The sequence below is a fragment of the Lissotriton helveticus genome, chromosome 1_1, assembly GCF_964261635.1.
Source record: "Lissotriton helveticus chromosome 1_1, aLisHel1.1, whole genome shotgun sequence".
In the NCBI taxonomy this organism is placed as follows: domain Eukaryota; kingdom Metazoa; phylum Chordata; class Amphibia; order Caudata; family Salamandridae; genus Lissotriton; species Lissotriton helveticus.
Window position 1 is genome coordinate 104,091,173 of NC_136057.1, and position 72,089 is coordinate 104,163,261.

General features: G+C 48.5%; 1 pseudogene; it reads left to right on the plus strand.

Moving 5' to 3' along the window:
* Window positions 1–30,329: 30,329 nt before the first annotated feature.
* On the plus strand, window positions 30,330–50,937 carry LOC144759133 (uncharacterized; annotated as a pseudogene).
* Window positions 50,938–72,089: the final 21,152 nt, after the last annotated feature.

The following is a 72,089-nucleotide window of genomic DNA, read 5'->3' on the forward strand; positions in this document are numbered from 1 at the left end:
CCTGTTGTCGCAGCCGCAGGTACCCTTCTCTTCCACTGTGTGAGTGAACCCAGCCGGAACCGCAAATAGATGATGAAGCATATTAAGTCTGAAACGAGTCATAAAATAACGATCCTGAGTATTATACATGACCCTCAAATATGGTTCCATTCCTTGCTTCGCTGTGAGTGTACAATACGATAAAACAGTGGGTTTGTAACTTTCATTCTTAGCCCTAATTATCCGTAACCGTTCAGGAAAAAGTTTTTTTACCATAGTTTTGCTCTCGGCAGTTAGGGATTCTGGGGAGGTGAAGAAGTTTATACAGTCAATCTCTACTAGTGAGTTCCTAATATACTTCAACCAAGGTATATTGTGTCCTTTGTCACGTTTGAGGCAATCCGAAATAATTTGTCTTGTTAAGGCCGCCTCGGGGTTGGTCCATATTTTAACCCATGCCAGGAGAGGTTTAACTTTAATCCGATCTTCTATAAAAGGTTCTCCCACTTCCTCATGGATAATGTAGGCAGGGACACTCTGGGGCACTTTCAGAATTCTTCTCAGAAATCTATTTTCTTCTATCTGTATTTGCTGTGCTTTGTTGTCTATAAAGCCCCATACTTCTGCGCCATAGGTTACCTTCGCACAGCAAATTGACCTATACAGGTTTAGTATTTGTTCTGGGGACCACCTTCCCAATCTTTGTCCGTACCCCATGATGGCTCCTACTGACGCCGCCAATTTCATTGCGTGTTTCTCCGCCAGAGGTTTAAAGTTGAGATGGTTATCAAACAATACCCCCAGGTATGAAAAAGTCTTGACCTGATCAATTTTATGTGTCCCAATGTGGTAGATGAAATTCCCTTTTTTCGTTTGCCCTGATGACATAATGTAGGATTTTTCCAAGTTTGTCGTTAAATCCAACTTGCCCATGAACTCGACAAAACCATCAATCAGCTTTTGTAATCCTAAAGGGGTTCTAGCTAGCAGTACCGCGTCATCGGCGTAAAGTAATACCGGCACTGCACGATGACCAATTTGGGGTGAGTCCACCTTTAGTTTCAAGAGATCTTTTTCCAGGGAGTTGATATATATAGAGAAAAGGAAGGGTGCAAGGATGCAGCCCTGCCTTACTCCACTGGTGCAAGCAAAGGGGTCGGTCTTATTTCCCTCTTGGTTATACCTCACGCTTGCAGATGTATTCCAGTGTAAAGATTGCAAGGTATCCACAAGGGGTTGATCCACTCCTAGTTCTGTCAGCAGGGACCAGAGCTTTCTTCTGTTTACGCGGTCAAAGGCCGCGGAGAGGTCCATCAACCCCATGTAAATGGACCCCTTACCAGCGATGGTGTATTTTGCTGTCAGAAGATATAAATTCAAACATTGGTCAGTGGTGGATCTGCCCTCCCTGAAACCATATTGGATATCCGAAAAGACCTGATGCTCCTCCACCCAGTCTTGCAAACGGTGTAAGATAACACGCCCCAATACTTTTGCAGTCACATCAATGAGTGAAATGGGGCGGTAACATTGAGGGTCATCGCGATTCCCTTTTTTGTAAATCGGAACTATGGTTGCCGTTGACCAAGTACGAGGCAATCCTGCCACCACTGCCTCGTTCAAGACCCTGGTGAGCAACGGGGCCCATAGCTCGGGTTTACTTAGGAATAGGTCGGGTGGAATTCCGTCCGGGCCGGGTGCTTTATTTTTGCTGAGCCCTGCTATTCCCGTTTCAACTTCTTTCAAGGAAAAATCCAATTTAGCCGGCTGTATCCTCCTTGGATCGTCCTCCTGAATTGAGTGTTTTGTATGATTATAAAGACTCTGAAAGTGGTTCTGCCATTGTTCTGGCAAGATGATGTTCATTATTTTTGGTGCTCCTTGGTCCTGGAAACATGGGGAATTAATAACTTTCCAGAAGCTTGAAGTGTCTTTCCTTTCTGCGGCGTCCCTTATGTCCTCCCAGGCTTGATTTTGTAGACTTTGTTTACGATTTTTCAAAGCTTTTTTGTATTCCAATCTATTCTGAGCTACTGTGAGCTTATCCCTTGGTTTTTCATGGAGGCTAAGTTTCAATTTTTTGTGCGCCTTAGTACAGAGAGAGTCAAACCAACGGGGCGCCGAGGGCACTTTGCTAGTTCTAGAAGTCTTCAGGAGGTTATTAACATGGGACGCAATTTCTTCAAATGCCCTGACCACCAGGACTCCTTCCGCCCTAGGATCAAGGCATGTGTTTATTGCATTTAGACCCTCTGTTATCAGTCTTTTGTAAAATCTGTCCCCATCAATCCTGGCCCATCTGATTCTCCTGCCTTGATCCACTGCCTTTTCTATTATGTCAGTTCTCTTTGGGCCTAATTTAAAATCAAACCCTTTTGTTATACGTATCACCGGGTTATGATCATTAAAGATGCTTGCATCTATTATGATTTTACTGATGTTTCTTTTTAGTATGGGCGAGACTAGAATATAGTCAATGTAAGAATGGCAACCTCTGCCTCTGTATGTTGGGTTTAGTTCTCCTTTTTCGCCCAACTCCGCGAGATCTAGAGTTTGGATCAGATTATGCCTTTTCGCTAGTCTCTCAAGGTCCCATCCCTCTTTTACATGAGTGAAATGTGGCCCTTTCACTATGGTGCATCTTGACCAATCTTTATTAAAGGGTTTTAATTTATCACAAAGGTGACAGTTAAAATCCCCCAACAGTATTAGACTTGGGGAGTTTGGTGTCTTATTTAAGAAGTTCAGGTTTTCTAAACAAGAGTCCAGTTCATTTACAGCTTTTCCCTTTTCCATTGTACCAACAGCGTTATACCAGTTGACTAAGAAAAGGTTTAGTCTTTTGGAATGAAACCTTACTACTTGTAAGTTGTGTGAAACCCAGTTAAGGTTTGACCAAGTGCCCTGAATATGTAAATTAACATATATTACTAGTCCCCCGCTAGCTCTCCCTGAGGATACCTTTGTGGCTGGGACAAAAAAATATGTTTGTAACCCTCTAGGCTATAGTCATTTGGTTCAATAACCCATGTTTCCTGCAGGCAAATGATTTGAAATTTGTTTATATAGCTGAGCCATTCTCGAGATTCGAATTTGGCCGCTAATCCTGCTATGTTCCAGGATACAATTTGTAAATTTTTGTGAGTGTCCTCCTTAGGATGTCCTGTTTGACCTCCTAATAGGTGCGCTGCCTGCTCTCCTTTTTTAGTTGGTGTGGCGAGACTGGGTTGTGGACTACAGTGAGTAACTAATCTACTTTGTTCAGTAGTTATCTTGTGCTCTGGGATTTTTGTCAAGTCGCCTCTTCCCCTGCTTGTTTTAGGAGATCTATTACCACCTCTCTTGCAATGGACAGGTATTAACCTGTTCACAACTCCCCTTCTCGTTCCTGTTACCAACAATTCTACCTCCCTCGGCCTTATATGTTTAAGAATTTGCTTTCCCCGTGCATGTCAATCAACCTGTTCAAGTACGCTAAACCTGTTCCAGTGTGCGTGCTGCATTAAAAAGGGATCGTAATTTGGGGTCACATAAAAAGGCCTTTGCCACTGGGTCGGTCTATATTGGGGATCCATTTGGGGGTTTCTAATCATCGGGGGTCTATTGGTCTGCATAGATCTCTGAGATGCGTAGGGGTAGAAGTAAGATAAGTGTACAGGATGGATTTGTGAGTGGGTACCACTAAGAGGAGCATTGCAAATGAAATTAACTGCTGCAATGTCTCTAAAGTTCACCGTAATTATATCCCCTGCTATTGTCTTTGTACCTTTACCAATCCATTCCCCCCTTCTTACTGAGAGAATCTCTCCGTGAATGTTGGGGGTTAGTGGTCTATGTATTTGTAGCCACTGGGCACATTTATTTTTTAACTCTATTTGTGTTTCCCTTTTGCCTTCTCTTAAAGGTGGGACTCCTGTAAATAAATAAATAATACCCTATTTTTGACTAGACTTATAGCATAACAGATAGCTCAATAAATAAGAGTCAAGATTCGAGGTAGTAGGAGTTTCTGCAGGTTTATTACAGCATAAGGACAGGATCAGGACAACCTGCATGGGAATAGGACAATAAGGCCCGGCAGCTGCCGGGGCTAGGTCTGGGATGAGCGCGCTAACATTTAATAACAAAACATTGACTTATATACATAGCGCAAACACATAGCATTACATTGCAATAGGCGTAACAGTGGGTGGAGTAGAAGGCGTGACGCGTAGCAGTCGCGAGAGATAACAGAAATAAGGGGTGTAACTGGGAGTTTACTTAGACATGTGATGCAAAACGTAACAGAATATGTCATGAATGGGCGGACACATAGGAGGGGGCTACCTAAGGAGCCGGGACCTCTAACCTAATGGTGCGCGGAAACTAGCAATGACGTGTTACTAGGAGAAACTGGGGGCTACGAACTCTGTTCTAGGAGCAGAGACTAGAGTCTGGAGGGTCGGAGCGACATGTACCTAAACCCTATCTGGTATCTAATGTTTAGGGAACATGTTGATATAAACTAGAAGTCATGAGGGGAAAAGCTAACTTGATTCTAAGACTGGACCATGCATTATTCTACATGTAGTGCGTGAAGAATATTAAATGACCATTAAATACAGTATTTCTCTAACATGGAGACGAGAAGGCTAGACAATGACGGAAACTATTGATGCAGTTCAGTAGCTTAGGAATGCAGAGGAGGAGGACTGAACTGATAGCAGGAACTATAACATACTTTTGGCAGACTCAGAGGCAGAGCCGGGGTGCACCGGGCACTGCAAGGCAGGAAGTAAGTGAAGGGTCGAGGATACAGGTGGGGGCTGTATCGCTCCTCAGCGAGGCTTTCAGGAGACAGGAGCTGAATCTGTGGTCCGGGCCCTTTTGAGGCCTAGAAACGGAGACTTTATAATGGAATAACGTGCACACTGAGTAACGTGGCAACATTACTTACATAGGCCTGATATTCGTAGTATTCACGAGGACTGGAAACTAACATATTAGAGGTGGACACAACTGTAATTGCGTCTTCAATCAGAAATGGGGAATAACATATGCATATTGGTCATGCACACATAACATATGATGGATGAGGCGTAGGGACACAGAACATGGCAAAATTTACTTTTCCACATTCCCTCCTTGTCACTACGTTTCCATCAGGAAACATCAATATTCATGATACCGTCTATCATTTCATACAGTACCATTTGCTCGTCTCGAATTGTCTTGGAACGAGATTTAGAACGGGGCTTGGGACTAGGAATACAAGAGGTAGCACACATGCTGCAAATCGCAGGGCCACATTGTATACAGAGGCAGCAGCTAAATATGATCGCTACTGCAATACCTAAGAAGGACAGGACTTTCCATCCCCATGCGGAAATTATATTCCAGAACCAACCGGACCATGTCCAGGTGCCTGGATCTTGGTGTAACAGATGGGCAATTTTATGGAGTCTGGTTATAGCTGAATAAACAGACGGCGCGTTATTTGGAATGAAAATACAACAACTGGATCCGAGAATTCTACAGGCCCCGCCCCTATCGGCCAGTATGACGTCAAGGACGAGACGATTCTGTAAAACGACAATTCTCATAAAGGATTGCTCTTCAGTTAAGTTACCTAGAGCGGAGGCAGTCTCATCTACTACTGCTTCAAGGGTTCTTGTTAACCTACGAATAAGCTTACTATTTACAACTGTACCTAAATAAGGGAAAACACCTTTATCTATATCAATGAATTGCTCTGCGGCAGTTTCAGTATAATCGACAATCGGGAGATTTCTCTTGTGTCTAGTATGTACTAAGAAAGAATTCCTATGATAGTCAGGTGGGGCTAGAAAAACAGGTGGCAGTAGGAAAGCAATGTAACAGGTTCCCTCCCAATCGAGGGGCAGACGGACATATGCAGTTTGACCACAAATAAAATAAGAATGACGTGAAGCTTTGAAAATAGATTTCCCACTGTCACTATACTTGATAACAGTAGTACATTCACTATGACCTATATGTACAGAACCATAACTACGGACACATAATTCGCCTTTGACTGGTAGTACTGAAATAGCGGGTGAGTCTGGAGTAGTATCAGACTGAACATTCAGAACCATGAAATTCGACGAATAATTTCCTAAATTATATACTTCATTTTCTAAATCTAAACCTGTTCTGTGGGGGAAACCTTGCTTGTCTGGGAAACATGTACTGTTAAGAAAAGACATATCTGTTGAGGATGACGTTAACGTGGACCATGCTCCACACGAACCATTGTGTGAGAATGGATAAGGAAAAAGTGGCAGAACTCCCTTCGGTGTCTGGAAAGGGGGGAGTCGACCACACACCCAACAATTAGTGGCATTGCTGGTCTGGTGTGAATAATGTAACATACGGATAAATGTGTTATTACGCATGGCGAGGCGGTATGAATATTCGTGAGGAGGCAGATCACTAAACGTGTGCTCTACTGTAGCATGAGCAGACATATTTACATGAGGAACTGAAAAACACAGATAGAAAGCATAGCTGGTGCAGGAAATCATTATGCTGATGAATAATACGAAACTCAGAAAAACGATATATTTGATTGAGCTTTGACTGACTCTCTCACTATGGGGGTCTATTTTATACATGTCAGAAACAGTCTAACCGTTTCACCTAGGGGAGGACTTATACAATCAAACTGGCTGACTTATTAGACCTGAGCTTTAACTTATACTCCTGTTGCGGAGTTTTCTCTAACAAGGGAGGGGTTGTAATAAAGTCTGGTGCGGGACAGTCCTTTAAAACAATGTTCTGGCAATCCTTCGAATCCTGGGAAATGTTCTTGGAAATGTTTTTAAAGACTGGTTTCGGTCCTTTGAAAAGTTTTACGTGAGAGAGGTGTACCCACCCCTTCCTGCCTTCCAACTTGACGGCAGTTCGGGTGGTCAAGAGGACCTGACGTGGCTCCTTCCAACGTGGTTCCAGCGGACTTGATCTGTCAAAATTTCTGATCATCACAAGGGACCCTGGAACGATCTCGTGCGGTGCCACCTCGGTATTGTCTGGAAATGCGGCGGCAACCTGTGAACGACATGAGTTGAGGGCAGACATCAAGGAAGCTAGGTAATCTGTCAACATATTACATGAAACATCGGTAATACTTCGGGGTCTAGGAGTACCCCACATATTAGGGGGGCGGCCGAATACGACCTCATACGGGGACAGACCTGATCTGGAATGTGCGACCATACGCATGTAAAACAGAGCGACTGGCAAAGCTACTAACCAGTCCACACCCTTGTCTTTGCAAACTTTTGCTATACGGATTTTCAGAGTCTGATTATGTCTTTCGACTAGTCCAGCTGCTTCTGGATGGCGTACACAATGGAACTTCCACTGGTACCCTAACAAAAGGGAAACATGTTTCATGAGTTCGGATGAGAATGGCTGGCCGTTATCAGAATATACGACTCTGGGGAGTCCATATCTAGGGAAGAATTCACGAACCAACTGTTTGGCAGTGGTCGCGGCTGTGTAATCTGGGACTGGATATGCTTCTGTCCATCTGGACAAGGCGCATACAACTACAAGGACATACTTGAAACCTCGACATCGCTCCATTTGAATATAATCCATCTGGAGGACCTCAAAAGGGTGGTCAGGGGGCTGGAAACCACCTTGTTCCACCGGGACACTTTTACCTGGATTAAACTGACAACATATCATACAGGTACGGACCTTCTGCTTGGCTGCAGCTCGTAAATGCTTGTTGAACCAAATGTTCTGGATACTGTCTAACATAGCTTTTTCTCCTAAATGTGCTGGACTATGTGCGGTATTGATAATGACTTGAACCATAGAATCGGGGAGAAACCATGTGGCTCTACCCTTCGTTAACCATCCTTGATCTGTCTGGACCCCTCCTTGTACAGACCACTTCTTGATTTCATCGGGAGTAGCATGTAACTGGATATCTATGACGTCTTGAGTAGGGTCCTTAACTGTCATGCATGTAGTCAGATCTGGAATATGTGTCTGATTAACTGGAATGTTTGGAGTCTGTGCTGTAAGCTTGGCTGTGCGGTCTGCTAAATCATTACCTTGGGAAATAATGTCAGTGACTTTCGTATGTGCTTTACATTTCATGATAGCAATAGATGTCGGTAAATGTATGGCATCTAACAGGGCTTGAATAAGGAGACCATGCTGAATCTTGGTTCCATGAGAAGTCATAAAACCTCTCTCCTGCCAGAGTACTCCGAAGTCGTGTACAACTCCGAATGCGTAACGTGAATCTGTGTAAACATTAACCTTCAGGTTCTTGGCATGTATACAGGCTTGTGTCAGAGCGACTAGCTCTGCTGCTTGAGCGGACAGAGTATCAATACGGTGTGTTTCAATAACTTCAGTGTCAGTAGTCACTGCATACGCGGCGACTAGTTCTCCTGTACTAGTTCTCATACATGAACCATCCACATAAAGTGTCAGGTCAGGATCTGGTAACGGAATATCTGTCAGGTCTTGTCTTGGCTTTGTCGTAATGTTAACTACTTCCACACAATCATGTGTGTCTGGATTTGAACTAACTGATGGTAACAGTGTAGCAGGATTCAGGACGTTGCAGCGTCTAATTTCTATGTGTGGCTGGAACAGTGTCAGTTCATAACCTGTTAAACGTGCAATTGTCAAGTGCTGGGTTTGTGTTCGGTTTAAAAGAACTTCTACTGAATGTGGGACCTGTACTGTCAGGGAATGTCCTAAAACTATGGAATCACTTTGTCTGATGGCTAGTGCTGTGGCTGCAACTGACTTGAGGCACGCAGGCAACGCCTGGGCGACTGGATCTAATGTGCTCGAAAAATAAGCACAGGGCTTGTATTGACCTGCTTGATCTTGTTTGAGAACAGATAATGCTGTACCTTTGCGTTCTGTAACGAAAAGTGTAAAAGGCTTACTGTAGTTCGGTGTAGCTAGAACTGGAGCTTGACATAGGGCTTTCTTTAACTCGTTGAAACTAAGTGTATGGTCAGATGTCCAAGGGAGGACAGTCGATACGGCTGCCTCCTGTGTCGTTAACTGTATCAGTGGCTTGGCTAGGAATGCATACTGGGGAATCCATTGTCTACAATAGGAAGTAAGGCCGATAAAGGCACGTACCTCCTTCTGGGTTCTGGGCTGGGGAAGACTCGCTATTAACTGGATACGGTCGGGTGTCAACTGCCTACCCCTCTTGGACAGCAAGTGTCCTAAGTATACCACTTGCTGGACACAGAATTGAAGCTTCGAAGGTGACACCTTGTGCCCCATCTCGGCTAGAAAATACAAAACTGTAAGTGATGCACGCTCGCAGTCACGTTCAGAACGGGCTGTGATCAGTAGATCATCGACATACTGGAGCAGGGCAGTGTCAGTTGGCATGTGAATGTTGTCTAGTTGTCTCTTGAGTGCTTGACTGTAAATACTAGGGCTTTCTGTGAAACCTTGAGGAGCGCGTGTAAACATATAGCTCCTTCCATTTAAACAGAATCCGAAAAGAAACTGGCTGTCTGGATGAATTGGAACACTAAAAAATGCATTCTTGAGGTCAATGACAGTGAAAAACATGGCTTCGGAATCAATGGCTGTTAACAGGGAAGAAATGTCTGGGACAACTGGGTACTGAGGAATAATACATTTATTAAGCTCTCGTAAATCAATCACTAATCGATATACTGGGGGTGCATTTGGATCAGTACGCTTCATGACTGGAATGATCGGAGAATTACATACATTGGAGTCAGTTTCTACAACTACTCCTTGAGCCATGAGCTCGTCAATAATTTTGGATAAGGCTGCTACAGCCTCAGGTGGCAATCTGTACTGCCTGATTCGTGGTAACACTACACCTGGTTTGAGAGTCACACGATAGGGTGTGATTTGCATGTAACCTACATCAGTTGGACCTTGCGCCCATAAATGCTGCGGAACATTAGACAATCTTGAATCAAAATCTCGTAATACATAGTGACCCTTAAAGTCACGTAGGAACAGACGTATTCCTTCTGGGGAACAGCAAATAACTGCACCTAACTCTTTCAGTGTCTTAATACCTAATAGATTTTCTGGACATGACTTAGTAAGTAACAGATCAGTAGTACGGGACAATGGACCTACTTCTAGAGTAACTGGCTTTGATATCTCATTAACTATGGGTTTTCCTGAAAATCCAAGGGAAACATTTCTTGAGCCTGAGAGCGGAGCCCCTGGAACTTCGGCATGACTAATTGTGGTCCTACTTGCCCCTGTATCGATCAAAAACTTTCTGTCTTTCCCTAGTACTTGACTATGAACATAGGGACCTTCTTGGTCTACAGGTATCTCGATGAGAGGCAAGCCTACCTCCCTCTCTAGGCTGTTTCATGAATATGACTGGTACTCTGGATACTCGGACTGTGCATACTGGTACATCTGCGATGTAACATGCTGTGTTGCAGCAATAGGCTGCGGTACTGTAACTGTCTGTGGTGCATTCTGTGACTGAGGAGTCTGTGAAACTTGTTCTTGTCTCGGCGGACGTGGTCTTTCTTTAGTCTTACCAGTAGCTATGTTGTGCTTCAGAACTGCACACTCGTTTATAAAATGACCTGGCTGTTTACAATAATTGCAGTTCCCTTTAACGGGAGCTGCAGGATGACTGGCTTGATTCGGACCCCTCTTCTGACTGTCGTGAGGAATAGATTGTGCAACTAGCACTTTCATTTTTGTGTCTTTCATACGTTTTCTTTCGTGTTCTTGCTCTTCTCTGATTCTATTCTGGTGATACTGGAGCATCTGGAGCATCTGGGACGGAGTATTTGCTTGCCAGGTGCTTTCGACTTTCAAAACTCGATTTTTAATTTGTGGACTTGAATTCTCGACTAATTTGGTAACGAAAAGATGAGGGTATGACTCACTACTTGTCTTGAGACCACTGTTAATACTGAAACATTTTTCGAATCTAGAATAAAAATCACTAATATCCTCTTCTTGTTTCTGTTTACAGGCTGAGATTGCATCCCAGTCTTCTTTCCTAGTTGTCAATAATCTGGGTAAAACTTGAATCAATAATTCTGGTAATTCTTTACATTTATCTCCAAGACCGGTACCTGGTACTCGTGCCTTGTCTTCAGCTTCTAGAGCTGCCCAATCGATCTTTTTCTCTCCCACCTCCCATTCTTTTTCCTTTAACTTTTCATACACCCCTGCGGGTAGCAGGACTTTTAACATTTTAATGATATCGGGGTACGTGTATTCTCCCATACGGAGCATGTCTTTTAATTCTCTATGGAACCCTGCTGGATCTTTGTCATGACAGGGAATTAATTTCTTCATTTCAAGAAGTTCCATCTTTGATATCGGAGTGTATACAAACACTCGTTGCATTACGCCACCCGCCCCTTGGACTGGGTGGACTTCTCGTAGCGGATTCTGTCTGTCTATGTAGAATGGTTTACTTTCCGGGGGTGAGATATGAACAAAATGCGGGTTCAGGAACGTTCTATACTTGTGGCGCTGTTCTAGAATGACACTAATTAAATCGGTACCTAGACCCCTCCATCTGTACTGGAGTAACTCGTTCAGGATATCATGTAACGGGCCTGGATCAGAATGTTGACCCTCATACAGGGTAATGAGGTGCTGGATCATATACATACCCACCAGTCGTTGCTCGGCTGGGGGCAGTTTCAGAAACATTTGTGCCACTATTTCGTCTGGAAAAGTGGTAGAATCAGTAATCCATCGGACTGCTGATCGGGCTAGTTCTTGTTCGTGCATGGTACTTAATTCGCTATAACCGACTCGTGATTTCAGGATGTGATCTGTAGCTTGAAATACTTGTTCTAGAGAACCTCGTTCTGGTGCTGGATGATGAAAAATAGACTTGGGTTCTGGACGTGAATGGCGATCTGGAAATCTGGATTTTCCTACATACGCTATTCTGGCGGGATTCTCGTCTTCCTCTTCAGGATCAGAGACACTTTCTTTCTCGCTTACTTGTGCTGCTTTACGCTGTTCGTGTAACCTTATTATTTCTTTACGAATTTTCTTGTACATACTTTCCATGGCACTAATGGTCTTGTGCTTACCCTCGGCTATATTATCACTCCACCTTGTTAAGATTCTCATTTCGGCGGGATCTTTAGACGGGTAATCTTGTTCTCTTATTAAACAATTGATCAGGAACTTTAATATCATGAGCTGAATCTCGGCTTTCCTTTGAGACATAATCTCGCCTATACTTTCTGGATCATCCCCTGTACGGATGAAACGATATATTCTGTCTAGATCTTCTTTCATATTTGGTAAGGTGACTAGATACTCGGTCACCCTTCTTACGCGTACGGAATATAAAACCATATTATACTCGCCTGGGACTGTGTCATAGACACATTCGGCAAGGGCTTGTCTGATTTCTGTAACAGACTTATTACTTTTAGGAGTACGCTGTGATGCTTGAGCATGTAATTCGAGTGCTGATAAACGCTTGTGAGGCGGCGGGGTTTGAGGAGGACCTCCTCCTGCGGCCCCTAGACTGGAATCGTCGACTGACATTCTTCGTGCTTGCAGGGTCGGTAATTGTAACGTGGGCTGAACTTGTATGACAGGCTGACCCGGGGGTACCGTAACAGGTACTCCGGTGTCTGGAGGAACGGGAAGTGCCTGATTTACAGGGACTGGTGGAGCGCGAACTGGATTTGCATATTCTGGAACTGTGTCGTCCAAATAGGACGAAATAAAAATATCAGCTGCGGTCGGTTTGTGACGCAGCTTGGTCGGAACTAATGGTGGCGGGAAATTACTGGGTGCCTCTGGGGTCGCTTTTGGCAAGCCTTCGGCAAGGAGAGGATACATACCCTTAATGAGGGCATGCCTCTGTCTGTCTGACTGTTCGGCTTTAACTTGTTCACCTATCTCGATTAATTCTCTTTCTTGGGCTCGTTCTTGGGATTCTCTACTTAACTCTGACTTTCTGACTTCCTTTTCCGTTCTTCTATGCGCTTCCTTACGCCATAACTCGATGGCATCTTTCTGTGACTGTCTGGCTTTCTTTTTCCATAATGCTTCTTCTACTCGCATGATACATTCGGCATCCCATGTACCCGATACGGGCCATCTATACTTTTCTTCTAACTGTTTGGTATACTCTACCCATAAATCTAGATACAATATGGCGCTTATGCCATGTTTCTGATACATAAAGTGACCTGGACTGTCCCTAGGCGGAACAGGAACTGCTGCTTCCAGCAGACCCTTTCTAGTTTTTAACTGACGTAACTTGGAAAAGAGCGGCATTCTAAACTTGAATCGGAACACAATACAATACACGAAAAACAATAACAATTGGGAAAACAATTCAGGCATACCACGACATTGGAAATACATTAAACAACATTATAAATAACAGTTCGAACAGAATACTACCTGAAAATACTGAAAACAGAACAGAATTCTCGAGAACGGAACAGACTAGAGTTACTGGATGCACTGCTGTAACAGTACGGAACATACCGGTCCCATAAAGGAACGCATCAAGACCCGTATCCACCTAGGTGAACACTTCGTTTGTGGGCTTGGGTACCACCAACCCACGGACCAGGAGTCAATTTAGACTGACCCTGTCTAGACACTACCCCAGCAATGGTACTCACCGGGCAGCACGGAACGGAAGGCCTCGGACGGGACTGGACTACAACGACGAACTTCGGACTTCGGACTTCAGTTACGGGTGGGCCTCCGGATACCTCGGACCTTGGACTCTCGGCTTGGGCTCTGGTCGGGACTCGCCGCGTTCCTCCACCGTCTCGTTCGGATGCTGGACCGCCTCCTCCGTCTCCTCCGTGGGCCTGAGGGATACTTGAAGCAGAAATATCTGCACTTGGCCAGTATGGTTCCGTCACGACTGCAGAGGGTCAGGGGGTCGGCGTGGCTTCACCGACGCGTGGGGAAAGGGCAAGTCCCTATTCGGGCGCCATTATGTGGTAAATAAATAAATAATACCCTATTTTTGACTAGACTTATAGCATAACAGATAGCTCAATAAATAAGAGTCAAGATTCGAGGTAGTAGGAGTTTCTGCAGGTTTATTACAGCATAAGGACAGGATCAGGACAACCTGCATGGGAATAGGACAATAAGGCCCAGCAGCTGCCGGGGCTAGGTCTGGGATGAGCGCGCTAACATTTAATAACAAAACATTGACTTATATACATAGCGCAAACACATAGCATTACATTGCAATAGGCGTAACAGTGGGTGGAGTAGAAGGCGTGACGCGTAGCAGTCGCGAGAGATAACAGAAATAAGGGGTGTAACTGGGAGTTTACTTAGACATGTGATGCAAAACGTAACAGAATATGTCATGAATGGGCGGACACATAGGAGGGGGCTACCTAAGGAGCCGGGACCTCTAACCTAATGGTGCGCGGAAACTAGCAATGACGTGTTACTAGGAGAAACTGGGGGCTACGAACTCTGTTCTAGGAGCAGAGACTAGAGTCTGGAGGGTCGGAGCGACATGTACCTAAACCCTATCTGGTATCTAATGTTTAGGGAACATGTTGATATAAACTAGAAGTCATGAGGGGAAAAGCTAACTTGATTCTAAGACTGGACCATGCATTATTCTACATGTAGTGCGTGAAGAATATTAAATGACCATTAAATACAGTATTTCTCTAACATGGAGACGAGAAGGCTAGACAATGACGGAAACTATTGATGCAGTTCAGTAGCTTAGGAATGCAGAGGAGGAGGACTGAACTGATAGCAGGAACTATAACATACTTTTGGCAGACTCAGAGGCAGAGCCGGGGTGCACCGGGCACTGCAAGGCAGGAAGTAAGTGAAGGGTCGAGGATACAGGTGGGGGCTGTATCGCTCCTCAGCGAGGCTTTCAGGAGACAGGAGCTGAATCTGTGGTCCGGGCCCTTTTGAGGCCTAGAAACGGAGACTTTATAATGGAATAACGTGCACACTGAGTAACGTGGCAACATTACTTACATAGGCCTGATATTCGTAGTATTCACGAGGACTGGAAACTAACATATTAGAGGTGGACACAACTGTAATTGCGTCTTCAATCAGAAATGGGGAATAACATATGCATATTGGTCATGCACACATAACATATGATGGATGAGGCGTAGGGACACAGAACATGGCAAAATTTACTTTTCCACACGACTACGAAGGGTAAAGCTTCAGGTGGGAGATTAATTGTCCTAAAGTGGGATGCTGTTTTATTTCCTTTAGTATTTACTGGAGGGATCGGATTTGCCTTAGGGTTCGCTTTAGGAGTTTGGACATTGTTTCCAGGTGATGTTTGAGCAGATCCATGGGATGGTTTATTTGTTTGGGAAATTGTTTGTTTGTTAATCTTGTCCGTGTTCGGTGTAGTACTGACTTTCTGTGTGTCTTTTGTGCTTTTTTGTGGAGCTCTGGGGGGGTTATTTGATGCCACAACCTTTATTAGATTGACCTTATCTTTGATTGGTATTTTAGTTGAGGCCCCATCCAGTTTTGTTGTTATTAAAGCACCCTCTTGACCTGATTGGCATTTCGGTCCAGCACCTTTATTGTTTATGAGAGAGGTTAGCCTATCAATTTTGGCTATAAGAGGTTTTATCAACACGGTGATGGAGTGTTCTAGATCCGTTTTAAGATCAGCCACCATGTTGGTAATCCAGCAGGGTATTCCTGATGTAGATGGGTTTATAGGCGTCACCAAGTTGTGGTTTCTGGTTTTAGATTGGCCTTTTTTTCCTCCGCATTTCGAACCTTCCCTAGGCCAATTATTTTCCAAGGTGTTTGATTTCCTCTTATTGTTATTTATTTGTGAGTCCAATCGCTCCCTACTAGTTTCGGTGGGAACCTGGGCGCACGGGAGATCGACGAATGAGGAGGGGGTAATGGCCAAGCTAATGTCAGGATCATCTGCGGAGTCTAAGGAGACTGCAGAAACATTGTTTAAAGTGTCCTGTGTATCTTGGATGATAGTCACGGGTGGTAGAGACAACCTTCTCTCCATGTTTGCGATGGCATTAGAAACCGCCCCTATAGTTTGTTTAAGCATCTTGTCGATGGCAGTTAAAGTTGGTAATGATTGTGGGGGATCCGGTTTCGGTTTGGTGCTTGATCTTAGTGTAGGCATTTTGGACTTTTTAACAGGCTTCCTCATAGTATGTCAAGAGAGGGTGCAATGGCAATGGGTTGATTTTGCTAAATATTATATAGCACAGTTTAATTACCTTGGTCGTAGAATGCAGTAAATGGATTTGGGGGGTTGGCCCAGCCCAGCCTCTTCTGGCCGATGAGGGCCGTAGAGGGCCCGCCCTTTGCCCGGGCTTGGCCCGGGCGTCCCGCTCGCGTCCCGCGGAGCTGAGGGCTTGCTGATTTTAAAGCCCCTCCTGGCGCCTTGATCTCGCGTCAGGGAACGCGCCGCCGCAGCAAAGGCTGCCGGGGTTTGGAGTCCCGGAGCGGCGGTGGCATGCCTGGTGATAGCGGTCGCTGCTGGTGAAACTGTATGGCGTGGCGTAGGTCCGCAGGGCTCCTCCTGCCGCTTGTCGGTGAAGTGTCTCCGCCAGGTATGGAAAAGGTTTGGCTCCCCCCGCTCCACCGAGGGCTTGCTGATTTTAAAGCCCCTCCTGGCGCCTTGATCTCGCGTCAGGGAACGCGCCGCCGCCGCAAAGGCTGCCGGGGTTTGGAGTCCCGGAGCGGCGGTGGCGTGCCTGGTGATAGCGGTCGCTGCTGGTGAAACTGTATGGCGTGGCGTAAGTCCGCAGGGCTCCTCCTGCCGCTTGTCCGTGAAGTGTCTCCGCCAGGTATGGAAAAGGTTTGGCTCCCCCTTTAACTCAAAGACAGGCCGCCACACCCGCACCCCACCTCACATACCTTACTTTAACTCAAAGACAGATCGCCACACCCTGCAGGGCGATCCCTTCCTGTTTAAAAGCCTCAGACACATTCACACTCGAAACAACTCCATGTCGCTGCATCCACCTGACCTCTGCAGGTCACTGGCGCCGCCGACATTTACATATCAGAGAGGATGAAAGGGGCCCCCAATTCACAGGATCAGCCGTCTGCCATCTTTACAACGAGCAGCGCTACTCACACCTCACTCTTGATGTTGGCGCTACCTTTCCATTCACGCCAGGACTGCCTCGCTTGTTGCCAGGGTACACGTCATTGCTTGCTGAGATCAAAGTACATGCTTTACATTTCTTTCTCTGTTTCCTTATTTAAACTCCACACACGCCCCTGTCCAGGACGGCGCCTCGTTCGTGCGACCAGAGACGTGTCCTGTGGCACACGCGCCGTTTCCAGTTTTCGTCTTTGTGTAAGTACATCTTAACCCCTTCGACGCTCATGACGAGCCCAGCTCGTCATGGAGTTTCCATTGATTTCAATGGAAATTCAATGGGAAGCCATAAATCACCTTAGCATCCAAGTGGTTAACTTCTTAAATGTACCTAGTGTGTCAATGCGTCCTTTGTATTATATTTACCATTAACACAAAGTTTTGTTTTATTATTTAGCCACGGAAGAAAGTTCTTTTCACAACGCTTCGTGTAAACCCGTGACTTTGGTATTCTTTTGAAGTGTACCGCCAAACAACTTGTCGTTTTGGTAAGTAGATTGTCGGATTTTTTAGTTACATAATGTGAGTTGTTTACTTAACTTACTTCCTAGGGAAATGCAGTTCTCATGAGTGGTATTCAGATGTGCATGATTGTACGGTATTTTGTTGCAATGTGCATACTTCAGGGGCCGCACTTTCGTGTTGCGCCTTTCTTTGATGGACACTCTTGGCGCCCCCGGGCCCTGCCGTCCGCGCCACCCGTGTTGTGAAACACTAACAAGCCTTGTCGGGATGCGGGGTCTGAACACAGACATGTCCGTGCCGCCCTTGCACCGTATTCAGTTTGTTTTTGTGAGCTACGGGAGTGTGTGAGTAGCGGCTGGAAGCGCCATTCATCTATCTATCCATCCACACAGATGTGGTGTCACTGGGTTCCTTCCACCTGTTCTGTCCTTGTGCTTAAGGAGCTGACAGCAATGCGTCTGGGTCCGAACTGGGAGACGACGACGAGCGTGTCCTGGGTTCAGGGTGAAATGGAAGTGTGTGAGGGAAGCTTGACACATTCCGCGTGTGTGTTTAAGAGAGTGTGCGTAAGTCTGAGCACGAGGCTCGCTTCCACCTTGAATCTCGGCCTGTGAAGCCTGCCCCCGGGTCACCGTGTAGCCGTATTCATGCTGAGAGCGTCGGTGCAGTCACCCCATGTGATGGTGTCACCCGGTGCGGTCCGCACCCCCCCCCCCGCACCCTCCTAGTGACGCCACTGTTAGCAGTGTGATGTTTTGAATACCCGTCAAAGGTGTGTTGTTTAACACAAAGGGCCATTCTCAGTTCTTTTTTAGCCCGTGTGTGACTCGTGGCTGTGACGGGTGATATAATACACCTGAAATGGCCTAAATTTACGGGTTTGTCGAAATTGCAAAGTTCCACAGAGTTTTTATTGAGGTATAAAATGTCCTGAGTTCTGAGCCTGTATGAGGGACTCACACTTACGTGTGGCCTAAGTTACGCACAACACCAAACTTTGTGAATCAGGCCTCTAAACATCTAAGTGTACTACCAAGGGAGGGGTTAGATGGGTGTTAAAGTGGGGGAGCTTTACCTACAGGCAGACAGTCGGGCCGCCATCCGTACTCGTGGGGCGGCATCTTTGTATCAGCAGAACGGAGGGGGCTAGTGCTGGTAAGTACTTTCACTGTATTCAGGGACAATAGCTCCCTGATACCTACAAGAGCAAGTTAAGGCAATGCTGTGCAAAGCCACTGTACCCTCTTCAGCCACTGACAGTGGCGGTTACTTTTTAGGTCAAGGACCGTCGCACTGCGTAGCCCGATATTTAATGTTTCTTAGAGGGGGCTTGGAACCCGCCCCTCTTCTCCATTGGCTGGCTTCCTAAACGGAGGCCAGCCATTGGAGGAGAGGGGCTTCACTCGGTTCAAGCCTCGTCTTTTTGCAATTCGGGGGCATGTTTTTTAGGTTCTTTCTATCTGTGACGTCATTCGTCACTCACCCAAAAACACGCCCCCAAATCGGAAAATTTTTGAGATTTGCGGCAGACATTTTTTGTTGTTGTTGTTGTTGTTGGCAGGAACAGCCCCGCTGCCACTCCAGGTAAGTCACTTGTCCCTTCCTCCTACCACGGGTCTTCCCTCTTTCTTTTAACCTATCCCACATTTCTCCTTTCTCTTCTGCACCATTTCTATTACTATGACCCCTTTTCCCTCCGCTCACCCTCGTCTTTGTTTCCCGCCCTCACCACAGGACCCTCACCACGGACGGTGAACTCCTCTCCACCAAACACAAGGTGAGTTAGTTAATGAGGAGCCCAGCGCCCCGCGCCGCCGCCTGATGCTGCAGCACGAGGCAGAGGAGGCTCGCACTCGCCCCCCGCTCGCGCTAGCCTCTCGCGCTGCACAAGAGACATGCTTCTCGTTCCAGCGGCTTGGAGGGAACGGGAGCAGAGCCACGGAGCAGGCATCAGCGCTTCGTGGCATCTAATTGGACTGCCAGGCTGCATCGCTGTAGGTGAAGCAGGGGAGATATTAAAAGATGATGAGGCGCTGCCTCCAGATATTGCTTTCATTTGTCCAGCTCTCCATAATAAGGCAAGAGCTGAAACGAAGAGTCAATCATCCGGGGTTCAAGGGCAGCGTTTCCACTTAGACGCTTACCCGCCCTTTTATACCAAGAATGTATTTTCTTCCAGGGCCGACTTTTGGAAATGGGTGAGCTGGGCCCAGGGTGCCCAGATTTAGAGGGGGTGCACGTTTGGCTGACCTTCTAAGCTGCCTTGAATGATCCCTTCATTCCGGGACGCTGGTTCAGTTCATTACCTCTCGAATGTCTATACAATCGTATTTTCTTTACTTCCCTTAGCCTCCCTTCAGGTGATGAGACAATGGAAAATGTGTGTTCGCAGGCCGCTCTCTGCTCGGAGATATTCAGCGGCATTTGTGCCTTTCAGCCACTCCTAGCTTTCAGCCGAAAGCTCTCTGCATGTTGGGACATGTAGTTCCACATGTGTAATGCAAATAGTGGTGCTACCACCCCCAGTATGCTGTTGCCTGCCTAAGAGTGAATTGGTGATTCCCTTGGGGGTAGAACCACAAGGGTAGAAGCATTTTTTATGAATTAAAATCTCTTGGAACAGCACAGGGTGCCGTGCTCGAGGTTGTCTATAATTGGGCACACAGAGTTTGTTTCTCCCTTGCTTCGTTCCTACGGAAAAGCGCTCTGATACCTGCAGGTCTAGCCAGCGCTATACAAGGGTGAATGCCAATGTCAAGGAGCCCCCTCGCTCTGCTTGCTCCCCTGCCCCCTGGCTGTGCTTGCTCCTCTGCCCCCTGGCTGTGCTTGCTCCTCTGCCCCCTGGCTGTGCTTGCTTCCCTGCCCCCTGGCTGTGCTTGCTTCCCTGCCCCCTGGCTGTGTTTGCTTCCCTGCCCCCTGGCTGTGCTTGCTCCCCTGGCTGTGCTTGCTTCCCTGCCCCCTCGCTGTGCTTGCTTCCCTGCCCGCTTGCTGTGCTTGCTTCCCTGCCCCCTTGCTGTGCTTGCTTCCCTGCCCCCTCGCTGTGTTGCTCTCCTGCCCCCTGGCTGTGCTTGCTCCCCTGCCCCCTGGTTCCCCTGCCCCCTAGCTGTGCTTGCTTCCCTGCCCCCTCGCTGTGCTTGCTTCTCTGCACCCTCACTGTGCTTGCTTCCCTGCACCCTCGCTGTGCTTGCTTCCCTGCACCCTTGCTGTGCTTGCTTCCCTGCCCCCTCGCTGTGCTTGCTTCCCTGCCCCCTCGCTGTAATTGCTCCCCTGCTCCCTCGCTGTGCTTGCTCCCCTGCCCCCTGGCTGTGCTTTCTCCCCTGCCCCCTGGCTGTGCTTGCTCCCCTGCCCCCTGGCTGTGCTTGCTCCCCTGCCCCTGGCTGTGCTTGCTCCCCTGCCCCCTCGCTGTGCTTGCTTCCCTGTCCCCTCGCTGTGCTTGCTCTCCTGTTTGTGTATGTGGCTCTGGGTGTGTGTGTGTGGCTCTGGGTGTGTGTGGGGTTCTGTGTGTGTGTGTGGGGGGGGCTCTGTGTGTGTGGGGCTCTGTGTGTGTGTGTGTGTGGGGGGGGCTCTCTGTGTGTGTGTGTCTCTGTGTGAGTGGCTCTGTATGTGTGTGTGGGTGGCTTTGTGTGTGTGGCTCTGTGTGGGTGTAAATGCAATAGGTCATGCATTTGCGAGCGATTAAGCTATTGGCATTGTAAATGACAATGCCATTTATTTAACGATTAAGCAATTGGCAATGTAAATGACAATGCCATTTATTTATGATTTAAAAAAAAAAAATGTCATGAGCAATGCTAATAGCTCTACCTTTAATAATGCCGGGACCATTGCATTGTAAATGCTTGTTATTATTACTAATGAGCGCGCATTTCACACGTCGTGCGTGTGTCCTGGCTGGGCACCCTGTTGGATCAGCCCCACTTGGGCACTAGTGTACCCGCGGAGTGGGGGGATGCTGGCGCTGGCGGGCCACAGAGTGTGCCGGGGACCAGGCAAACCTCTCCCAAGGCGCACAGGCTGTCAGGCCCTTGTGTTTACAAAGCTCTCCATTGACTTTGCGGCTATATTATGTGTAAATGAACACCCATGCTGTGTGCAGAAAAGTGAAAAGTATATTAAAACAGTCACAATAGCTCCCAAAGGCTCCATTTTCAACCGTGGGCCCGAAAAACACAGACACTGTTTGCCCTATAACACTTTGTTTGTGCAATGCAGTCGACGTGTTCCTAAGAGGCATTTCCTACAGCTCTTTACACAATGCACCATCGCCTGAACCATTTCTGGGGAACACTATCCTACGCCCATTTGATAGGAACAACAAATTTTGGTACAAAATATAATATAACATGATATTAAGATGGCATGTTGACGCCAACTGCGGTTGGGCTGGTGCTTGAACACGCATCGCTCACTTCAATGGCTGCAGGTTTTTGCACCCGGATATCTCTGCACGGAAGGCCACTGCAGCCTTTCATCTGTCTGGCAAACTCTTCCATGCCTTGGGCCCGTGGGACGCCTGTGCCTGCACCCCTGCAGCCAAGGAGACGCCCATCACTGGCATAACGAAAAGTGAGGGGGTCTCCCTGCACGGTACTTAGAGGGGCCCCCTCCAGGCTCAATCAGGAGCTCTCCGGCCACAGTACAGTGCCGAGGGGGCCCCTTGGAGCTAGAGCCCCCCCACACCGCGGGACACCTGTGCCTGCACCCCTGCAGCCAAGGAGACCCCCACCAGGACCCCTCACGGCAGGCATCTCCTTCCTCTCTCTCCCTCATGCCCAACATTGCCCCTCTCATTGTCTATCTGCATGCGCATCTCTCATACTCTGCCCCACTCTGTACTCCTCTCCCTCCTGCCCCACAATGCCCCCTTCTCCTTGTCTATCTGCATGCGCATCTCTCACACTCTGCACCACTCTGTACTCCTCTCCCTCCTGCCCCACATTGCCCCCCTCTCCTTGTCTATCTGCATGCACATCTCTCACACTCTGCCCCACTCTGTACTCCTCTCCCTCCTGCCCCACATTGCCCCCCCTCCTTGTCTATCTTCATGCGCATCTCTCACACTCTGCCCCCACTCTGTACTCCTCTCTCCTGCCCCACATTGCCCCCTCTCCTTGTCTATCTGCTATGCGCATCTCTCACACTCTGCCCCCACTCTGTACTCCTCTCCCTCCTGCCCCACATTGCCCCCCTCCTTGTCTATCTGCATGCACATCTCTCACACTCTGCCCCCACTCTGTACTCATCTCTCCTGCCCCACATTGCCCCCTCTTCTTGTCTATCTGTATGCGCATCTCTCACACTCAGCCCCCACTCTGTACTCCTCTCTCTTCTGCCCCACATTGCCCCCTCTCCTTGTCTATCTGCATGCGCATCTCTCACACTCTGCCCCCACTCTGTACTCCTCTCCCTCCTGCCCCACATTGCCCCCTCTCCTTATTTATCTGCATGCGCATCTCTCACACTCTGCCCCACTCTGTACTCCTCTCCCTCCTGCCCCACGTTGCCCCTCTCCTTGTCTATCTGCTATGCGCATCTCTCACACTCTGCCCCCACTCTGTACTCCTCTCCCTCCTGCCCCACATTGCCCCCATCTCCTTGTCTATCTGCATGCGCATCTCTCACACTCTGCCCCCACTCTGTACTCCTCTCCTTCCTGCCCCACATTGCCCCCTCTCCTTGGCTATCTGCATGCGCATCTCTCACACTCTGCCCCCACTCTGTACTCCACTCTCCCTCCTGCCCCACATTGCCCTCTTTCCTTGTATATCTGCATGCGCATCTCTCACACTCTGCCCCCACTCTGTACTCCTCTCCCTCCTGCCCCACATTGCCCCCCTCTTTGTCTATCTGCATGCGCATCACTCACACTCTGCCCCCACTCTGTACTCCTCTCTCTTCTGCCCCACATTTCCCCCTCTCCTTGTCTATCTGCTATGCAGATCTCTCACACTCTGCCCCCACTCTGTACTCCTCTCTCCCTCCTGCCCCACATTGCCCCCCTCTCCTTGTCTATCTGCATGTGCATCTCTCACACTCTTCCCCCACTCTGAACTCCTCTCTCTCCCTCCTGCCCCACATTGCCCCCTCTCCTTGTCTATCTGCATGCGCATCTCTCACACTCTGTCCCCACTCTGTACTCCTCTCCCTCCTGCCCCACATTGCCCCCCTCCTTGTCTATCTGCATGCGCATCTCTCACACTCTGCCCCCACTCTGTACTCCTCTCCCTCCTGCGCCACATTGCCCCCTCTCCTTGTCTATCTGCATGCGCATCTCTCACACTCAGCCCCCACTCTGTACTCCTCTTTCCTGCCCCACATTGCCCCCCTGTCTATCTGCATGTGCATACCTCACAGTCTGCCCCCACTCTGTACTCCTCTCTCTCCTGCCCCAAATTGCCCCCTCTCCTTTTCTATCTACATGCGCATCTCTCACACTCTGCCCCCACTCTGTACTCCTCTCTCCTGCCCCACATTGCCCCCCCTGTCTATCTGCATGTGCATACCTCACACTCTGGCCCCACTCTGTACTCCTCTCCCTCCTGCCCCACATTGCCCCCCTCTTTGTCTATCTGCATGCGCATCTCTCACACTCTGCCCCCACTCTGTACTCCTCTCTCTCCTGCCCCACATTTCCCCCTCTCCTTGTCTATCTGCATGCGCATCTCTCACACTCTTCCCCCACTCTGTACTCCTCTCCTTCCTGCCCCACATTGCCCCCTCTCCTTGTCTATCTGCATGTGCATCTCTCACACTCTGCCACCACTCTGTACTCCTCTCCCTCCTGCCCCACATTGCCCCCTCTCCTTGTCTATCTGCATGTGCATCTCTCACACTCCGTTCCCACTCTGTACTCCTCTCTCTCCTGCCCCACATTGCCCCCTCTCCTTGTCTATCTGCTATGCACATCTCTCACACTCTGCCCCCACTCTGTATTCCTCTCCCTCTTGCTCCACATTGCCCCCTCCTTGTCTATCTGCATGCACACCTCTCACACTCTGCCCCCACTCTGTACTCCTCTCCCTCCTGCCCCACATTGCCCCCTCTCCTTGTCTATCTGCATGCACATCTCTCACACTCTGCCCCCACTCTGTACTCCTCTCTGTCTTGTCCCCCCTTTATCTTTCGCTCTTCTCCCCCTTCCTCCATGGATGTGTAGTGCTCATGTCCGCCCCCTCCCTGCCCCAGCCCCCTTCCTGCCCCGTCCCTGCTCCCAGCCCTCTTCCTGCCCCCAGCTCTCTCCCGCCACCTCTGTATCTTTCTTTGTACCGGGCTATAACCACGTACACATTATGTAAGGCTCATTGAGTATTGTGTGTACCTTAGAGAGTCGCCAATGTCCGCGTTGCGTGGGGGGGGGGGGGCAGCTGCAGGGACTCTCGGCTCCCGGTCTTACCGCCGGTTCTAGTCTTGCAGAGGGTGCTAGGCGAGGGGAGGGTGGGATATTAGTGGAGGGATGGGGGTGACTGCTAAACCTGCAGCAAGTGCTGTGAAGCAATTCACATCCTTCACTGCCCCCTGCAGCCACGCTGCTGTCACTCTCTCCCTCTGTATAATATTATCATTCTTACGCTGCGGTCGGGCTGGCGCTTCAACACGCACCGTTTTTACTGTTATTCATTTAAACGTGATTCTATGCTTCTCACTCTTTTACTCGCTATACTATTAAGTTTTAAAAGAGTGATTGCCTGTTAGCCAGTTTTTAATCGTATCTTTTTATTGCCGTTTGTACTACATGTTTATTTTATTTTTGGACAATTAGTGGGTCAAAGGCAAAGCTGCAAACATGGGCAGATGTTTGTAGTGTTGCGCTCTAGTTGTTGCGTCGTGACGTAACGACGCAGAGCGCGGCCGCCATCTTGAGAAGACGCGCGGAGCCCGCGAACAGTGCAGACGCGGTTCCCAGCGCTCTCTTACCGTAAACTACATAAAAAAGGTATTTACTGGCCCCCAACTGAGTGTCCCTCGTTCATGCCTCAGTGCCTGCCATTATCACTACAAATTGGCGACGAGGGTGCTACAACAAAAAAAAATGAACGAAACGGACACCACCACAACAGGACCACGAGGCAGCTGGGCCAAGCACAGCAAAGGGGTCAAGAGAGACAGTGAGAGAGTGGCAGAGGAGCAGCCCACACACTCTTCCACACACCCTGGCACACGGATGCTGGTGGGGGGGAAGATAGCAGACCAGCCTCCTGGAGCTGCACAACGCAAGGTCCACCCACAAGGCACCAGACAACGAGACACCGGCCACGGTGAGTGAAGCAGCAGGGTGCAGTGTGAAGGGAGGACGTGACCACGTGCCCTTGTCCCAGCCTACCATCCCAGCGGGGTGACCACATTCGCGGTGGCAACACCGGCACCATCCCCCACGGCCCTGGCGGAGCAGGCACAACAGAGCAGGAGTGGAGAGACTGTGCACCACGGGAGCCCCTCGCACCAGCACACATCCGGCATGCCAGGAAGTCCCTCAGGGGTGGAAGAGCGTCAAGAACGCAGAGCGGAGATGAGTGCCCAAGCCTCCTCGCTTGCAACGCCAATTCCCTACCTGCCCAAACCCAGGGAACCCTCAATGAAGTGGGACGACTGGAAGGTGTACTTTATGAATTACCTGGAGGCCCTAGAGGACGAAAGTGGCGGGGAGTTTCCCAGCAAAAGGAAGAAGAGGATACTCCTCCATAACCTGGGTCCTGAAGTCATCAGGGTCTTCCAATACCTAGTACCCAAAGCACGGCAGGACGACGATGACGTCGTCTTCCAGCACGCGATTGAAGACCTGGACAGTCACTATAGACCGGTGGTGTGTACGTTTATAGACAGATACAACTTCCAACAAAGAAAACAGGCAGCGGGAGAGTCTATAGATGAATATGTGGCAGCACTAAAGAAACTGGCGGTCACCTGCAAGTTCGGCGCGCTACATGACGAGTTCATCAAAGACCAGATTGTCATGCACACCATGAACACATCAATCCAGGACAAGCTTTGGGTCAATGGGGATGCGTCCCTGAAAGAAGTCATAGCAATGGTAAAGAAAGCCGAATTATCAAAAAGATGCGCAGAGGCCGGGAAAAGGGAAACCCTCATAAAACCCACGGTCAACAAAGTTACGGACGCTGAACTTCCGGACAGGCGCACTGGAGAGGCGGGGAACGCGAAGTTGCCCACGAGGAATGCTTTCAGACAACATCCCATGAAGAAATTCACGAACGAAGGCAAGAACGCATGCTACAGATGTGGGAGCCAATCACATACTAGCCAGGACAAGCGATGTCCAGCGTTCCGGGCCAAGTGTATGTTCTGCGGCATTATGGGGCATTATGAGAAAGTGTGTCGCCGGAAACAGATGACCCGTGGTCAAGTACGTCGCACAGGATCCAGAAGAGGAAGGAGAAAAGAGGACGATGAAGATAATGTCCTCTGCATAGAAGAACACATACTCGGAATCGACTGCACCCGCTCGAAAAAACTGCAATGTGATCTGACCATAGGAGGAGTGCAAATTAGAGTGGTAGCCGACTCGGAGTCCCCGTACACCATAGTACAAAGCAAGGTGTGGGACGAACTCTTCAGACAGCATCTAGGGCCACACCTGATTCCTCCAGACATCCGACCAGTCACGTTCACGGGAGAACCGATCCCCATGGTGGGATACAGAGTCCTACAATTTGAATTCAAGGGGCGGAAAGCAGACGGCAAGCTGTATGTAGCAGGGAAAGGACCCTCGGTCCTAGGATGGGTCGACCAGGGAGAGCTTAGCATACAACTGAACCCAGGTGGAGTCACGCAAGTCCTGATGACAGGCCCAGAGAGGCAACCGGAAGATGACAGATAGAAGGAGGAGTTCCCCACGGTGTGCGGAGGCACGATTGGAAAACTGACAAAATTCACTCATAAAATAGACCTCAAAGCAGATGCAAAACCCATGTGCCATAAAGTAAGAACCATCCCGTTGGCAGTAAGAGAAACAGTACAGTTGGAGTTGCAACGGCTGGAAGAAAATGGCATCATAGAGCCGATAGACAGCGCAGAATGGCTCGCGCCACTGGTGGTGGCCAGGAAGCCCAACAGCAGGTGCGCCTGTGCGTGGACCTGAGAGAGCTGAACAAAAACATCGTAGTTGAAAAGTTCCCACTGCCACGGATTGACGAAATGCTGTCCCAGACCAAAGGCGTGAAATGGTTTTCCACCATCGACCTAGCATCGGCGTACCACCAGATAGCCCTCCATCACACGTGCCGAAGACTGACGTCCTTCATAACTCCATTCGGGTGCGACCAGTTCTGCAGGATGCCGTTCGGACTAGCTTCGGCTGCGGCTGTCTTCCAAAAACGTATGCATAGATTGTTCAAGGATGTAAATGGCGTACAGTATTTTTCAAGATGACATTTTGATAATGGGCCGGGACCGATCGACCATGACACAAAGCTATCCACGGTGTTACATATCCTGGCGAGGAACGGGCTCACGGCCGAATGGGACAAATGTCGTTTCAGAATGTCATCCGTCACGTACTTGGGCCATGAAATCAGCGATCAAGGGATCACTCCCAAGCGCTATAACGCCAAGGCCATACGCGATGCACCGCCACCAACCAACAAGGAGGAAGTCCGCTCTTTCATAGGCATGGCAGAGTTTTATAGCAAATTTGTGCCACACTTCGCCACAAAGACACACAACCTGCGGCAACTGCTCAGAGACAGAACAACTTTTGAATGGACACAGGAAACAGACAGGGAGTTCGAAAGCATCAAGAAAGACATCTGTGCGGCAATTCCTCTTCATGGATTCGACCAACGAGCGTTGTCCGTACTAACCACGGACGCAAGTGAGAAGGGGCTGGGTGCTCTCCTAATGCAGGAAAACGATGGAACAGAAGTTCAGCGTGGTGGAAAAGTAGATGCTAGCGGCAGCTTGGGCGATGGAGAAATTCCGCCAGTTTATATGCTTATATGCATACAGTTTATATGCAGTTTATATGTTTATCTGCAGCGCAGACTGGCCTTCTACCGTCCAGCCCGCTCCCTGCGGTCGGAATCCCTGTTCCTGGCCGTGGTGCCCCGTGTGAGGAAGGCTCGCCTGGGGGGTCGCTCTTTCAGCTTCAAGGCCCCCCAGCTGTGGAACTCTTTGCCCCTTGTTCTACGCAGCATCCCTAGCTTGCTTCTGTTCAGGAAAAACCTGAAGACCTGGCTTTTTAATCTTTAGGTTGTTTTCTTTTGCACCTCACTTTCTGATTTTCCTTGTTTGTTCTCTGTTATGTTTTTTAAACCGTTGAGCTGCTCTCTAAAGCGCCGGGACACTCTTGTTGAGTAGCCGTGCGCTATATAAATAAAATCATAACATAACATCATAACATAACATATGGGGCTCGAGGTTCCGCCTTCAAACAGACCACAAACAACTAGTCAAAGTGCTCACCTCATGCGGACACGCGAACGCCACCCCTAGGATAGCAAAAATGACATTGAGGTTGCTAGACTACAGGTACGACGTCGAATACCAGGGTCAAAGAACAAAGTGTCAGACTACCTGAGCAGAGCTGCCGATATGGAGGAGGCTCCTCTTAGCAACACAGAAGAGGAAATCAGCGTGGCATTCACAGACGACCACGAAAAGGTGATCAGCGCGCAAGAATGGAGAGACGCCTACGAGAACAACACGGACCTCATTGCAGTCAGGCAGTGCGTACTACAAGGGTGGCCGGACAAGAGACGCCTGAGCACTGAACACAGGAAGTTCTATGAAGTGCGAGACAAATTGTCCATTGGAGAAGAGGGCACCTTCCTGCTCAGGGGAGATAAAGAATTCCTTGGTGACTCGCCTACTCTCAATCCTACATGAAGGACACTTAGGCATTGTAAAGACAAAACTACAGGCGAAACAAACCATACTGGTGGCCTGCAATGGATAGTCAAATAGAAAGACACGTAAGAGAGTGTACACAATGCCAGAATGCTGACAAATCACAGAGCTTAATGAGACCGTCTTTGGGGAAGTTCAACAACCCAGTGAACCCATGGGAGGAACTGTCGATAGACATCCTGGGGCCGGTGCTGGATGCACAAAGTGTCCAAAAGTATGTGGTGGTGCTCATGGACAGGTACTCCAAATGGCCTGAAGTGGAGGTACAGGAGGAAATGGACACAGAAACAGTATTGAAGTTTCTCACAGCCGTATTTCTAAGGGAAGGCATTCCACGTTCCATCCTAAGTGACAATGTGCCCCAGTTCACATCGGAGAAGTGGAACGCCTACATGGAAAGGAATGGAATCAAGTCAAACATACATCGGTATACCATCCAGCTGGAAATGGCTTAGCCGAAAGGTTTAACAGAGTGGTCATGGGGTCGATACAATCGGCAATCAGCACAGGAAAGAACTGGGAAACTGAGTTGAGGAACACGGTATGGGCATACAGGTTCACTCTCACCAGCACAGGATACAGTCCCTTTAAGATCCTCAGAGGGCGTGACCCCTTCATCAGGGATAATGTCGCATGAAAGGAACGCACGGTAGTGAGCAAGTGGTCTCCTGCAAGAGTACACCACAATATGGGAAAAGCCCAGAGAATATATTCTGAACATTACAACAAAAGGCGGAATGTGAAAGAAACGGACTTGGAAAAAGGAGAGTGGGTCCGAGTCAAACTAGCCCAACTGAAAAGGAAGGGTGAAAGCAAATTCAGTGCGCCCATGCAAGTGAAGGAGGTTTAAAACAGAGCGGCCTTGCTGAGCGATGGGAAAGTTTGGTCTCAGGATCGCATGTCCAAGTGCAACAAAATACTCCAGTGGACCAAGGAGGAAGAAACCCAGTCAGAACTTCTTTGTGACAATCAGGCTGAGGTCATCCCGGCGCAGGAAGAAGGAGCAACCTCGGGGGAAGCTATGAGAGAGTTGGTGTCGGCAGAAAGGAGTAATCTGGAAGGCGCATCGAGACACCAGGCAAGCCCTGGAGAAATGACACCCAGGAGCAGGCCCGTGGGCGGAGGCAGATCATGGCTGAGAACTCCCAGGGTGGACACTGATATCACCTCCGGTACCCCCGTGAGACGCACCCGAGCTGGCAAAACAGTGGTAAGACCGGCCCGATATAAAGACTTTGAGATGGAAGAGATTGTTGTACTAAGAAGCACATAGACTATGGAGACTTACCTTTCACTATTATGTAAATGTTAAAGGAGGGAGATATGTAGTGTTGCGCTCTAGTTTTTGCGTCGTGACGTAACGACGCAGAGCGTGGCCGCCATCTTGAGGAGACGCGCAGAGCCCGCGAACAGTGCAGACACGGTTCCCGGCGCTCTCTTACCGCAAACGACATAAATAAAGTATTTACTGGCCCCCAACTGGTTGTCCCTCGTTCATGCCTCAGCGCCTGCCATTATCACTACAATGTTTGCATCTGGTTGGAAAAATATGGTTACATAAGAATGACGTTACCTGTTATCTATGCATTTGTGCTGTGGAGGGAGGGTTTCCGTTTGCATGGAGATGTTAAAATATTCAATTGTTCTCTGTGCATATTAGTAACATCTGGCCAGCGTGCAAGGGTCCGCTCGGTTTTCTGGCACTGTGGGAGAAGCTAAAAGGCAAACGGTGTTTTTATGGCGGGTCTCGCGTTTGTGTGCACCAAGTAGAACACCATGCAATGTACAACAGCGTAGCAAGGGTGCCCGTCAGTGCTGGTGCAGGCAGGGTGAGTGGCCCCATTCAGTGCTGAAAATGTAGCAGAGTACAGCATTGTCGGTGTTCAGTCACCCCTTTGCAACTCTACACACCCGGTGCTACTGCACCTGCTGCACTAATAGTCTCTAGGAGAGGTGTTTAGGGCGTTAAGTCAATTGTCCTGGTGCAGGCAATGAGCCCATCCACTGGTCAAGGTGCAGAGTACATCATTGGACCGTTACCTCTGTTGGGGGCCTTGTTGCCACTGCGCCTCTCGCACATTTGTCCCCCCAACATCCCCTCGCGACGCTATACTTGGCAGACGATCCTTACCTTATGCAAGGTCAAAAAACAGGATATATTTCAAAAACTTTTTGGGCGGTGGAAGCTATTTTTAGATGCAGTGAACCCCTTGACATTAGTACGTTTAAGGGTGTCATGTGTACAAAACACCGCCCGACCCCTACGTGCGACCCTCTCCGCCACCGCTCACCAGGTGCTCCCCCACCCCACTGTCTTACACAACCTTCTAAGCGAAGCACAACGAACAGATATTACAAACACATCTCAGTTTTTTGTTTTGGGGTACTTTAAAATCTAAAAGGTCTCAATGTTACGCACGTTTAAGCTATTGCCATTGTAAATAACAAAGCATTTTAGTTTACTCTTCAGAAATAAAACGGAAAATAAAAGACATTGTTATTTGCAATGTTAATAGCTTAAACTCACATACCTGCGACACTTATTGCCCTGCCGCACCGTGTAAAACGAACAAATACCTTTAGGTCGAGGTGGCACAATATCTAAAAAAACGCATAACTACATAAATAGAATCAAGTATTCTTCGTCATACTTTCACGGTGCGTAAAAGTGAAATACTTCCGCTTCACTCAACACGTTCTTACAAAACAGTTTTATACACAAAAAAAAACCCAGTTGTCAACATTAGCAGTGGTTGGGGGTAAAGCATAAGGTAAAAAACTTGGGCCAGTCGTTGGGATACTAAGCATCCAGTCAACGCGTTAATAAATCACAAGATGTCTACACTACTTGCTGCCAACAGAGACGTATTTTTAAAATGCACTTGGAAATAAAATAAGCCTTGCTTTTAATTTATACCCAGATCTCTCTGCAAATAAAACCCCTACACCTCTTTTACTACTTTACTAACCTTACAATATGCCATATTATTACACCTTTAGTAGCCCACTATCATACAAACCCTCTAATTACTCTACCCCTCTAATAACTTCCATCCCTATAAACCTCCACTAGACCTCTTCTAGCCCTTAATACCTCTACCCCTTTCAAAAACCTTTACCCCTCTACTACCCCAGGACTACCCCCTCCACAAATAATACCCCTCTACTCCTCCTCTTATATCCATAAATCACTCTACCCCACTTCTGCTCTTCAACACCTGTAGCCCTATACTACCCCTCTATTACCCCTCTACTACCCCTCGACTACACATCTAACACTCTTCTACACCTATAATCCTCTAGCATTTGATTTATCTACCCAGATATCCTTCAATCTCTTAACCCACAGCTATCCCTTTACCCCTGTACCCCTCTATCATCCCTCTACTAGCCATAATACATTTAAACATACAAACCCTTTGCTAAACACATTCTTCATCTATACCATTCTACTACCCATCTACCCCTGTACTACCCCTTTAACACTCTAAACCTCTGCTAAAACTCTTCTAACATCAATCACTCTTACCCTCTTCTACTCTTATAATTCTTTACACCTCCAATCACATAGTAGCCCTATAAAAATGTACTACCACTATAATACCCCACTAAGACCCGTGCCACACCACGTATTCAACAAAGCAGATGCAGCCATCGCACCCCAACTACGGAAGGTCATCAACATCTCCTTTGAAACAGTAACATTCCTGGAAAGCAGGAAGCACGCCGAAATCAACACCCTCTTCAAGAAGCCCAAAGAGGACCCCAAGGACCTCAAGAACTTCCGGACCATCTCCCTGCTCCCGTTCCCGGCAAAGGTCATCGAGAAAATCGTCAACATGCAATTGGCCCGCCACCTGGAAGACAACAACATCTTGGACCCATCCCAGTCCGGTTTCAGTTGCAACCACAGCACCGAGACAACCCTCATTGCCGCCACAGACGACATCAGGCGCCAACTAGACAACGGCGAAATATCAGCCCTCATCCTCCTGGACACGCCTCCTAGAAGCCGGAATCCAAGAGAAGGCCCTGGACTGGACCACGTTCTTCCTTTCAGGCAGAACCCAGAGAGTCTGCCTCCCACCCTTCCAATCCGAAGCCACCAACATCATCTGCGGCGTCCCCCAGGGCTCATCCCTCAGCCCGACACTGTTCAACGTCTACATGGACCCCTCGCACAAGTATCCCGCCATCACGACCTCAACATCATCTCCAATGCCAACGACACCCAGCTCATCCTCTCCCTTACCAAGGACCCACACACTGCCAAAACCAACCTCCATGAGGGAATGAAGGCCGTCGCAGACTGGATGAGGAGGAGCCGTCTGAAACTGAAGTCAGACAAGACGGAGGTCCTCATCCTTGGACCCACCCCCTCAGCCTGGGACAACTCATGGTGACCAAACACGATGGGAACAGCACCAACACCCACCCACCATGCACGTAGCCTAGGATCCATCCTCGACTCCTCCCTCTCCATGTCCAGGCAGGTCAATACCGTCTCCTCCTCCTGCTACAACCCCTTCCGCATGCTCCGCAGGATCTACAAGTGGATCCCGACCGAAACAAGAAGAACGGTGACACATGCCCTCGTCAGCAGCAGACTGGACTACAACAACATACTCTATGCAGGAATCCCAGCCAAACACCTACAACGATTACAACGCATCCAAAACGCCTCCGCCCAACTGATCGTCAATGCCCCCCGATGCAGCCACATCACCCCCACCTGAGAAACCTACACTGGCTCCCCGTCGACAAGAGGATCACCTTCAAGCTCCTCACTCACGCACACAAAGCACTCCACAACGCCGGACCAGCCTACCTGAACAGCAAACTCAGCTTTCACACCCCCATCCGCCAGCTCGGCTCAGCCGGCCTCGCCCTCGCCGCAGTCCTCCACATCCAATGTATGAAATCCGGCGCAGATCCTTCTCCTACCTCACCGCCAAGACCTGGAACACCCTCCCTACCGACATACGGCAGACCCAAGACCTATCAATCAATCAATCAATCATAATATTTGTATAGCGCACTACTCACCCGGAAGGGTCTCAAGGCGCTTGGGGGAAGGGGTCCGCTACTGCTCGAACAGCCAGGTCTTGAGGTGTCTCCTGAAGGCGAGGTGATCCTGGGTCAGCCGAAGGTGGATGGGGAGGGAGTTCCATGTCTTGGCCGCCAGGTAGGAGAAGGATCTGCCTCCAGCGGTGGCTCTTCGGATGCGTGGTACGGCGGCGAGGGCGAAGCTGGTAGACTGTAGCTGGCGGGTGGGCGCGTAGAAGGTCAAGCGGTCGTTGAGGTACTTGGGGCCCAGGTCGTGGAGAGACTTGTGTGCGTGGGTGAGGAGCCTGAATGTGATCCTCTTGTTGACGGGGAGCCAGTGCAGGTCCCTCAGGTGGCCGGAGATGTGGCTGCGTCGGGGGATGTCCAGGATGAGTCGGGCGGAGGCGTTCTGGATGCGTTGGAGTCTTTTCTGTAGTTTGGCTGTGGTTCCGGCGGAGAGGGTGTTTCCGTAGTCCAGTCGGCTGGTGACGAGGGCCTGGGTGACCGCCTTCCTGGTTTCGGTCGGGATCCATCGGAAGATCTTGCGAAGCATGCGGAGGGTGTGAAAGCATGATGAGGAGACGGCGTTGACTTGTCTGGTCATCGAGAGGGAGGAGTCCAGGATGAAGCCCAGGTTGTGTGCGTGGCCTGTTGGCTTGGGAGTGGTGCCCAGGGCTGGGGGCCACCAGGAGTCGTCCCAGGCAGAGGGTGATGGTCCCAGGATGAGGACTTCCGTCTTGTCTGAGTTCAGTTTCAGGCGGCTGTTCTTCATCCACTCGGCGACGTCCTTCATCCCTTCGTGTAGGCTGGCTCTGGCGGTGTCGGGGTCTCTGGTGAGGGAGAGGATCAGCTGGGTGTCGTCGGCGTAGGAGATGATGTTGAGGTTGTGTTGGCGTGCGATGGCAGCAAGGGGTCTCATGTAGACGTTGAAGAGGGTGGGGCTGAGTGAAGATCCTTGCGGGACGCCGCAGATGACTTCGGTGGCCTTGGAGCGAAACGGGGGGAGGCGGACTCTCTGTGTTCTTCCGGCGAGGAACGAGATGATCCACTCCAGTGCCTTGTCTTGGATGCCGGTGTTGCTGAGGCGTTGGACTACGGTGCGGTGGCAGACAGTGTCGAACGCTGCAGAGAGGTCTAGAAGGATGAGTGCTGCTGTTTCTCTGTTGTCGGTGGCTGTGATGAGGGCAGTCTCGGTGCTGTGGTTGGCTCTGAACCCGGACTGCGAGGGGTCGAGGGATCCGTTCGTCTCGAGGAAGGCGGCAAGCTGTCTGTTGACGATCTTCTCCATGACTTTGGAAGGAATAGGGAGGAGCGAGATGGGGCGGAAGTTCTTGAGGTCGGTGGGATCCGCTGTTGGTTTCTTCAGTAGGGCGCTGAGCTCGGCATGCTTCCAGCTCTCCGGGAAGGTGGCGGTGGCGGTGTTGAAGGAGGTGCTGATGACGTCCCGGAGTTGGGGTGCGATGGTGAAGTCGGCCTTGTTGATGACGTGGTGGGGGCAGGGGTCGGTTGGAGATCCGGAGTGGATGGTGTTCATCGTGCGGGCTGTGTCTTCGGTGGTCACCGTGGTCCAGGTGCGAAGGGTGGCGTGGGGTGCGTTGTTTCGACGGTTGGGTGCGTGGATGGTGTGCCGAAACTGTTGTTGATGTCGGCAATCTTGCGGTGGAAGAACGAGGCGAGGGAGTCGCAGAGATCTTGTGAGGGAGTGATGTCGTTGTTGCCGGTGCTGGGGTTGGAGAACTCCTTGACGATGCTGAAGAGTTCCTTGCTGTTGTGGGCGTTGTTGTCCAGTCGCTCCTTCAGTGATTTCTTCTTGGTGGTGCGGATGAGCTGGTGGTGCTTGCGGGTGGCGTGTTTGAGGGCGGTCATGTTGTCAGTGTCCTACTCTCCTTCAGAAGACTCCTCAAAACCTGGCTCTTCGAACAGTAGCAGCAACCACCACCCCCCCCCCACCCCATCGCCTTGAGACCCTCACGGGTAAGTAGCGAGCTTTACAAGTACTCTGATTGATTGATTGATTGATTGATTGATAAAATGTTAGCATTTAAGGCCCTTAAGTCTACTCATAGTTTAATACTCTGACCACTTTCCTTGGTTGTGATGACTATGTTTGCCAACCAAGCAGAGCTCTCTGTTTCTTGAATTACACCTTGATTGACCAATTTTTCAATTTCAAATCTTCAAGGTTCTCTCATAAGTAAAGAATAGAATGTGTTTTGTGAACTACTAGGACAGCACCTTCTTTTAGAACAATTTTATGCATGTACTTTTTTAACAATCCCATATTTTCATTAAAAACATCTGGAAATTCTTTAGGAGATTGGTTCCGACTTCTGGGGGATCAATATAACAATGTAGTGCAGAGGAGGTGAGGCCTGTCCAGAGCTGGGGGGTGCAGAATAGGTGAGGCCTGGCCAGGGGGGTGCAGAGGAAGTGAGGCCTGTCTAGTGGGTTGCAGAGGAGGTTAGGAATGTCCAAGGGGTGCAGAGGAGGTGAGACCTGTCCAGGGAGGTATAGAGAAGGTAAGGCCTGTCCAGCGTGGTTCAGAGGAGGTGATGCCAGTGCAGTGGGAGCAGAGGAGGTGAGGACTGCCCAGGGAGCTGCATTATAGGTGAGGCCTTTCCAGGGGGGTGCAGTGGAGGTGAGGCCTGTCCATAGGGTGCAGAGGAGGTGAGACTTATCCTTTACTGGGTGGTGCAGATGATGTGGGGCCTGTCCAGAGGGGGTGCAGAGGAGGTGAAGCCTGTATGAAGGGGGCGGGGTGTGCTATAGAGGTGAGGCCTGTCCAGTGGGATGCAGAGGCGAGGAGGTCATTTCCAGAGGGGGGGGGGGGGGGGACAGAGTGGGCGAGGTCTATCCACATGGGTGCAGAGGAGATGAGGCATGTCGGGCAAGGGGTTGGGAGATGCAGCAGAGGTGATACCTGTCCAGGGTGGTTCAGAGCAGGGAAGGCCTGTCCAGGGGGTGCAGAGGAGGAGTGAGGCCTGTCCATGGGTGCAGAGGAGGAGTGAGGCCTGTCCATGGGATGTAGCGGAGGTGAGACCTGTCCAGGGGTGCAGAGGAGGAATGAGGCCTGTCCAGGGGTGCAGAGGAGGAGTGAGGCCTGTCCAGGGGTGCAGAGGAGGTGAGGCCTGTCCAGCGGTGCAGAGGAGGTAAGGCCTGTTCTGTCCAGGGGGGTGTAGCCTAGGTGAGACCTGTCCGGGTGGTACAGAGAGGGTGAGACCTGTGGAGAGGGGGTGAGGGGCAAAGGAGGTGAGACCTGTGGAGAGGGTGTAGGGGCAGAGGAGGTGAGACCTGTCCTGTTGGGGGGGAGGTTAGAAGAGCTGAAGCCTGTCCAGGGGGAGGCACAAAGAAGAGGAGGCCTGTCCAGCAGGTGCAGAGGAGGTGAGCACTGTCCATGGGATGTAGAGGGCGTGAGGCCTGTTTGGAGGGAAGTGCAGAGGAGGTGAGGCCTGTCCAGGGGGACAGAGGAGGTGAGGCCTGTCCAGGGGTACAGAGGAGGTGAGGCCTGTCCAGGGGTGCAGAGGAGGCGAGGCCTGTCCAGGGGTGCAGAGGAGGAGAGGCCTGTCCAGGGGTGCAGAAGAGGAGAGGCCTGTCCAGGGGTACAGAGGAGGTGAGGCCTGTACAGGGGTGCAGAGAAGGCGAGGCATGTCCAGGGGTGCCAAGGAGGTGAGGCCTGTCCAGGCGTGAAGAGGAGGTGAGGCCTGTCCAGGGGTGCAGAGGAGGCAAGGCCTGTCCAGGGCTGCCGAGGAGGTGAGGCCTGTCCAGGGGAGCAGAGGAGGCGAGGCCTGTCCAGGGTTGCAGAGGAGGAGAGGCCTGTCCAGGGGTGCAGAAGAGGAGATGCCTGTCCAGGGGTACAGAGGAGGTGAGGCCTGTCCAGGGGTGCAGAGGAGGCGAGGCCTGTCCAGGGGTGCCGAGGAGGTGAGGCCTGTCCAGGGGTGCAGAGGAGGCGAGGCCTGTCCAGGGGTGCCGAGGAGGAGAGGCCTGTCCAGGGGTACAGAGGAGGGGAGGACTGTCCATGTGATGTAGAGGGGGTGAGGTCTGTTTGGAGGGCGGTGCAGAGGAGGCGATACCTGTCAGGGGGGATGTAGAGGAAGCGAGGTTTGTCCAGGGGGCTCAGAGGAGGTGAGTGAGGCCTGTCCAGAAGGGTGTTGAGGAGGTGAGGCCTGTCCTGTGTTTGGGTGGTTCAAAGGAGGTGGGGCCTCTCCAAGAGGGATGCAGTAGAGATGAGGCCTGTTCATCTAGGCGGGGTGGTCGAGAGCTGAGTTTAAGTTTATTAATTATTTTCCTAAGAGATTTGTGGAATGAGTGTAAGTTGCTTGTAAACTGGCCAATTGAAGAGCCACAGCGTGAAGCGCCTCAAAATATTTAATTATATTACAAGAGATTAATGCAGATTTACAGACAATATTGCAAAGTGGAAGACCGGGTAAAAGAGGGTGCATCTTTTAGCGTTGCATCCAGAGGTTAGTCCTAATGTGAGGGGCTGCAGACTAACATTCTGGATGTGATTTTGTTTTACGCAAAGTACTGTAGTGACAATTTTGTTAAAAAGCAGAAAAATATATAAAAAAAAATAATAATGAGCGCTCAGACCAAAATGTTCCAGAAGGGTGACAATATTGCAAAAGCAAAGACTGGGTAAAAGAGGGTGCATTTTTTAGCGTTGCATTCCGAGGTAGTGCATATAACCAGCAAAATGTGAGGGGCGGCAGACTAACATTCTGGATGAGATTTTGTTGTAACCAAAGTTCTGTAGTGACGATTTTATTACTAAGCAGAAGAAGGTCAAAATAAAAATAATGATGACGCAGACAAAACATTTCCAAACGGGTGACGAAATTGGTTCTCACGGATTGTATTCTTGTTTTGATTCCGGGTTTGTTGCTGGTGTGAATTTGGATATGCACGGCGTTGGTGTGCAGAGTAATGATGTTCAGTATGTGCAAGGAGGAAATGTTGTTCCTCTGGGTCAGGGCCGGACTGGAAACCCAAACCAGGCCTGACAATTTTGACGGACCTGCTCACTGCCTCTTTTGTTGCTGGGGGGGTGATATAGCAGCACCACAGCAAAACCAGCCCCCAGTAACAAATACGTTTCCCAGCACTGAAGAATCGGCCCGCACTCTTCCAGCCTCCCGGGAAAACACCCGAAGCCCGTTCCGGCCAGTCCGGCCCTGCTCAGGGTGTTGGTTTTACTGACATTGGCAATTTAAATACCTCAAACACTAATAATGTGCAGAATAAGACACACTCCTTGCGATGTTTGCAGGAACCTGGGAAACTGGAACATGAATCAGATGGCCAGAAGTGGAGAAGTGTGGCTCACTGGTTAGAGGAGGCAGACCTGGAAGCAGAGGTCAGCCCGGGACCAGGGTTCAATTCCCGGCTTGGCGGGGTCTTGAGTCCTAAAATGTCCATGGACTCGACAATTCTCGCTCCGGTGCCTACTCGATTCACGGGTTCACACTCTGCGACTCTGGGCAATAGCTTGCTTAATCTCCACAACGGCCCCTCGCGGCGGGATGCCTGGCTTTCACCTTGCGGATACCCTGCCGGGGTTATCTCACAGGGGAATACCAGGACTGGTTCCCTAAGCAAGCGCTTAGAAACCGCTTGGTGATTTGCGATATATAAATTCCTGTACATTTACATGTCACAGTCAGTGGTCCCAGCCCAACTGAACTCTGTGCCGAGCATGCAGAATCAGAGGCAGATATATTGGAACATACCTTCAGTTCAGATAGTCCCACAGCCCAGTGCAGAATAGAATGCCAAATTCTCAACAAATTCAGGATTTCAACAAAATCCTCTAGTGATTAATAAGGATTTTCCACTTCTTGCATCTACACAAGGAGTTTCTACTGGACTGAGTCAGACACAATGACCGTGCCTGAGACGGGAGAAGGGTTGCATGCTTGGTGCAGTCCTAGAGGTCACCCAGAGTGACCCTTTTGTAGAAGAAGACGTAAATGGGAATTCAGCATCACTTTTAATCAATAAATGTGCCTCCCGTTCCACAGTCAGACTGACGGGAGCGCCCAACCCCCCCCTCTTGGGAAAGGAGTCCAAGTTGTAGGCATTTCTAATAAACAACTAATAAGCAGTCAGCAAATGTTCCAGTACAAATTGGGTCAATGATGAATGGCCAGAAACGTATACGTATCCAGTTATTATGTTAGGGAATTACCTTGTAAAATGACTTGTGGCTTTTTGGGGAAGAGTCACAATGAATTATTCATTTTGTAGGTGTGATTTATTATATTACATTTTGTTGTGCCATGTTTTCATGAACATTCATTGATTGCTGTAAATGTAAATGTAAATGTGCTGGACTTGTAAAGCACACAGCTGCCCGTAAGCGTCCCGGCGCTTGCTTAGGGAACCCGTCCTGGTATTCCCCTGTGAGAAAACCCGGCAGGGTGTCCACAAGGTGAAAGCCAGGCATCCCGCCGCGAGGGGCCGTAGTGGAGATTAAGCAAGCTATTGCCCAGAGTCGCAGAGTGTGACCCCGTGAGTTGAGTAGGCACTAGAGCGAGAATTGTCGAGTCCGTGAAATTTTGAGCCCGAGACCCGCCGAGGCGGGGAATCGAACCCTGGTCCACGGTCGATCTCAGCTTCCGGGTCTGCCGCCTCTAACCACTGAGCCACGCTTCTCCGCTGTCACTTTTACCTCATCGTGAACCATGTCAATAATGTGTTCTCTCTGTCTAAAAACTTAAGAACTTTTCCTTGATTCCTAACTGAGCAGATTCTATATCAGTTTGCTATTTGATATTATTAAAAAAAATGTTCTTATATTTTAGCACCCATTTGTTGTGGTGGTCTGTCTATTGACTTTACAGCTAGAGTTATTTCTGAGTCTGGCTTTTCATATACTTTAGAGGTTACCTTTATGTGATCCTCCTGCAAATATTATGATAATTATTTCTCTGACTGAGTACCTATGTTTATGCCTTCAGTAATTATTTGATACCTTTAATATAGCTTTGATGCTTGTTGTAGCTCCAAAGGCAAGGGCCTTTACCAAGGGAGTGGTCCTTTAAGGGGCTGTACTGCCTGCTACGGCTGACTATAAGGTCATTAAACTGTTTGCCCCATGAGGGCAGAATGTGTTAATCAATAAAACAACGGTGTCCCAGGGACCGAGGGGGTTGAAACACCTCCGGTACTCTGAAACCTTTGTTTCAAAGCTGTTGCTGTGAAACTTGAACAGTTAACAGCCGCATGAGGGACCATGGTGGCTAATTGTGGAACATTCACAGCAATAGCTGTTAAAGGAGGCTGAAGTCAGACTCTGGTTCTCCCTGGGCTTGGTTGTTTTGTAAATCCAGGACGGTTATTTGTAAAATGTGATGAAGTGTGATTGTCGTCTGATGCAAAAATATTTCTTCACTTCCTTTCAGGGTATTCTGGGATGACAGGCAGTGCAGCATGGCTGCCACCCTTGGGGGAACAAAAAAAATAATTGTCAGGTAAGGATTCCTATAACTCTCTGTTTCCCTTTCCTCTGTTTCTTCTTTCTCGCTTCCCTTTCTTGATCTCTGTTTTTTTTTGTATCTTTACTTCAACTTTTGACTCTCTCTGTGCACTATTCTTGTTGTTATCAAACTTCTGATAATAATATGATGGAGCCACATTCCACTCTTGGAACATGTTGGGGGGTGCAGTGCAGGCCCAGTTCCTTTTTAGGTCAGTTTTGCCCAGCAGTTCCTTAACTATTATCACATTTGTCTCCTCCTCTACACCACGTGATGGTGGTTCACCCTGATTAGAGTTGCCACGCTGTTGCGCTGCTACTGCGTTTAGAAAGTGATCATGATATAAAAATTTTATTGAATCATTGTGTGCGTTCTAATGGGGGAATGTTTTAAAAACTATTATAATTGCTTACTTGTGTGGGGTTACTGCATTCTTTCCAAGCATTTTTCAGTTTTTTTCTTCATCTCGGGGAGGGGGCGGGGGGCTTGTGGGGGTCTTTTTTTACTTCCCCGGTCCGGTATTGCTGATAGATGTCAGTTCATTCAGGTTTATGTTTCGAGGGTTCCTTTTCAAGTGTCTGTTTTTTTTTTATTTTAACCTTTTTTGAGGACAGCGATTCAGCGATGAGCAAAGTGATGCAGTGATGGTCTGTCCAATCACATGGAATGATAGATTCAAGTTGAATGGAATTACCTTTAGAGATAATTAGATCCAATGTCGCTTCCAGGTTCTGATAGGACTTTCGCATATTTGGATCAAGTTTAGGTCAGCTAGGAAGTTTTTTAGGCTAATCACTGCTTGGTCATTTGGGTCATTCCAGTAGAGGTTGAAGTCACCAAGGAAGATTTGGGCGCAGTATACACGGAGTTGGTTGTGATGATTTCCATAATTTGTTCAATGGATGGGAGCTTATCTCCTGGAGGGTGGGAAAACGCTTGCAGTTTGTATCGAGGCCTATCTTTACTCAGGATATCGATGCCTAGATATTCACACGAGATGAGAGTAACGTTTTGTGCTTGCTTCACACAGAGATTATTGCAGTGAGTACAGGGGTTACCTCCACCAGGTCTGTTTGGTCGATCTAATCTGATGATGTCCTAGCTGGGCGGTGCTATTGAGCGTTGGAGTGAAGGAGTAATTTAGTCAAGTTTCAGTCAGGACTATGAGGTCAAGATCATTGGTAAGGAAAAGGTCAGCAATATCCACTGCATGTTTAGATGCTGATCTGCAATTGAGTAGCGTACGTTTCAGATGGGGTATGGCGACAGCGGAGGCAGCCTCAGTGATGGGAATGTGCTTGAAGTTGGAATTGTTACCTGCTCTGGGATTGGGCCTAGGATCTCTATGTGGATTCGACTGAAAGAGAAGTGATTAAATATTGTTGTCCGATTGAGAATCTTTTATCCTGATGGGTCGGTGGAGGCGTGGGGGTAGGAAATTGTCTTCCAGGTCAAATGAGGAGATGTTGCGATTGCTGAGATCCCATTGGATGTGCGGGGTGACATCCGTCTAACGGGATTGTTATTGGATTGCTAAAGGGAGTGTCTATTCTTACCCATCGGCCTGGTCGGAAACCAACAATTAGCGAGCTCTGAGGTGAGGGATATTAGGCTTTAAACCTCAGCCATAATTTGATGAAGCTCCTGAGATATCTCAGTGAGTTTGGAGTCTTTAGTAATGTGGGAACAGGAGCTTGTGATGTGTGCCAGGAGGCCAGGTGAGACTGCTCCGGTTTATGGTGTTAGGGAGAAACTGAGTTGGGAGAACCAGGGGAGGGGGGAAGAGAGATAGAGACATGATTGAGGAGTGGGGTTCGGGGACTCAAAAACAGATTGATGAGGACATAGGCGCCATGTTAAATTAAACTGAATTCCTCCTCATCTACCCACCCAATCACACACCCAAGATAAACTTATGGTTGAAACATCTAACTTCCTTTGATACTGCTCCGCACATCATTGACTCCGCGAAATCCCTGGGAGTCACCACAAACATGCAGGCACAAATCACTAATGCCACCAAGGGAGCTAATCACCAGATGAGTATACTAAGGAAACTTAAACCCTTCCTCCCACAGACCGACTTAAAAATGGCAGTACAAGCCCTAGTGCTATCAAGATTAGACTATGGAAGCGCCACTCTATGCGGTCTCGCCAAATACTGGCCAGCCCCACTGAGGCCATCGCTTAACGCTGCGGCCAAACTGGTATCGGGTACTAAAAGAAATAACTACATCTCTCCGACCTTGAAAGTTCTGAACTGGCTGCCCTACGAGGCAAGAATACACCTAAAGATCGCTTGCATGACCCATAAAGCCCTGCATAGTTTTACCCCCAGTTACTTAGCTCTAAAGCTAGAGCGATCGGGAGGATGCAGACAACTGCGAAGTGCGAGTTCACTACTACTGAAACCACAATCTTTCCATAAAAAGAGAACTGGTTGCAGAGCATTCTCAGGCATTGCATCAAAAATGTGGATCTTCCTGCTTCCAGTGGTACGTGGAATCTCTTCCTTTACCTCCTTCAAAAAAGAAGTAAAATTGCTTCTAATGAAGAAATTCACATCCTAAGACTTTAATTCTATTGTAACCTCTAGCCACCTGTGCGACCATGTATTATTGCCTACATCTTTTGTATTGAAGGTGAATACCGAATGTATGTTTACTACTCCAACCACCTAATGTTTAATAACTGTGTATTGTGAAGCGTTCTGATTCCCTCGTGGATCATTCTTTGTTGACCACTAGTCACCTATGCTATCCATATACTACTATCGACCTCTTTTGTACTGAATGGCGAATACCGAATGCATGTTTACTACCTCAACCATCTAATTTTTAATAACTATATTGTAAAGCGTTCTGATACCCTTGTGTGTCCTGTTCACGCTATCTAAAACTTTATAAAAAATAAATAAATAAATAAAATAAATGTTCAGAGGTCAGGGGCAGAGATGAGGTGAAGGTGTTAGTATCGAGTCAGTGTATTTCAGTGGTCGCTGCTCTAGGGGTGTGATGAGGGCTCAGGCTATTATGGCGAAAAATGTTGGTTGAAACAAGCTGCAGGGTAATGGTAAATGAATGCTGCTGGGTAATCTGACGAAGGTGGATAGGGAGGAGGGGAAAGGGGTGGAGCAATACAAGTAGTGGGGAGAGGGTAGGATACAGAACAAGGTACCCATGGGATGACTAAAGAGCTAGGATGAGCTTGGGCCATGGAGGAGACTTATTCATAACAGAGAGTTTGATGAATGAGGAAAATTTCATCAAGTAATTCTAGGCTGCATTCAGATGCTTGGATGAGGATAATCCCATTATTATAAAGGGAGATGGTTGCTAAACGTGGCCAAGTCCTGTTTATATGCGTTTGACAGTGGGGTGGATGACCCGGAATACAGCCTAGGGGGCACCAGAGTCTTATGGAAGGCTGATACCTTTAAATACCTGGGAATCCAGATATATCGCCAACCGGCTGACCTGTTTGACGGAACCTGGGGCCAGCGCTTAAGTCCCAGATAACCTTTTGGTCCACGCTCCCGGTGACTATTACCGGTAGGGTGGCATTGGCCAAAATGATCATGCTTCCTAGGCTTCTATACTACTTCGTTAATCTGTCCCTGTTCATCCCGAGCCCTTTCTTCTCAAAACTCAATGTGGTTCTCCGAGACTTCATCTGGGGCACATCCCGGCATTGGCTAGCGCTGCCGAAACTGTTCCTGCCAACAGATAGGGGGGGGTTGGCTGCCCCTTGCTTTGAGCACTACTACCTTGCCGCGCAGCTGCAGTGGATTGCCCGCTGGCTGGCGGACAAGGGAAGGGAAGACACTGCCATGGCTGAGCCACCATATTCCCTGGGCCGTGTCACCGCACTCTTTCACCCACTGGCGCCGCCTGAGAAGCCCACTCCACCGTTATTGGCGGTTGCATACAAATGCTTTCGTAGAGCCCTATTCCTCACCCGTAAGGTGTTCCCATATGCGCCTGCTATACCCTTGGCGTGCTCCCCAGGGAGCGGGGGGGCCATCGCTCACCCTCTACTAGATCAGTGGGGAGAGGCAGATCTCCAGACACTGGGGGACTTATATCGGGACGGAGAGCTGGTGGCCTACGAAACGTTGATAACCGAAAACGGGTTACCGCCCGGGGGGTTCCTGCTGCACCGCTCGCTAGTGGCGAAAATGGCGGCTCGCTGGGGCGACATGGCGGCGGAGCCAACGCAACATCTCACTATGCAGTACCTGCACGTCATGGGGAGGGGCAGACACCTAGTCCGCTGGTTCGCCGCATCGATACGGGCGCATACAGAGATTAGCCTGATCCCACTCAGAGGCAAGTGGGAACGGGACTTAGACAGGGCGCTCACTGATAAAGAGTGGGAGCGGCTGCTTAAGAGTCCGGTGCGCATACCCCGAAATATGCGCCTACGCCAGATACAGCTCTTTATTGTCCATAGGGCCTACCTCACCCCTGAGCTCAATAATAAGTACTTTCACCGATCTGACTCATCCTGCCCCCGGTGTGATGAGCTGGATGCAGGGCTGATCCATCTCCTATGGAACTGTCCCAGGCTGGGCACTTACTGGCATGCGATCTGTGGAGCGCTTAGGGAGTGCACGGGCCGCGTCATTCCCTATGGCTGGCCCGAGTGACTCCTGCACCAATTCAAGAGGAGACCCCAGGACAAGGCATCTTCTCGTTTTCTGGATCTGGGCTTAGTGGTAGCTAAGCGACTGCTCACGAGACGGTGGAAGGCACGCGAGCCGCCAGCTGCGCAGGCGTGGGTATCCTCCCTTAAGGCGTGGGCGCAGACGGAATGGATAGCCATTCGGAGAGAGGAAACGATTGGGCACCGTAAGGAGCCCATGGCGGAGCAGTGGGACCGTATGCTCCGGGCTCTACGCTTGCCGGGGGAGTTGGATGAGCTGGACGTTGGAGTGACCTAGGTGGCTGCCCTGGGTGGTCGGGCACGCCGCGGGCTACTTCATTGTTGAGACCTGATGCCATACTAGGCTTTACCGCTTCTAGGTGCGTGGGCCTGTGCTACACGCAGACTTACACAAGTTGCTGCGCGTTGGGAGGGAAGCTGGGGGGGGCGGGGCGGGGGGAGGGAGATGCACGCACATGTGAATGTATTTTTGCCGCAATAGTTTGAATGTTTGAATAACTGTTAGATTAATGTCATCTCTATATGTGGCTATATAGCAGCAGGATTCACCCCGCAATTAGGTTTCCAAGCCAGATTGATCTGCAGGGTAAATGTACTGTGCCTCAGGACGCTTTGGACTGCATCTTGGATGGGCAGGGCAGGCCATAATGCAATCACCCTCACATGTGCTATCATAAATGTGGCTACATGCCTGTACACCGATTTGTTCTGTGACACCATAATGCTGTACGAACGTGTGTGCTTTGCCAATTTATGCTGATTGACTTTTGCACTGTACCCTGAACCAAGCTATATAAAATGCTAATAAAATAGATTTGACAAAAAAATAAAGGGAGATGGTTGCCTCTGCTCAGCGAACAATAGAGGGAGTTACCGAGAGTCTGACACGGTCGTGGGCTTTAGTGGATGCAGTGATCCCACCTTCATTGTGCTGGTCTTTTAATGCCAAAGATAAGGTCACTTATGGTAGCTCCTTTATTCGTGCAGACATAGGGGGTGGGAATAAGGGTTTTTGGGTGAAATTTGAGAAGCCTGTGTTTGAAGTTTTTGAACACGCTTTTGGATCAGAAAGGCTAATTCGGAGTCTAGCTTCCGGAAGTTACTGAAGACATGGCTCTTGAATCTCCCGTAGCACGGTGCAGGCTCCAACATGCTGATCTCTTGCTCCTCTTGTCTCCGCTACCAGCACCGGGACACTCCCGTTGAGGGTAGTCGCATTTCAGCTGTCTGGAACAAGTTTGGAGACTAGTGATCTTTGAGAAAGGGAATCCATGGCTAAGGGCACCAAATTTCCAGAGTGGAAAGAGGGGAGGGACAGGAGTACTACATGCTCACGTGGGGGGAAGCTGAGGGGAGTTGAGGAGAAGGGGGTATGGTCAGATGAAAGAAGGAAGGGATGGAGCAAATCATGGGCTGGCTGGAGGAAAGTGCCATGACTCCGCTCTACAAAGGCAGCCCATTAAACAGCAGCGTCATGACAGAAGATGTCAAGAGAGAAGAAGGTACACTTTCGGTTTTGGGCTTCCCAGCGTTATTGCATGCGATTACTAGGTGGAAAACAGAAAATCCTGAGGAGAGGGCTCAGCTGCGAATATAAAAAGGGGCAGTTGAAATACATTAGGTCAAACTAGATTATGCAATTCGGAAGATAGAATCCAGATTAGAGGGATAGGGGGGATAGGATGAACAGTGGCTTAGGATGCACTTGGAAATTCGATAGACCGAGCCAGTCTGGAAATCTAAGCAGAATTAGTAAACAACATCATTCTAAGAAGGCCACCACCTTGGAAATACTATGAAGCTATAGAACATGATAGTCCTTCTTTCATGTCCATAAGAAGGACATGCTAAGTCATATGTGGATATCTAGATTCCTAGAGTCTTAGAGCCGCCAACATTTTAGTTTGCGCAGGGACTTTATATGGGGAGAGGGTTGATACATGATGCAGGGCCTACAAGGCCCAGATAGAGCCCCTTAATGCCACAAGGGCCTCAAACACAATCAGCGCACAAAAGGCCCCCATAATCAGGCCTTGAGTCAACAGCGAGGGGAATCCTCCTGAAAAAAGAGTTAGTAGTGAATGGAACCAGGCACCACCGTGAACAATAAGATTTGATGTATGGCACAACATCCTGATGTCCACCTTGCTGTCTTGAGTGTTCCTGATCCATCTCTTAATCCAAGAGCTGTTCTTGTTTTAAGAAAACCTTGACCATATGCATCTACCTAAAGCTGTAACTAGTATATGCGTGCTACGCAAGCACCCTTTTTTAGTTAAGTTACTCAATGAACACCTTTGCTGAAATAAATAATTTTGTGGCATGTTCAAAGGAACTTTTATGCAAATATCTCTGTATGGCTAAATGTGTCTTAAATGTCTTGATAACTTTCAACAATAGCAATAAATGAGATGTTTTTACAATCAACTAAAAATTGTATATGCACATTCCGGTATTTTCCATTTAAGTAATTTAAATCTCTTTACATCCGACAGAACACAATCCTTGATTGCACAACATGTTTAGGAGTAATGAAGATAATACTGTAAACCTGCAAAAGCAAAGTCCAAAACATTGAGTTCCAGTATTCAGGAAAACATAAGTGCCGACAGAGGCAGCCGAACCTGAACATAAACTGACAGATCTTGGAAGTACCGTCAAGGGCAAATCGGTGGTTCTACGAGTCTCAGCTGTGCACCTCCGTGCCTCAAGATGAAGAAATGACCTCTAGAAAATGAAGGCAACACTGATCAACCACTTCTTGTGTAAACATGTCCAATACCAGCTCTGATCATGAGGTGGTTACAGCAGTACTCTGCTTCCTAAAGTGATATCAGACCACCATTCAGTGCTAGAGGCGCATTGTAAACTCTTTCAGGCCATTTCACAGCAACCAGCGAAAAGCACAGTTAAATGGAAGTTAAAAGAAATGGGGGTTCTGCTTTATAAAACAGAGTACATTTACCAAGCCGAAAACTGCATCAGAGAACACACACAGGGGAAAAGCCATACAAATGCAATGAATGTCTGAAGACCTTAAGTCAATTATTAGGTCTAAAAAAGTTTCAGCGAATATACACAGGGGAAAAACCATATCATTGCAGTGAAGGTGGAAGTAGTTTTACGGAATCATCTAAAGTCATGAGTCATCAGAGAACACACACTGGAGAAAAACCATTCAAGTGTAATGAATGTGGGAAGGGCTTTAGATATTTATCACACCTAAAAAAGCATCAGAGAACACACATTGGAGAAAAACCATATCCTTGCAGTGAATGTCTGAAGAGCTTTAGACAATTAACAAACTTAAAACAGCATCAGAGAACACACACAGGGGAAAAACCATACCATTGCAGTGAATGTGGAAGTAGTTTTAGTACCTCTTCAGGATTAATGTATCATCACCAAACACACACAGGGGAAAAACCATATAATTGCAGTGAATGTCTGAAGAGCTTTAGTCGATCAACACACTTAAAACAGCATCAGAGAACACACACAGGGGAAAAACCATATGATTGCAGTGAATGTCTGAAGAGCTTTAGTCAATTTACAAACTTAAAACAGCATCAGAGAACACACACAGGGGAAAAACCATACCATTGCAGTGAATGTGGAAGTAGTTTTAGTTCCTGTTCAGGATTAATGTATCATCACCAAACACACACAGGGGAACGCCATATAATTGCAGTGAATGTCTGAAGAGTTTTTATAAATTATCGCACCTAAAGCAGCATCAGAAAACGCACACTGGGGATAAACCATTCCAGTGCAATGAATGTGGGAAAAGATTTTGTCGCTCATCAGTCCTACATGGATATCAGTAAATACACACTGGAGAAAAACTATTCCACTGCAATGATTGTGGGAAGAGATTTTGTCTCTTATCAGTCCTACATAGACATCAGCAAACACACACTGGAGAAAAACCATACCATTGCACGGAATGTGGAAGTAGCTTTCGTGATTCTTCAACATTAAGGATTCATCAGTGAAGACATAGAGGAGAAAAGCCATATCATGGCAGTGAAAGTTCAAAAAGCTTTTGTCAATCTTCAAACCTAAAAAAAAATCAGCGAGCACTCCACCATCACCATCAATGAAAGCGTCTATTCTCTGCTATTGTTTATTTCCCTACAGCTAGGTCGTCCTGCAAGAGATCAGAAATATATATATACAGAGTAGAAGATCACTCTGGATGTGCACCTCCCACACCACAAAGAAACAACTCAAACGATCACAGCCACTGGCTCACATCACAATGGCAATAACCACAAAACTCAATACATCACCTGATGCATACACTGCCCACTTCCGGCCGGGGAAAGTCTTCACACAGCCGGGGATCAGAGCTCAGCAATCAGGGTTCAATCCAAATTAGACACGTCTGCCCTCACTCGGAATCCAGACTCCCAAACTTCCACTTCCACCAGACCAGTGGAGGCTCCCCCTTTTTAATACCAATCCAAACATAACAAAGCTTCTAGCAAGCCACGCCACCTCGTTCTCATGAGATTCCGTACCACTACGTGCCCCCGAGCACAGCATTGGTTGATCAGGCCTTTGCTATGACTTCGAGGAGAAGCCTGCACATTCGTCTGGTAAGAACCGGTTTCTACTAGCACACAGAGTGTAGAAAACAAGTCAAAGCAAAACATTCAGCTCTGCAGCCCCGTGCCAGACAGAAAGGCCCAAAGCAAGATGGAATTGAAAAGCAAGATGACATGAGAGCATGTCAAAAGCAATAGTCAGCACTGCCATAAAGCAAGGTAAAGTCAGAAAACAGAATGGTCAAAGCCAATAATAAGAACTCATAATTCTCACCAATGCACAATACAATCACAACTGCATGCCTTCAAATGCACATCCCACACGCTCTGCTCTTGGCAAGACTGTTCCACTCAGTAACAGCTCCCACTGAAAGACAGCAAGATTACAGAACAGAAGAGAAACAGGCAAATGCAGGACCATCCTACATTACGGAACACACTAAAATCAATGAAAATGGTGGTGGCAAGGGTCATCATAGGGTGCCAAAATCACAAGAGTGGCTCGTTTATTACAGAGACTAGCACAAAGTGGACTAAAAGTAAAGAAACATTGTTGGTTTTTATTCTGTGAGAGCTTTACGAAAGAAATCCAAGCACACCTGACCATGTTACCTGTTAAATCAACACCATGAACAATGCTTGGACTAACAAGGGTATTTTCAGCTAATTTTAAAGATTAGTGATAACACATATAAACCCAACACACTCAAAACAGTTTAACAAGCACAAACTGAAGATTCTTCCGAGCTCGCTGTGGTTTTTGTCATTTTATGCATCATTAATTGTTCTGTGACAGCGGCCAGAGAACTGTGTAGAAAAGCAGAAGTGAAAGCAGGAGAATGTGAGCTGCAGCTCTCTGGGTTAACTCTTCAGTGCATGACATTTACCTCTGAAGCTCTGATGTAGAACAAATGAGGACACAAATTCTTCAGCCATGAAAATAATGATTACGTTTTAACTGTGAAACTATGTGACAACAATTGAATTGATGTTACTCTTTTGGTCTGTCCTTACGATGTAGCAACTGTTATACAATTATGTTAAAAATTAGACAGTGCATCTATATAGAAATAGGCAATGGATGAATGTGCAAGTATGCCTGTATATCTTCAGTAGGGACCATGGACCAACTATGTGCTGAATATTGATCATCTCCTTCGCAATTGCTTTGCAAATGCTTTTTTGATAAACGGTTGATGCAAATAAACATATATTTCTGATAACGCAATATAATTTGTCTTTTCCTAATTCAAAGGTCCACTTTGTTATTATATTTCCTAAATGTTTTTTTCACACTTGTAGAACAAATGATGATCATAGTCCGAATTTCCGTCTACGAGCCGTACTCGTCAGCACATTACACAACCTCGCATTTCATTAGTGACAAAAAAGTTAAAACCTCAAAGAAACCTGGTCCTACGCTTGGCTAGGAAAACCCAGACAACAACTCGTCTCTGGACAGGTCGGATAGGATCTCCTTTTGCGCCGATGATATTCTCCTGTACCTGGCCAACCCTCGATCCTCAATTCAGAGGTTTTTGCATATTCTTGCCCTCTTTCGACAGTACTCGGGTTATATCCGTAACTGGGACAAGTCATTGATTTATGTCCTCAGTGGAGAGCCCCCACGTCTTCCCCCAGGCTGCAGCGCCGATATAATCACAGGCGGTTTCCGCTATCTGGGCATTTATGTCACGAGGAACGAGGACATTTTCTATCAGAAGAATCTCCTGCCTCCCCTGCATCGCCTCTGGGCTGACGTGAAGCACTGGAAGACACTGTCCCTTACTCTATTGGATAGAGCTGCCCTATTTAAAATGAAGTGGTATGCTCCGTCGTGAGTCTCTTGCTCACTTTGCCACTGGATTCAAGCAAGCCGGGCTGAAGACGGCTGAAATGCCAGAAACCGCTCCTCGGAAGCTTATTTCCGGTCCAGGGAAGGCATGGCTTGGCAGTTCGGGCTGGACTGTTCCCATGAGGCACAGGGTCAGATTGATTTGCATATGGCCATGTCTGAACTGGGATGGCAGAGTGGGCTAAAGAACAGTGATGGATTAAACCCAGATCTGTTGACTGGGTGTGAGTGTTTGATTGGTTCAGATGCTCCGTCCATCACCACCCCCTTTTGTACCCCTTTATTCACCATAAGTTGGCAGGGTATGCTCAGACGTGAGTCTCTTGCTCTTTTTGCCACTGGATTCAAGCAAGCTGGGCTGAAGACGGCTGAAATGCCTGAAACCGGTCCTCGGAAGCTTGTTTCCCGTCCAGGGAAGGCATGGCTTGGCAGTTCGGGCTGGACTGGTCCCATGAGGCACAGGGTTAGACTGATTTGCATATGGCCATGTCTGAACTGGGGTGGCAGAGTGGGCTAAATAACAGTGATGGATTAAACCCAGATCTGTTGACTGGGTGTGAGTGTTTGATTGGTTCAGATGCTCCGTCCATCACCACTCTTATTGATCCAGCATACAGGATGGACAGGCTTAATATATCTGCGGGCAATTACCTACAAGCATTGTATGGAGGGCTCGGACATCTACCCAACTATACTCTGACCTCTACCACAGTTTCGACCTGGCATGCGGCAACCGCCATGCTGGGTTGGAAGGGGAAAATTACGCAGGTTATTTAATTGCTGGAATCGTGCCAATTGGGTATGCTCTAGAGTCATCCAGGGTTTGAAAAGTGGGATTTGATTGGTCTCTCCACGGTTGGGGACCTGTGGGCAAAAGGTGCGGTGGTTCCATTCGGCGAGCTACAATTAAAATACCAACTGCTTGAGTGGGAAATGTTTTGTTATCTTCAGGCATGTAGTGCATTGTGTAAGGCAATTCCCAAGGGCTCCGAACTACCCGTCTCCTCGCCTCTGGAAGATAGGCTTCTAGACGATTATCTCCCGCATAAGGCCATCGCCCTGACCTACCGTAAAATACTTAATAATTCACCTGAGCCTCTCGACAAACTACGCACAAAATGGTGCGATGACGTGGGAGACTTAAGTGACGAATATTGGAGGAAGGCCCTGGCTTCACCCCGGAGGTGGCTGTCTGTTCCTGCTTCAAGCTCATGCAGCTTAAATTACTTCCCTGGGCCTATTATACCAGCGCGGTACTTATTAAAATGGGTCTCTCTGATTCCCCACTCTGTTCCACGGGCACCTTCTTACACCAGTGGTGGGACTGTCCTGTTCTTCAACAGTACTGGAGTGCGATTTTGTCCACCATGTCCCAAATATGCCATAAACCTATAGAAACCTCTCTTTTAATTTGTCTCCTAAATATTTGGTACGCAACTGACCTCTCTCGAACTGAACAAAAATGGGTTTCGCTGGGCTCTATAATAGCAAAACTCAACATAGCCAGAACCATTCCTCCAATGGTGCCCCAAAACAGGGACTGGGCGGCCGAAATGGACTGGTGCATGCAGGCTGAAAGAGTGGTGTATGAGAGCAGGGGATGCCCAGGTAAATAGACAAAAATATGGTGCATCTGGAACGAAAGCAGAGGTCTTCTGTGCACTCCCTTTGGTGATGGTTCCCCATTTAATATTGATAACGAGACACTTTAAGGTTAAATACCAGTATGTGACCGAAATATTATCAGTGACGCTTCTTTCTATTATATTGATTATAGTTAACTTGTGTTTATTTCATGTGATTCAACGATCTTGACAACTGCTCTCTTTTTATGTCTTTCTATTCTTTTTATATTGTTTTTTGTTGTTTCTCTCAATTAAAAAGATTTATCAAAAACATAATAATGAAGGTCGTAGAGGTGCAGCCCTCTGAGAGGCAGACCGTGCACGCAGCTTTATTTCAGAAGAGTGCAGGATTAATAAGGAAGCAGCAGCTGTGTGATAGCCAGGCCGAGCACACTTCAGGAGAGTGCAGGATCAGTAATGAGGGTCACAGAGCTACAGCTGTGTGACAGACATAACAAGTACTTCACCCCCGAAGAGTGCAGGATCAATAATAAAGGTACAGAGCTGCAGCTGTGTGACAGCCAGGCCAAGCACACGGGTTCACTTCAGAAGAGTGCAGGATCAATAATGAAGGTCACAGAGCTGCAGCTGTGTGACAGCGAGACCGAGTACTTCACTACAGAAGAGTGCAGGACCTGTAATGAAGGTCTCAGAGTTGCAGCTGTGTGATAGCCAGGCCGAGCATGCAGCTTCACTTCAGAAGAGAGCAGGATCAATAATGAAGGCCACAGAGCTGCAGCTGTGTGATCGCCAGGCCGAGCACACTTCAGAAGAGTGCAGGATCAATAATGAAGGCCACAGAGCTGCAGCTGTGTGATAGCCAGGCCGAGCACACTTCAGAAGAGTGCAGGATCAATAATGAAGGCCACAGAACTGCAGCTGTGTGATTGCCTGGCCGAGCACAAGGCTTCACTTCAGAAGAGTGCAGGATCAATAATGAAGGTCACAGAGCTGCAGCTGTGTGGTCGCCAGGCCGAGCACACTTCAGAAGAGTGCAGGATCAATAATGAAGGTCACAGAGCTGCAGCTGTGTGATAGCCAGGCCGAGTATTTCACTTCAGAGAGTGCAGGATCAATAATGAAGGTCTCAGAGCTGCTGCTGTGTGATAACCAGGCCGAGCACACTTCAGAAGAGTGCAGGATCAATACTGAAGGTCACAGAGCTGCAGCTGTGTGATAGCCAGGCCGAGCACACTTCAGAAGAGTGCAGGATCAATAATGAAGGTCACAGAGCTGCAGCTGTGTGATAGCCAGGCCGCGCACACTTTAGAAGAGTGCAGGATCAATAATGAAGGTCGCAGAGCTGAAGCTGTGTGATAGCCAGGCCGAGTATTTCACTTCAGAGAGTGCAGGATCAATAATGAAGGTCACAGCTGTGTGATTGCCTGGCCGAGCACAAGGCTTCACTTCAGAGAGTGCAGGTTCAATACTGAAGGTCTCAGAGCTGCAGCTGTGTGATAGCCAGGCAGACTTCTGTTCACCATAGATGAATTATTAACGAAGTCTCCGACCCACATGCTGTGTGATTGCTGGGCTGAGCTCAGGGCTTCTCTGCAGAAGAGTGATGGATCATTAACAAAAGTCACAGAGCCTCCCAATGTCTGATAGCAAGGCCGAGCACAAAGCGAACAAAATCACCATTGTACATTCGTGGGTGATATTTGTAGATGGTAGATGGCAGATGGCTGATGGAGCTGCATTTTGAAATGATTGTTCTAAAAGGAAATTAAAACAAGCATTGGCGTAGCCAATAGGTCTCGCCCTTGGGACCTCATAAGTGTTTAGCCACGCAACAGTTGATGTTGTTGCACCAAGGATATTGTGCTGCATACCTAAATACTTATAAGGTCGCAAAGGTGAGACCTATTGGCTATGCGATTGGATGCAAGTAATTGATTACTTAAACCCACAGATTAATAAGTATTATGAACATCCATTTTACATAAATGCACATCCTGGATAAACAGAAATGTGGCAGCGAACATGATATGTCAGTGCTATGTTTGCCAGAGGCTGGAGTTTGGGTGTACTGGGGTCCATGCACAGCTTTGTGGTACGGACAAATTGCACCTGACATTATCTGTTTACTTGTGTTTACAATAGTTGTACTTCAGAGAGCCAACCTGCCTTCAGGCTTCTGTCATGCCTTCAAGGCCAAACTCCCCTCATAAAGCACAGCACACTTCAACAAGTACGTTTTTAGAAGAGGAAATCACAAAATCCCACGTGTGTAATGAGTTCCGGAAATCTAAAATGTTGCTAGCAATTGTTCCCCCTTGACAAAAAATAAAGAAAAAGAATGCTAAAATCCATCCCCCACATTAAAGATAATCGCAAGGCTGCATTGCTGGTAGTGATATTTTAAACACACTATGGCCAACCAGCGCCTTTCCGGTTCCTACTTTTAGAAAGTAGATTTATTTCAAGAAAACACTTCCTAGCTGTGTTTATCAGAAGCATTGCTAAGTGGTGCTATTCGTTTAGAGTATTTTCAAGCTGTGATCAGGCCCCAGACATGAAGGGAGAGGGAGCAAGTGTGAACCGGAGGAGGCACAAGAGATGGGGGTGGAGAGAGAGGGAAGGGATTGCAATAGAGGAGAAGGGAAGTGGAACACAGGATGAGAGGGAGAGTGTGGATGAGTGACATCTGGGCACACACCTAGCGCCTCGAAGCCAGCAGCAGCGCAGTGCTTGGTGATGGTTGCACTCCCACGAGTGCTCAGCTGATACAGTGTGCTGTACGTGTGCTGCCTCTACTCACTATATCTAGTGAGTGTAGCAGCTTCCAATGCAAACCGTGGTAATGAGGCTTTGTGCAGCGGGGGGCGTGGCTGGGCGCGCAATGAAGGCAGCAGCGCCCGAGTAGAGATCCGTGCTGAGCTTCCCCTTCCCCGGGCTAATTCTCCGGTTATTATCCTCGAACCGGCCTGAAAATGCAGGCGGACCTCCAGCGACCTGCTCTCGGCACCCTAGCCGACTTTAAAAATGTTGAGCACCGTCACAAAGTCCCCGGCCTTTCCTGGGATCCCCTGGCGGGGCTGGCTGGCACCTGAACGGCGAGGAGGACTACGAGAGGCCGTGGTCTAGGCCATACAACTAGGCCCCACCGCACAGCCTACAGTTCGAAATCACCTGAGCCTACACACGAAGAGACTCGAGCCTCGAGACCCCCCCGGACATACTGATCCCTGTGCCCCCCCCCCCGCCGCAGGAGAGGAGTTGATCGTACCTGCCTGGCGAGACGCGGAGGTATCGAGGGTGAGCGAGGAACACTGCGCAGGCGGTGGCCCAGGCCGGTGATGTGAGTACCGGACTGCCTACCTGTGCTCCGGACGGCGGAGCGGCCCGGGAGGGGCCTGTGACCACCCGGTCAGTAAAGAAAGTTGCAGTGGCTTGAGGCCAGGACCCACTGCCTGGGCCCTGCGACGCGACTCGAGATGCCTGCTGCACATGGGGCCCTAGACCCGGGAGCCGACGAGACTTGCTGATCGCTGCCTCTCTTCCACCAAAGCGGAGGGGTCGTGGAAGACCTGGACCAGCAGCGCCTGGCGAACCACTGGCAAGTAACGGACGACGCCTGGGCGTAAGTCACAGTCACCGGCCCACCTGTCCGAGTGCCTGTGGAGACGCAGCCGACGCCTGCGGAAGAGACCGAGAGTGAAGGTGAGGAGGTCTCACTAGCCTGGTATAGCGGGACAGCCACAAACTCACCCCCCCCCCCCGCCGGGTCTCCCGCCTCTGGCACACACGGCGAGTCTGCGAGGGGCGGACATTAACGAAGGACAGCGCATTCCACCTGAACCCACGTGCTGACAGCACCGAGAACTCACCGGACCTGGAGCCCCTTTGCGAGTTGGGCTGCGTGAGGAAGAGGTACTACTGGATTCGGACCCCTTGCTTTCCCCCTGGGCCCCCATGGGACAAACCAGCCAGTGAGACACAGTGGCGGCTGACTCCCGGAGCCCCCACCCTGAGTGACCGCGAACCTACGCGGGACAGACGCGGTGGGCCCGGAGTGGAGGCACAACCAAATACTCCCTTGGAGACTTCAGGCCACAGCTACAACACTCTGCAAAAATCGATTAGGAAGTGAACATTCGCCGCAGTGTGCTAACCCCAAGTTCTCCGGCAACCGCGACCTGAGGACCGACCCCCCCACTGGCCTGGAGACCGACTGGGGCCCTTGCACCTGCGAGATCCGACCCAGCTGAGGGCACGGCTGGATGCTGGGATCGCAAGCCACCTGAGGCACAGGCTAAAGGCTTGCCACGGTACACCACTACACGGACCCACCACCCGCGCTGGAGGCACACAGGGGGCCAGCTGCTCTGCCCCGAGACAACGGATACCGGAAACACCTCCCAGCGGGCTAACACCACTGCCAGACCAGGAGACGACGTTCGCCTCGCCCCAGGGCTAAGCGGGACTGCACCGTTGATTGAGTCGCCTCGCACATGTCCGGAGGGGTGAGAACCCGCACTACACAAGATGGCGGCCGACCAAGTAACCTCATGGCTCGATAACATGCTTGCCGCTATGGAACGATTGGAGCAGTCGCTCCAACAGACTAGAGCATCTCTGGAATCCAAAATAGACAGTGTCACCATAGACCTAACCCACCTAAGGGACGACCACAAGAAACTGGCCGATAGGACGAAGACACTGGAGGGAACAGTAAACGACCTTGGCCCCGCAGTCTCGCAAACCGATAAACAAGTACAAGATCTCCTGAACAGAGTGGAGTACCTAGAAGACCGCGCGGAAGATGCAGAAGGGAGAGCGAGACGCAATAACATCAGGCTCGTCGGGGTCCCGGAAAAATGGGAGGGCGCCCGACCAACCCAACGTGTGGAAGACTGGCTACGTGAGCTACTGCCGGAAGACGCACTCTCGCCACAGTTCGTGGTGGAAAGGGCACATTGTGTACCCACGAGACCCTATACTACTGGCTCCAACCCGAGGCCGCTGCTTTTCAGAGTCCTGAACTACCATGACAGAGACACTATCCTGAGGGAAACCAGGCGGCTCGGGGAAGTCCGAATCGACAACACTACGGTGATGTTCTTCCCAGACTACACCATACAGGTACAACGTCAACGCCATGATTTCCTGGAAGTGAAACGCCGACTGCGAGAGGCAGGCCTTAAGTACTCTCTACTCTTCCCCGCAAAGCTGAGAGTGGTGGCGAGAAACAAAACCTATTTCTTTAACAACCCTGTGGAGATGAGCGACTGGCTCGATAGTGGAACGGACACAGCGCCCAGGAACGAACTGACTCCTGAGCCAAGACCTCGGAGCCGTGGGCCGCGACGCCGGCGTAGAAACAAAGACCACAAAGCTAACCGCCCGGACAACACGGCTCACCACTCCCCACCACTGGACCAAATGCTCCAAGAACAACGAGACGCACTCCGGAGGGTCTCCCAACTCAGCGCTTCACCAACCTCGGAAAATAATCAAGCCACGAGCCCGCAGATGGCTCAAAGCGACGATGAGGCTGTCTACGGGATACCAGACTCTCAGCTATCGGTGGAACTCCCAGATGTCACGCCACAGACGGCCGACATGCCCCATTGAAACACAACGCATGCAATCATTGGATAATGCCAGGGCGGCGAGGATGGGACTAGCGGACAGACAATACCTGAGACGCCTCACCCAGGGCTGCATCTGATGATATCCCTCGCCGCCTTGGTAGCGGACGGAGAGGCCCTACCGCAGTGAGTACTCACCCAGAGGTATGGACGCTATGAAAGCGATACGTGGGTGGGATTGTATATATGTCATGGCATCAGCCCGTTTCGCAGGGAAGCATTCCTACTCCGTGAAACTGGGGAGTACAGTTTGCCTCTCCCCATTGTACACACATGGTTAACATAACGGCCACACTGTTGGCGACAACTCTAACTCCATGAGAGCCACGTTTGAATACTTGGTGGGAATGACTCGTAGTCCGGGGAAGGGCTACAGATTGACCTCACTTGATTGGACATTGAAGAACTGCCTCATTGATACCTAGCTCAAGCTGCCCCCTAGACTTGAACGCTAAAATTTCGCCTTCTTGGCGTGTTTGGACGGTGACATGTTCCGTTGCCGACCTTTTGGTATTTGCTGCTACTTAGCACTATTAGTACACCCTGTTACATTTCCCACTTCCCACCTCAGAGAATTGCCTACACTGTTGATAGAAATGTCGGAATTTGTGCCTGCGGAGGGTGGAGGGGGGGAGAGGGGTTTTGTGGAGACGGTCTCATGGTGGGTGGGAGACAGGGGAAGCGGGTGCCTCCTTCCAGGACAGTTGTTATGGCTGAAATTAGGATTTGCACGTGGAATGTGAGGGGGATGCACACACCATCGAGACGCTACCAAATATACTCATACCTACGTCGCCATAAATTTCATTTCGTCTTCCTACAGGAAACACATCTAAATACAGTTGAGGTACATGCGCTGCGCAAACGGTGGCGCGGGCAGATCTATGCCACGGAGTATTCCTCCTATGCCCGCGGGGCACTCATATGGATAAGACCGGGCACTCCTTGGGCAGTCATGGATACACTGTTGTATAGCTCCTATATATCCTTATATCGTGTTAAGTTAGCATAGGTACATTTAAGATTTAAACGCCATTTTTCCTTTCTTGCAACTTCTGCACACGACCCTTAATTGTTGACTTAGCTTTCAACCTAGTGGTTTGCCGTGGTGTATGTGAGAATAATATGTTATTGCTCTGATATCAGTTTTGTTTAATAAACCATGTCTGCACGGAGAGTGCTGAAGTTTCAGGAGCAACACGATAAGTAATTGTTATGAGGTCTGATCTCCACGCCTTCATAGTCATAACACAAGTGCAGCCTTTGCCAACTTGGGCTTGAGGCGGGATTGATATTGCTTTGCACGAGAATTTGTTAACACACTTGATGCGGTGCACATGCAGAGAGAGCTGGTGTATGCTGATGTGATTCCTTCATGCTAGGACACTAAGGTATGGGCCCGCCCTAAAACAACCCAAAGAGACCTTCTTAGCTAATAATATAATATATGTGTTAGGGAGGGTGAGATATAAGTGTTGTTAACTCTTATTCATTACAGCATGTTAACATGCTGTCACCATTCGCTTTTTATGTCTTAGTAACTATGCTGATAATTTTGCTACTGATAATAAGTATACTTGTATTATCTAAGATACTGCGCCTGAGAAGACGGCATTAGTAAATAAACATTTCAAATGCACATGTGTCTTCTTTACTCCATGTTCTGGTTTGTAATGATACTATAACGAAAGAGTGTTCATGAGTCCCACGTACCCTGAGGTACTGTAAGTTCATGTTCTGGTTTGTCTAAACATTGGAAGTTTGATATGTCCAATGAGACACTGTAGCTAGCTCGGTAAGGGGTGAGTTGGTTGCTGAGGTAAGTTTTGGGACACCCTAATTTGCCGAGGTTCCACTCCTCTGTGCACAGTTCTGTGTGAGTACAGAAACCCTGCGACATGGCGCCCAACGGTTTCGGTGGTCTTATATCATGACACTCGAGTAGTTTATCGTTCATGCCTTAACCCCTTCACATCCGTTTCCGGAAAACGGGGTGTCGGTGAAACCTACCTATTTTTAGAAATAGGTCTTTATTGAAGCTTGATTCTTTCTTAAACGGTTTCTTTGAATTACTACCCAGTTGTGCTACAAAGTATTCTTTGTGTTTTCTTGTTTCCAGTGTTGTCATGGCGGCGGTGGCTATTGCGCAGCATAGTCGCGTAGCGGTTCGCAACCATCTTCAGACGTACCAGGTCCCAGTAGATGGGATGGCTGTGATTTTCGTGGTATGTGCAGATCCGGCGTTTCCTTACGAGTTGTTTTACTCTTGGGTTACGTTTCCGGCTGTGGACGCTAATTCTGGTTTGTTCCACTCCTACACCGCCTCGGATGTCCCGGCTGAGTATACGCCGTACCGGGCATTGGAAATACCTATTGATCATTGGCAGCATCGAGTTTGGTTTGATGGCGCCCTCCCCCACTCTTTGTCCGCAGCGAGGTTAGGTCCGCTCTCAATTCCAGGTACGAATTGGCCTGCGTTGGGTGGCTTTACCCCGCACCCGAATCACGGGGCTTGTACCCTAGCAGAAATTCGCAGGCTACATGTTGTTTCCATTTCCGTGATTCGTGCTTTAGTGCAATACATCGGTCGACATCTTCCTGGTGGTCCCCAGGGGGGTGCGGCCGCTCCCGTGGATCGAGGCGGAATGCGTCTCAATCCAGTGATGGTTAATTCGGTTTTTGGTGCGCGTCCAGTTGACAACGATGACTTCCCATTCTGGCTAGCAGAGAAGTTTGATCAACTTGAGGCGGTTTTTCCGAATTCTACTCCTGCTGATAAACATAGAATGTTAACGATTACTCTACCGAAGGATATAACTCCTGAACTTGTTGACTGTGAAAGCTGGGGAAAAACATTTGCGGCAGTTTATACAAGGTGCTTCGGCACCCCGTCTATGACTGCCCTGCCTGAAATCATTAGACGTGTTCAGAATGATCACGGTCCAGAGGCAGCGGTTGAATTGGGTATGCGCCTGTGTGGTTCTTTTGAGATTGTAAGTGATCTCATTCTCTCCAATGTTAAAGGAGATGCAGTTAACTTTCAGGTGTCGAATGCTTTGGCTGCTCTGCCCGATGCCGACAAACCCCGCCAGTTAGCAAAGATTGTGGTGGCCGCTTATAAGACAATTGGCCGCACAAGTAGAGGTCTGAAATATTTTCCAGTAAAGGAGAAAAAACAACCTCAGGGACAATCTGCAGTGACAGATGTCCAGCCCAAGTCCAAAAAACAAAATTGGCCTAAGAAACAGACACAGGGGAAGAAGAATACACAGACTCAGGATTCTTTCCCTGCAGTACAAGCACCTGCGCCGACAGAAAAAGTTTATGATTTGCGCGATCGCGCGATGATTAAATCACCTGATCGATTTCAGGGTTCTGATCAACGCTCTCCTCGTTCCTTTCAGGAAACATCGGCCCCGAAGACCGGTGGAGGAGGAGGGGGTGGACGTGGACGTGGTGGCCAACAAGGACGTGGTCAGTCCCGCCAGACGGACGGCGCAGTGAAGCAGGAGGATTCTACGCCTAAGCGTCCGCAGTTTGCGAAAAAGAAAGTCGCAGCCTTAACAGCGCATAGATATGCCACAGATAGTGAGAACGCGGCTTCGGAATCTGACGTGGGCTCTGACCTTGCTGGACAGCGCGGCGGAGATTACCATAGTCAGAGAGGCGCTCCGTCCACTACTGAGGGTGACAGCGACTGAAGTGTTTGTTGTAATAGAAACAGCCGATACGAGATTAGCTCCCCCTGAAAGACTTTTTGAAATCGTCCTGTTAATTGAAGGTGACATACAGCGTACTGTCAGAGGGGTGTTTTGGGAGAACCTTTCGTCTACGTACGACATTTTGCTTTCCGAGGCTGACTGGCCCCCACCTTTTGTGCTCGCAGCGCCGCGAGGGGAGGAGGTAATCCTTCCCAGTTTCGCGCACACTGTCTCGACTGAGCATGCGCAGCATTTTGCAGAAGAGTGGGCTCGGGCTCTTGCACCGGCTCTCTACCGCAACCAATGTGGTTGGGACAAATTGTCCCCTTGCCACGAAATCCCTTTGCGGTCTGAGCCGCAGCCTCAGCCTCAATATCCCATACGGCGTGAAGCTAAAGCAGCCGTCGCAGAAATCCTTGAACAATTGGAATATCAGGGAGTTATTGAAACGTGTGTGTCACCAATGAATAATCCCCTTTTTACTGTGACCAAACCTGACGGATCATATCGTTTGGTATTGGATTACCGGCATTTGAACTCGCATTGCCGTAACTGTGCAGTACAGAATACTCACGGCTCTGCCCTAGTGGATAGTCTAGTGCGTAAGCGCTTCAAGACAACGCTTGACATTTCCAATGGTTTTTATGCCCACAGACTGGATGACTTTAGCTCCCAGTGGACTAGTTTTACGTCCGCTGGGGTGCAAAAACGCTTCCGGCGACTCCCAATGGGCTACAAAAATAGTCCTGGAGTCTTCACCTCCAGAATAGTCACTCTGTTGGAGGGAATCGATCCAGATGCATGTTCTTATGTAGATGATATTTATCTCACAGACGACGAGATTTGGATGCATCTGTGTCGAGTGAATTCCATAATTTGTACCTTTGCTGATATGGGTTACAAATTTAATTTTGCAAAATCGCACATTGCAGAACACACGGTGTTGTTCCTCGGCTATGAGCTGAACAATGAAGGTAGAGGTTTGGCTCCTCACTTCTTGGAGAAATGCGCACAATTGCGCGCTCCTACAACACTGAAAAAATTACAGTCTTTGCTGGGTTTTTTGAATTTCGGCAGAACTTACATTCCGGAATATGCCCAGCGTATCAAGCCGTTGTATGCTTTGATACAACCAACTTTCTCAAAATCATGCTGGCTGCCTGAGCATTCAGCCATTTTGCAATCCTTGCAGGCTGATCTGCTCGCTTCTAAATATTTACTGACTCGTGATAACCACACCAACCTAGTAATAAGAATAATTCCTGGGACGGTGGGTTTCACATACCTCACTTTTAATGAAGGTGACACAGTACCTATTGCTTACAAGTTGCACTTGTACACTTCGGCTGAGTTGCGGTTTCCCACAGTGGAAAAGGTTTTAACTGCTGTACAGATGGCAATTCTTAAGGAACGAGCACTGTCTCAGGGGAAACGCATGCTAGTGGTAACACCCTGTCCTCATTTGGAGGCAGTCACGAAAGCCAGTGTACCAAATTCAAAAGCTTTGCACCCTCGGTGGATTCAGTGGGCTGCGTCATTGTCATCCACGGATGTCATGTTTATTTTTGACGCCTCCTTACGGTCGCAAGAGTACTTGCAGTATGAATTCGTTCACCCTGCTCCTCCGGCTATGCGACCTTTGGAGGACTTCCATTGCATCATTTACACTGATGGGTCGGCGCAGGTTGCGCATGGCTCTAAACATGCCTACGTTTCCGCATGCGCCATTGTGGTCGGTGCTATGTTGAATGATGAGTTCATTTCCAGGGAGGTGCACACGATGCCCCTGGGCGATTGCACCGCACAATTGGCAGAGCTTCGTGCTCTATTACTAGCGTTAGAGTACGCGGATCCAAGTGTTACAACTCTGATTGTAAGTGATTCTTACTACTGTGTTCAGTCTTACAATGAAAACTTGTTCTTTTGGATTCAAAATGATTTTCATGATTCCAAGGGTAGCACAATAAAACATAAAATGATCTGGGTTCGAGTGGCAGAGCTTAAGGCTAAGTTGCCACTCGTTTTTGTTATTCATACTCTCGGTCATCAGCGCGTAGGAGTTCACGCTGTTGGCAACTCGCTTGCTGATGAAGCAGCGAAATCAGCAGTATCTACATACTTAGTTGCAGCAGTTACTAGGTCTAAAACCAAGATTGATAGCGACATCTTGGCAGCGATTGCTGCCTCTGAGAAGGGAAGTAAACATCCTGCGGGATTCCCTTCGAAGTATAAATACCACTTAAGTCCCGAAAAGGTTCCTTTTGTGACAATTCCTGATGTTGGGGAACGGCTGATTCCCAACTCGGATCGCAGAGCAGACTTGATTACAGCGGCTCATGAAGGTGTGGCGTCTGCGCATGCGGGCGTCTCGGCCACTGTAACTCAATTACAACTACGTTTCTGGTGGCGGGGACTGTACAAACAGACGCGTGATTATGTCCTTCTGTGTGACATATGCCAGCAGATTAAACCTTCCACTGCTACGCGTCCGCCACAGACTCAGTTGTACATTTCTAATAAACCGCTAGGCTGTGTTTATTTAGATCACTGCGGTCCTTTTTCATCTGATACTGCATATAAGTACATCTTAGTAGCAGTTGACTCATGCACACGCTTTGTGTGGGTATGGCCACATCGCAGCGCTGATTCACGGACTGTCATTAGAGATTTGCGTATCTTTATAGGGATTTTTGCCTGTGGTACCTTCCATTCGGATCAGGGTCCAGCTTTCGCCTCTAAGGCGTATAAGGATGCCATGACTTCGATGGGGGTCCAAGTCAAGTTTTCGTCACCCTACAGACCTGAGGGTAATAGTGTAGTTGAACGAATGAACCGTGATTTAAAGCAATCTTTGACAGCCCGAGTTATAGGCACTGGCAGAAACTGGCTGGCTCACCTCTATGGCGTGCAGCGTGCTCTTAATAATCTCCCTAGAAGGTCTCTGGGTGGGCGGACCCCATACGAGATGCTCTTTGGCATCAAGATGTACGTCCCTGACCTTGACGGTCTAGACTTGGTGGTTCGCGCCACTTGCTTTGACGCAGATGAACATTGCAATGTTTTACAGAATCTACAAAAGACCAGAGACAGTCTTGCAAAGGAACATTTGCCCTCCACGTCGGATGATGCGTTGCAGATCCCGGTAGCTGGCTGGTTACCTCAAGTTGGCGAACTGGTTCGAGAGAAGATCGATAACAAGAAAGAATTTGGTCCTTCCTATCGAGCTCCGGTTCCCGTCCTTGGAGTGAAGGGCACAAGAACAGTCATTTTACCACCACTTCCTGGTCGTAAGGAAAACAGGTTTATTTCAATTGACAATGTCAAGATACACAGAGTGGCCGATTCTTCTTAGCATGACACCGGCTGTTTCCTGTCCTTCCATTGTGAGAAATTCAGTTATGCCCACTGCTTCTAATATTGAACCTGAAGTGGCCATCGAATTACCTGCTGTTTCCAGTCCATTATTAAATAATTTACCCGGAACTAACGTTGATGAGTTGGACTATACATACCCCACTGATTTGTCCATGCCTGACCTGCAAGCTCGTTTAGCCACGGAATCCAGATTTTCATTTGACTCTGCTTCCCTTGCCTCGAAAAAACCCTCTCAAATTGCAGTATATGCTAGCCTGTTTAAAAAACATTTTTTGATACCTCCTTGGACATACATTTGGCTGGTCCTTTTTTCGGTTTACCTTTTTATGTCAATTGGTTTTGTGTTTTATTTTTTTCGAATTATGAATGGACACTATGTCGAGGAGAGAACTTGCATTACTCATTTAAATGGAACTTTGGCCCCACTTTCCTCTTCACATTCTACACACAGATTAAAAAGAGACTTGACTTTGGTTAACATCACAGCATGGCCTGTTCTGGATGGAATCGCGTGGGATGCAGTTCGTTTTCAGATTCATGGCCCAACGGAAGTCGTTAATGTTCCTAATGTACTAAGAGTGAATATGGGGGATGTGGTGAAACAAAACATTCGGTCTGATGATTGGGATGTTAATGCTGTGGAAAGTTTGTTTTCTGATTTGAAATACTATGCTGCTTTTGATGCTGAGGATTTATATTTAGAATCTGCTAATTATGGTGAATTGTTCTGTTACCAACATTATGGCAATCACTTCTTACACAAAACATCTTCCCGAAGGGATGCTGTTAATTTTACTCAGTGGGAACATTGCCCGGCACCTACACAAGGGAGTTCAGAAACGTTTCTTAAAAAGTATACTTATTTCACTGACTTTAATCAGTCCAATCCCGAGTCCTTTTATTTTAAATTTCGCAAACAGCCACTGTCCAAGGTTAGACTTACCGATACAAAATTGTTGTATTCGAAGGCCTTCCTAGATCAATTAGTTACTGGGGGCTATGAGTTATGGAAGGAAACAATAGACCTTAAATCGGTTTGGGGTTCAAGGTCCTGGCAGGTACGAGGCACTGAGGCTTTGCACCGTGCATGTCTCATCCCGAATCATATGTTGTTTTTAAATGAAACCATTTCCCAGACCACATGCTTTGGATTGGCTACATCTAAAAGGTTAAACACCCCGTCTTTCCCGGAGTTGGAGGAATATGAGGATTGGAGTAATTTTACTCAATTGTCCATTAAAGATATACAGGCTCTGCTTCTTAATTCCTCCTTTAACATTTCCAGTATGAATCCTAAGGGTTGGCTGCTTTGGCACCGTAGTGGTGATTCTTGCCAAAAAAGATTTTTAAATATAACTGACGGTTTTAAGACTGTTAGATCTGATCCCCGTTTTGATTTGAGTCATACTGTCACCTCTTACTCTGTGGGCAAGTTGTGTCAAGCTTGGCTGAAACATTCAACTTTACCTGCGGTTAAGTATCACCTTTCCAAACTGAATGCAGACGTGGATTTGAATGATTTCATTAAAGGCCCAGCTAGTGGCAGGTCGAAAAGGTGGTTATATGGGGTTTACAATGAAATTTGGAAACTGTCACAGATTGAGGCTGCTTCACGCCTTAGGGCTATTGATCAGGCGAATCTTGAGAAAGTGCTTGCAGTTGTTGACAATAGCATTAACGTGCTTTCCTCTAGAATTTACACATTAGATAATATTGTGTCGTCTGTTGTTGATATTGTGCATGATGAAGTGTCAGTATTATACCATGGTCAAAATCAATTACGGTCAATCATGCAGTTTGCATGGACACTTCAGACTCTGAAAATGGGTAAAGTTCCCTGGGGATACATGAACGTTTCCTCTTTATTTGCACCGTTTAATTTGACAGACAAACAACGCTTGCTTTCAATGCGTGATGCTTCCTTTTCTATGCTACATATTGAAAGGTTGGAATCTTTACCTTTTTCTGTGGCAGAAGCCACTGCTGCTACGTGGCTTATCCACGGTTTAATAACACTGCCTTTTGCTTTATATAAGTTTTCAAATTGTATGAAATATGTGCCAATAGGTCGTTTTGAACCCTTAGGTAGCGGTTTTCTTCATGAGGTCTGGTCACTCCCATACACATACAGATGTTTCAAGGATGAACAGGAAGTTTATCTAACAGGGGATGAGTGTACTGAGACGCCAGATCATTCTTTAATGTGCAGACAGGATAAGTTACTTACCTGTAATCCTAGTTCTCTTCCAGGGGTATCCTCATCAAAGTCATAAGCACTGAATATTCCCGCCCATGTGCGGGACCCCGGAAACAATATAAAAATATATATGTATAAAACACATATATCTCGCTCCACATATATGTATGTACATATATCATTTTTCTCACATCAATGCAGCCCCAAAACTGAGGCTAAACAATGCAAACACATATACATGAACTGCAATTAGTAAGGAATCAAAAAACACATTAGGTCAAAAAATCCTTGAACTTTGTGTTTTAATGAGTCAAACCACTCATAAATCCTGAAAATTGCTTATAAATAGACATTGTTAGCCCTCAGGCTGCATTGCAAAACAATATCATAGAAAATGAAACCATTTTCACAATAACTGGCACCGTGCCTTTAAGGCAGCCATGACCCCAGGCTTCCCATCATGCCTCAGGGGTGACAGTTAGGTCAGTTGTTCTTTGCATAACCCTGAAGACAGGGCTCAACCACAAGATTGAAAACAAAACAGTACCAAATCTCATTTACCTGGGGAGGCGGGTGGGTTGCTTATGACTTTGATGAGGATACCCCTGGAAGAGAACTAGGATTACAGGTAAGTAACTTATCCTTCTCTTCCAGGGGATCCTCATCAATAGTCATAAGCACTGAATAGAATAGCAAGCCCATCAACCACCTGCAGGTAAATGAGAAGTACATGACCCAACCAATCATAACAGCCAAAAGAAATTCTAGCTGTTAAACAGATTCCTCAGGGAGGCCTGGCCCACCTGGGTATCTGCTCTCGTGTCAGAATCTAGACAGTAATGTCTGGTAAATGTATGGACAGACCTCCAGGTCGCCGCTTTACAAATCTCAGACATGGGCACATCCTGCAGGTAAGCCGCCGTGGCTGCTCTACCTCTAGTAGAATGCGCCTTAGGGGAACCCCCTAGAGTCTTCTGTGCCAATTGGTAAGCAAGCTTGATACACGAAACGATCCACCTGGAGATAGAACGTTTCGAGGCTGCATGACCAGTCCTGATCGAACCGTAGTTAACAAACAATTGATCAGAATGTCGAATAGACTTGGACCTGTCCAGATAGAACTTTAAAACCCTTTTCAGGTCCAGAGAGTGTAATGCCCTCTCAGCTGGAGTAGAGGGATTAGGAAAGAAAGTGGGTAAAGAGATAGACTGATTGACATGAAAATCTGATACCACTTTAGGCAGGAAAGAAGGATGCGTTCTAAGCACCACTCTGTTCAGATGAAAAACCGTATACGGTTCTTTAGTACATAGGGCCTGAATTTCGCTCACCCTACGGGCTGACGTAATCGCTATCAAAAAAGCCGCTTTCCAGGAAATATGCTGTAAAGAAGCTTTATGAATAGGCTCAAAAGGTGAACCCATCAATTTTGATAGGACTAGGTTCAGCTCCCAAGGCGGAGCAGGAGGCCGAACAGGAGGATACACTTTCTTTAGACCCTGCAGGAAATCTTTTACTGCAGGAAGCTGAAAAAAAGAAGTTTGTGAAGGTGATCGCCTATAAGCTGTAATAGCGGCCAAATGCACCTTAATGGAGTTAAACTTCAAACCTGCTTTAGTCAGGTACAACAAGTATGGGAGAACTGCTTCTTCCTGACTTTTTACCGGATTGTGACCATTCTGCATGCACCACATATAGAATCTCTTCCACTTGCATGCATACGAATGTCTAGTGGAAGGGCGTTGTGCTTCTTTCAGAATGGCCATGCAGTCCTGTGGCAGCCCTAGATGGCCGTACTGTATGACCTCAGGAGCCAAGCTGCCAAGTTCAGTGACGGAAGGTTGGGATGGTGAATCCTCCCGTTCATCTTCGACAACAGGTCCTGCCTGCATGGAAGCCTCTTGTGAGGAGACACTGATAGGTGAAGTAGGTCTGTGTACCACCATTGTCTCGGCCAGTCTGGGGCAATCAGGATCATCGTTGTGCACGAGTGGTTCAGCTTGCTCACCACCTTCGGGATCAGCGGAAGGGGTGGGAAGGCGTACACAAACAGCCCCGACCAGTCCATTAACAGAGCATTCCCTCTCGTTCCTGGTCGATAGAACCTGGAGGCGAAGCTTGGGCATTTGGTGTTTTCGTCGTCTGCGAAGAGATCTATTGAAGGACGACCCCAAGACTGGAAAATGTCGTCTAGCACTTCGTCGTTGAGAACCCAGTCTTCTCTGTCTTCGAAGTGCCGACTTAGAGCGTCCGCCCTCACGTTCTGCTCTCCTGGGAGGTGGACTGACTGAACAGACAACTTGCGAGCTAGAAGCCAATGCCAGATGCGCTGAGCTTCCAGAGACAGAGTCCTTGAGCGTGTTCCTCCCTGCTTGTTTAAATAGTACATCGTGGTGGTGTTGTCCGTCTGTACTAGAATCATTTTCTCCTGAAGCGAGGGAAGGAACGCTTTGAGAGCCAGGTGAACCGCTCTCAACTCCAGCAAGTTGATATGATAAGTGCTTTCCTTGGGAGACCACAGACCCTGCACTTGTAGGGGTCCCATGTGCGCTCCCCATCCTTGCAATGATGC